The following is a 71,017-nucleotide window of genomic DNA, read 5'->3' on the forward strand; positions in this document are numbered from 1 at the left end:
CTCTCCCTCTCCCTCCACCCCTTCCCGCTCATGCTCTTTCTCTCTAATAAAAAAATAAAAGTCTTTATCCATCTTCAGAACTCTGTATAAGGACATTAAATTGGTAAATTAGATTCAGCAGCAGAAGGTTAAAAGGATATTGCTGAAATGAGGGCTCCCTAAAGACGACATTTTTCTGCTTCCCTGGCCAATACCCCGACTCGTTTGACTTTCTGCTCTCACCTGTGGGAATGCAAGGTTTTTTTTTTTTTACCTTCAGAATATTGAGATGCATAGCTTTCCCCTCTCCTTCCTTTTCCTGTTTTTCCTCTCCCATAGAAAATACCTTCTAATACACATTTGGTCCTTTGAAGCACACAGACCATGATTTGAATGTAAGTAAACATAGAGTATAAATCATTTCGTGGATCAGATTTCATTTATGTTTTCTATCTCTCTTCACCTTTCTCTCCTCCCTCCTTCCCTACTTTTTCTCTTTCCATCTCTTTCTCCCTCTCCTTCTGCCCCCCTGAATTCTCTCTCTTTTATAGGACAGAATTATTATCTTAATCAAATCTATATCTCGTGCCATATATGTGATTGTGCAATACATTAGCAATACTAATGTATTAATGCAATACTAATGCAATACTTCCTCAATGCTCATTAAATACAATCTATGTATATAGAGCAAAAATAAATTCAGTGAAATTAGAAACAATAAGTTCATGTACTGCCTAGTTCCTAGTCATATCTGATATGATGGAAAGAGACTAAGTGGAGTAAGTGGTGATATCAGGAAATACAGAGTGGTGATAAACTAGGGGGGGCTTGTTAATCAGACAACACTGGGTTTCATCTCTAAAATTCCATATGTCCCATTTGCCATGAACATGCCACCAAATGCCTCTGTGCTTCCTATTTCTGTTCAGTAAAATAGAAAAAATATCACATGGCTTGTGATAATATTGGTAGAGTAACTACTACTCTGGCTGGCAGAGGCTGAGCCATAAAGTCTTAATATACACTGACACGAATGTACATGTGCATGTATATTATCGGCATATATATCCATTCATTGCTGTTTTATTAAACACATATTTATGGGGGCACCTGGGTGGCTCAGAAGTTGAACAACTGCCTTTGGCTCAGGTTGTGATCCTGGGGTCGTGGGATCAGGTCCACATCAGGTTCCACGCAGGGATCCTCCTACCTCTGCCTGTGTCTCTGCCTCTCTCTGTGTGGTATTAATAAATAAATGATAAATAAATAATATTTAAGAAAGTAAAAAATAAATAAACCCATATTTATAAAGTACCTATGATGGGCAGGCATCAAGAGAGTGATGTGCTGGGCAGCCCGGGTGGCTCAGCGGTTTAGTGCCACCTTCAGCTCAGGGCGTGACCCCCAGGGTCCCGGGATCGAGTCCCACGTCGGGCTCCCTGCATGGAGCCTGCTTCTCCCTCTGCCTGTGTCTCTGCCTCTCTCTGTGTTCTCTCATGAATAAATAAATAAAATCTTTTTTTTTTTTTTTAAAGAGAGAGGCTGATGTGCCTTATCTCATGTAGGTTAAAGTTACGGGGCAGTGCATAGTTGAACATATAAATAATCAGTCAAAATATTTTCATGTGTTGTTAGAAGCTATGATGGTGAGCGGCTTGGTGGGCTAACAATGGCTGGGCAGGGTTGGACATTAGAGCACCAGGAAAGTTCTTCCTGAGGAAGTAACATTTTCATTATGTCAGAAATACTATCATTGCATTTTTATGGACATTCGCTTTCTCTTTCAACTTTTAAACTTTTTACAGCTTTATTGAGGTATAATGGACAATAAATTTTATATATGTAAGGTGCACTCTGCAATGTTTTCACATACGTATATATTGTGCAATGATTATCACAAAGCTATCACCTCACAAAATTGCCTTTTATACATATAATTTTTTGTGGTTAGAGCACCTGAGATCAACTCTTAGCAAATTTTAAGTATTTATTTTATTAACTGCAGTGAGCGTGCTGATCCCCAGAACTCACTCATCCTGCTTCGCTGAAACTTTGTACCCTTTGACCAGCATCTCCCCATTCTCCCACTCCCCAGCTTCTGGCAACTCTCATTTTACTCTCTGCTTTCACGTGTTTGAATTTTTCAAATTCCACATGTGAGTGAGACACACAGCATTTGTCTTCCTGTGTCTGGCTTATTTCACTTAGCATAGTATCCCCCAGGCTCAAACTGTTGTCGCGAATGGCAAGATTTCCTTCTAAGCCTGATTTCCATATGTGTACGTAATACACGAACATACATGCCGACATCCCTTCATCATTCATCCACTGGTGGACACTTAGCCTGTTTCTGTTTCTTGGCTATGGTGAATAATGCTGCAGTAAACAGATTCTTCTGTGCGACCATGATTTCATTTTCTTTAGCTATATACCCAGAGGCAGGATGGCTAGATCATACAGTACTTAATTTTTAATTTTTTGAGGAATCCGCGTACTCTTCCATAATGACTGTACCATTGCAACCCGACAACAACGCACAAAGGTTCCCTTTTCTTCACATCCTCAACAACATTTCTTCTGTTGTTTTGATAGTAGACATTCTAACAGGTGTGAGGTGATATTCCATTGTGGTTTTGCCTATTTCTGATGGTTGGTGATGTTGAGCATCTTTTCTCATTCCTGTTGGCAATTTGCAAGTCTTCTTGGGAGAAATGTGTATTCAAGACTTTTGCCCACTTAGAAATCGGGTTATTTGGGTTTAGAGTATTTTTTTTCTTGTTGTTATTTTGTTTTGTTTCTGTTGGGGGGTATTTTTGCTATTGAGTTGTTGGAGTTCCTTGTGTGTTTCGGAAATTAATTATCCAATGTATATAACACATGTAGTGTTTGCAGATATTTGTTCCATTTCATACTTGTCATTTTGTGATTTTCTTTGCTGTGTCAATACTTTTTAGTTTAGGTGCAGAAAAAGGATTTGACAAAATTCAGCTTCACTTCATGATAAAAATTCTCAAAAACTAGGTTTAGAAGAGGGGTGTCTGGCTGGCTTCCTCAGCAGAGCATATGACTCTTGATCTGAGGTTTTGAGTTTGAGCCCCACATTACGTCTAGAGATTATTTAAATAAAAAATAGATAAGTAAACTGAAGAAAAAAAAAACAATTAGATTTAGAAGAAATGTACCTCAGTATGATTAAGGCCATATATGACAAGCCTACAGTTCATAATGAAAAGGAGGAAGTTTTCCTTTTCAGATAAGAAATAAGACAAGCATGTTACTCTTGCCATTTCTCTTCAACATAGTACTGGAAAGCCTAGCCAGAGCAATTAGGAAAAAAAAAAAACCACAGAAATAAAAGACATAAAAATGGAAAAGAAGTAAATGGTCTGTTTTAGATGCTATGATCTTATATACAGAAAACTCTACTCCACCAAAAATTTCTAGAAGTAATAAGCAAATTGACAAGTTATTGAATACAAAATCAACTTACAAAAATCAGCTGTGTTTCTAAGCACTAACCATTGTCTGAAGGAAATTAAAAAAACAATCCCATTCACAATAGCATTGAAAAGAATAATATACTTAGGAATAAATTTAACCAAGGTGATGAAAGATTTGTACACTGAAGTGGTGCCTTGATGGTGCAGTTCATTAAGCATCCAACTCTTGATTTCAGCTAAGGTCATGATCTCAGGGTCGCGAGATCAAGCCCTGTGTTGGGATCTCTCTCTCTCTCCCTCTCTTCCTCTGCGCCCCCTTCCCTGCTCACACACACTTTCTCCCTCCCTCTCTCTCTCTCTCTCTCAAAAAAAATATTTTTTCTTGTTGTTAGAGAACCATAAGATGCTGATGACAGAAACTGAAGAAGACACAAATAAATGAAAGGATACCCTGTGCTTGTGCATTGGAAGAGTTCATATTGTCAAAACATTCATACTGCCCAAAATGACCTGCATTATCAATGGGATCTCTATCAAAATTTCAATGGCATTTTTCATGGATATAGAAAAAAATACAAAAACTGGAACCAGAAAAGATCCCAAATAGTCAAAGCAATACTAAGCAAGAAGAAGAATATTTTCTGATTTGAAATATATTGCAAGTTTACAGTAATCAAAAGAGTTAGTACTAGAAAAAAGACTGCAGACCAATGGGACAGGATAGAGAGCCCAGAAATTAATCCATGCTTTTATGGCGAATTGCTCTTTGACAAGGATGCTTAAAACACAGAAAGAGGAAAGGACATTTATGACAATGTAAGGCCTCCCTCCCTCTACACCAATCTGTCCACCTTCTGCAGCTTTCCAGACTGACAATAGTTAGTAAAAGCCAATTAAGAGATTCCCTTTTCTGGTTGAAGATTGGACAGTGATCTAGCAAGGTCCACTAAGGTGGAACCTCAAAACCATTGCTTTTATGTCAATACAGATATTCTATACGTATTGCTGGGTATCAGTGTGGATACCGATAGCCTGGCTTCTTACTGGCAGATGTGCACAACTATAAAGGAGCTAGATTTAAGGTGAAATTCAATAAAGAAAAATAACGATAAACAGAAATAAGATGGGTCTTTGATTCCATGATTGAGAAGCTATATCCTGAAGCTTGTTTTAACTCTGTTATGTAATGAATAATGTCTATGGTTTAGGCCATTTCAGTTGATTCCCTTATTAGTTGTAACATAAGTGTTTGTCATTCTTCTATGAGTTATTTGTTCTTTTCCTATTTCTTTTTTATTTATCATGTATATGTATTTTCATATTAGTGATGCTAATCCATCATCCATATTTAATCCATGATGCAATTACATTTTCTTCATTCAGCTTTTTTTGTCTTACATATCTTTTTGCTGTCTCTTGCACTAAGGTTATTTTTTAGTTTAATATAGAGTGTTAAAATCATTGTATTTATGAACTCCCACATTTTAAATTTCTCATTTCAACTTTACAATATGTTTATTTGTATTTTCTTTCCTTGATGTGTGAATTTGTCTTTAGCATCAATTTTTATTAGTATTGTTAAATATTATAAAACACTGATATTAAATGTTATGATTTTACCATGAGATAGATTATATTTGTCTCTTCCTGTACTAGCTCCCTCACTTTCTTATTATATTCTCTCCAATATTTCATTTACATTTTACGGCTTTTGACACACGGTATTTATTCCCATTTATTCTGATGATTGTGATGTGAAGTTCCTCTAAGAAACCGCCATTCCCTTACTTGCAATTTATGCACTAGGGTGGAGCTGACCCTACTCTCAACTTCTCCTAGATCTGGGCCATGGCAGGATTACATCAACTCGACTCAAGTGGCTGACTCTGCAGTAGCTTAGTGACCCAAGAAAATCAAATGTATAGATGTCACGTTTCCAATCAAAGCTCATCCCAACATTTTTGCTTCATTGACCAGGAAAGACTGTCTTCCTTTTTTCTCTTTCCTGTGGAGCTTAGAGCTGTGTGGACATGCATCTGATGCTATTAGCAATCAACATGCTACTCTCCAAATCCTATCAGAGACAAATGCTTACAGAAGACAGCAAAACTGAAAGGTTCCAAGTGAAAGATCAGTCCCTAATAATGCTATTATAATACTAATACACTGCAGAAAAACTGGAAAACCTAGGAATATATGACACCAAATCCACCAATAATCCTACCATTAAAGATAAGCATTGTTAACCTGCTAATGTCTTTACATACAGACTTACACATAATACTATTTAAAAAATAGATTTGTGGTTATATGGCATTTCTAGGCTTCTATTTTAATGTTTTAAAAGCCTTTATAGGGAGACTTTAGAGTCATTATTGTTCTGGGCTACTTTATATTTATTAATCAGGCCTAACTTTCCTGGCAGCCCTTACATCCTAAGTGTTCAAGGGAGACTCTGCACTCTAGCTCATAGGATCTTGAATGTCTTCCAGCTCTGTGTGAGTCCGGGTAATCCTTTAGCTTGCAACTCTATGTTTAGTCATTGATAGGACTTTTGGAATTTCAACTTCTGAATGTCAGCTTAGTATTTGACGACAAATTCAAGGGGACTTTCTTGCAGACTTCAGGAACTCTTGTCTCTGCATAGCTACCTCCTTCCCTCTCTCACTAATCTAGCTGCTTCAGCTCCCTCAACCTCTGATTTCTGTCTTCTCAATGTAGCAAGATCAGCAGGGATCCATCTCCTTGACCATGGTCTAGAACGTTTCTTCATGCAGAACCAGACCAATTACTGTAATCATATTTGTTTCCATTTCCTCAGTGGTAAAAACTCTGCAGGGACTACTGTCCAATGTCTGAATGTAGTTGTTTAGAATTGTTTCTACTTTTGTAATTGAACACAGTTGTCTGCAGAGTCAGTCTGGTTCCATAATAACCGGGAGAATCAATTTTTTCCTTCAATTTTAAAAGGCTCCCTATAAACATAGATGTTGGTATTTTTTACTTTTTTCCCATATTTAAAGTTTATTTAAGGATATCTAAGTAGGTCATTGAATTAAGTTAATATTTGCCTGATCATTTAAAATCCTAACCATAAAGTTCAACAAGTTTCATATGCTCCATGAGAACCAACTACTAAAAGACATTTGCACTTTTCAGTTGTTACTTTATATTTAAGTTCTGACTATTTCCCAGTGCCTTCATATAATAATATCGGGACAGTTTTGATCCGCGCTCAAAGGTTTTTGTTTTCACAGAACACAAATGGTGGTATCACAATGAGACAAAGATAGACAAGTTTCAGGGAAAGTATTTACATTTTTAAATTAATCCAAGGATGTTCCTTGGTTTGTTTTTTTTTAAGATAGCCTTATGATAACACAGAAAAGATACATGAAATCACTTTCTTTTGATTTCTTGGTTAATAGGAAAAAAATAAAGCTTCTAAATTTGAGATATGGCTTAAACAAAGCTGACAATGTGTTTGGCTTCCTTTTGGAACCTCTTCAAGGTCAAGAATTTGTTTTTTACTGATTGACATTTGTTGGGGTTGCTGCAGCCCATGTGATTCCCAGGAGCTTAACTAATTCTGAATAACTCATAAGGGCTAAAATTTAGACATTTTTTTCCAGGTCTGATAAGTACAGACATTAGGCAGAGGAAGTTCTCAAAGTCTTGTGGTTGCTGTCTGGATGTTCCCATTTGAATTATCAATTTTAGCAAAGTGTAGTATTTTCCCACAATGAAAAGGTCAGACAGCCTGTTCTGATTCTTCTCTATTACCACATACAGCTTCACTGGAATCATCCACCCCTTGAATGGACTCCTTGAGCTTGGCCGAGTAGGTCTGACCATCAGAAGGAGGAGAGTCGTGGGCTGGCTGGGGGCCAGACCCTCCTGGTGCTTTGCACCCAGCTGTCATCCAGGCGGTTTTCCTCTGCCTGGCTACCACACCAGAGCACCTCAATCTGTATTGATCATCTTTGAAAACTGATTTTTCCCTTCAATTATTTTTTTCTACGTAGCATTCATTCCTTCCCTCCCAGATTTGATTAAAGATGACAGAGAGCAATGAAAATTTTCCCACTTTACCCCAAATGACCTAAGTTGCATGTTACATATACACTACAAAATTTGGTCATTTAGCATTTGGTTAAATCATCTCAATATCACTCTAATTAGGTTTATTTTGGAACTAGGGAAGAGCCTGTGATACAAATGATAGAAATTTCCCTATAAATCCATCATGTGCGTACAATCCAAATATTCACCTTTCAATTGAATACTATAGAGGCTTTATAAGAAATTTGTTTCAGGAGCATCTGGCTGGCTCAGTTGGAAGAGCATATGACTCTTCATCTCAGGGTTGTGGGCTTGAGCCCCATGAGAAGTGCAGAGATCATTTAAATAAACTTGAAAAACTTAAAAGATTTAAAAAGACATTTGTTTTACTTGACCTAGTAAATAGGTTTCATATTTTAAGTAATTTTTTATGCTCCTGTCTGGAAGGTATCTGGCCCAAAAAGAAAATCAATTCAAAGTCTTTGTCAACAAGGATTATTTCTTCTCTATTCTTAATTAGATTGCCCAAATCAGTCTTGTTTGCATATTTGAGAGGACTCACCAGACTCTATAGGCTATTCTCCCATAAGGCTTTTATCTAAAGACAAAGGATACAATGCAGCAGGAGAAAGCGCAGGCAAGCTTTGGAGACATTCCTCAGTACATGCTCCTCAGGGACCCAACTAGGTAGGTGAAGCCTGTTGGCTCTGGCTTGAATTGCCCAGATTTGCCCATGAATCTTTCAATATCTCACTAAGTAGTCAAGCCAGGCTTATGAAACCAGTTCCGTGAATTATACATGATTGGTAAAGAAACTGTTAAGAGAGGTCAGGAGACAGCTTAGGATTCAAAACAGCACACCCTAAATTCCAACCAGGAGTCGAAATCTAGACATCCACGCATCCTCAGGGATAAAGATAGAGCTTTTTCAGTAGAGCTGAAAATTAACTCCATCTCTACAATATCTTTAGTCAACAAATATTTATTGAGCATCTGCTACCTGCCAAGCATACAGCAATGAACTAACCAGGCTTGTTGTGATTTTGCAGAGCTGATATTTTAGTTATCTCCAGGATTATTCCTTGGAAGGCAGTGTTAACATATCCACGCAGAATTCTCAGTTAAAAGTGACAATAAAAACCTGGCATCGTCTCTAAACTTCGTTTCCCCGTTAGAATTAGCTTCCCTTTACCAACTAAAACCCCTCCATCCCACAAGCTTGAGAGATAATACACATTTGATTTAATGCCTCAGTCTGGGGGTTATGTGCTACCCAGTGCTTTGATAGGATAATATTGAAGAGAAGGCTATTAAACACCAAAATGCAAATGATAATTTAAAAGATCAAATTGGCTCTATTGAACAACTCATGATTTGAGCAGCATACATTCCAGCAGATAGAAAGGAGCTCTGTCGGGGCCCCTGGGTGGCTCAGCCTGCTCAGGTCATGACCCCAGGGTCCTGGGATTGAACCCCTGTGTTGGGCTCCCTGCTCCCTGGGGAGTCTGCTTCTCCCTCTCCCTCTGCATGTTGCTTCCCCACTTGTGCTCACCCTCTTTCTGTCAAACAAATAAATAAATCTTTAAAATTAAAAAAAAAAAAAGGACTTCCATCAAGATGCATAAAAGGAAAAGCTTTTGAAGACAGAGAGGGGACAGAAAACGGAAATTGCTAACAAAGATGCATTGTTTTAGACAAGGTCACCCTCCCAAGGGGGACGGAAAGGTCCCTCCAGGAAATGTCCTAGTGCTGACCAAGAAACTGTGTGTTGACCGGTTAGAGATTCCATTCCTGAAAGGGTTGAAACTACAATTGTTAAGTCTTAGTGTGCTGGTGCAGGGCTTTAACATAAGTGGCTCCATTCGGGGCTTATGGTTTTCTTTCTTTAAAGATTTTGTTTATTTATATGAGAGAGAGAGAGAGAGTGTGTGTGAGCTGGGGGAGGAGAAGAGGGAGAAGCAAACTTCCCGCCAAATGAGGAGCCCAACGAGGGACTTGAGGAGGAGCACAATCACGGGACCTTGAGATTATGACCTGAACCCAAGGCAGACGCTTAAGGAACCGAGACTCGCAGATGCCCCTGTGGTTTTCTTCTTTGACAGGGCAAACGCAAAAGAGGACACGCTGTGTGATTCTATTTATTGAGACACCAGAACCAGGACCAGCGAATCACTGGTATTAGGAGTCCATATGGTGGTTACCCTTGGGGATGGAATCACTGGAAGGGAGTTCAAGGGTTGTAGGCCTCTGGGTGCTGGCACTTTTTAAACTTTTGATCCAGGAGGTGGTAACACAGCTGTGTTTGCCCTGTGTTGCCCGTTGAGCTGCATATTATGACATGGGCACTTTTGATGCTCCTCCAACTAAAATACGCACATTAAATCCCTGTCTCAAAACAAAACAAAACAAAAAGCAAAACAACAACAACAACAACCTGTCTCCAGCCCTTGTTTTCTGGAAACTTGGGCTAACACCACTGAAAATTAACTTGAAAATAGGCATTCCACATTCTCATGCAGACAGATTACATATGAAAAGGTTTACCTATGTGCAACCCACACCTAAATTGGTCTATGTATTAATCATTTTCTCTGGACTGTCTCCGCAGAGACAAAAAAATCACACCAGCATTTAAATGTTCATTCCTAGTTTAATAGGAAATGAAAAAACAAACAAACAAACAAACAAACCAATCCAACAGTCACCAGTGCAGAGCTTCACATCAGGGCTTTGGGGATTCAACATTACAGACTTTTTTCCTCAACTTTCTGGTTTCCAAGGGAACAGGACTCTGAATCTACTTCTGGCCCAGGCCGGGGGTAACCCCATTACACACTGCTCTGTTTTGCTTTAAGCCGTTCAAAACACCACATCTAAAGTTTACTTAAACTCCACCTTTCTCCAAATCCTAAAATTATCTCATTTCTTCCTCTGATTAGGTGCCTCATAGTTTTTATGCTGTGTGTTCTCACTTGGGGCAAACAGTCCAGAAACCCACTCTGTTGCACTATGTATTTGCCTCTGAGGCTGTTGATTAGATGGGCCTTATCTGTCTTTATCTGTGGGTAATATTTTATGTTATTGAATACACACACACACACACACACACGACTGCATTTACAGAAATGTGCATTTGGTCATTCAGATAACCAAAATATATTTATCATCTATATTGTTTCATTCACAGGTCCTGATTCACATTTCCCCAAACCCTTGGATTTTCCTTAGTAACAAGAGCAATAGGAGCATCTTGGTTATAACGTTTGATGTCTTGTCCTCAGTTACTAAAATCCTTTCAGAGACATAAAGGTGAGATGGGTGTCCAGTAATTTATAAGCTGCTTTCCACTGACTGAGTTCATATTAATGAGGTGACTTAGAAATTACACAAGGAAGGAAGCTCACCAGAGGACACAACTATGTGGTTAGAAGGTCGGAGCTTTTAGTCTGCCCCCTAACCTTCAGGAATGGGCTGGAGGTTGAATCAATCACTAATGGCCAACAATTATGTCTGGGTGATAAAGGCTCCATCAAAATCCAGAAGGAAAGGGTTAGGATAGGTTCCTGGTTGGTGAACACCCGGGTTTGGGGAAAGTGACATGCTCAGAGAGGACATGGAACCCCTTGCCCTTTCCCCTCCCCTTGCCCTATGCCTTTCTTCCATCTGCCTGTTTCTGAGTCATGTCCTTATGTGATAAACTGATAAATTAATAAGAACAGTTTCCCCTTGAGCAATGCAGCCTTGAACCTCATGGGTCCACTTAAAAACGATTTTTTTTCAAAGATTTATTTATGTATTTGATAGAGACAGAGAGAGTGCAAGCAGGGGGAGGAGCAGGGGGGAGGACAGCAGACTCCATGCTGAGTGTAGAGCCCGATATGGGGCCCAATCCCAGCATCCTGAGATCATGATCAGAGCCAAAAGCAAGAGTCACAAGCTCAACTGACAGCCACCCATGCACCGCATATGTGGATTTTTTTTTTACAATATATACTCTTGTTTTCTTAATACCATTTTCTTTTCTCTACCTTATTTATTGTAAGAATACAATATAAAATACACATAGAAAATATGTGTTGGTCCACTCCTTTCATTCTTGGTAAGGCTTCTGGCCAACAGTAGGCAATTATTAGTTAAGTCTTTGCAGAGCCGAAAGTCATACATCAGTTTTCAACTGCGCAGGAGTCAATGCCCCAACCCTCACATTAGCAAGAGTCATTTTGTAACATGCTTTTGAGTTTAATTAATCAAACCCAAGGGAGTTGTGCACACCTCCAAATCTATAGGGAGTGAGTCTGAGGCACATAACAACCTGGGACTGTGACTGGCATTTGAAGTTGTTATTTTGGGGGCGAGGAGTGGTTTTGTAGGACTGAGCCCTTCTCCTGTGGAATCTGATGCTGTATCCAAGTTGATAGTGTCAGAATGGAGTTGAATTGAGGGACACCTGCAGGTGTGCAAGAATTGCCTAGTGGTGTAGGAAACCCACCCCACCACACATACACATTGAAGTGGTGATCAGAACCACTTTACAGATACACACACCACACACATACACACACACACATACAGCTGAATCGTTTGGAAGCTAGTACTTGACATGATACTCGGTCCCTAAATACCCAGAACCTATCTCCTAGGAATATCGTTCTCCTATATAACTTACTACCATTATTATTTCCCCAAATTTCTTGATATAATCATCCAGTGTGTAGTTCCTCAGAAACTCTGAGATCAAACTAAAAATGTTGTATCATTCTTGGGAAGACACAACGGTAGCAAACTCTCTTAAATAAATTAATCCTAATTAGGTCCAGTGTTTATTACTTCATGAGAAAATGAGCCTAGATCTTGTGTTAGATTGACATGGCACAGTTTAAACCATCTATAGATCCCAGGCAAAGCAATGTTTCCCCCAAGCTAGGAAGTTAAAAGCAGATATTGACTCATTCAGGGAGCCATAAAGCTTCGCATGACCATAAAACTACAATCTCCTTATCAGTAGGCGCACATTAATAATTTGAAGAGAGATATTTCAAAATGTTTTTGGCTGTAAGCCATAACACAAAACACCAATAGTAAATGCAGGACACACTATCTCATTCTTTTTTGTAGCCAATATTCCATTGTAATATGCACCGTACCTTCTTTATCCATGCATCTTCCTATAGGCACTTGGGCTGCTCCCATAACTTGGCTATTGTGAATAATGCTGCCGAGATCATTTGGGTCCATATATTTTTTCACACTAGTGTTTTGTTTCCTTTGGATAAATATCCAGCAGTGGAATTACTGGGTCATAACGGTAGTTCCACTTTTAATTTTTTGAGGAATCTCTGTTCTGTCTTCCACGGTACCTGCACCACTTTGCATTCCCACCAACAGTACACGAGGATTCCCTTTACTGCACATCCTCACCAACACCTGTGTGTCCTCACTCACCTCTTGTGTTTCTGACGTTAGGTGTGAGGAGATAGCTCTTTGTGGTTTTGAATTGCATTTCCCTGACGATTAGTGACATTGAGCATCTTCTCATGTGTCTGCCGGCCCATAAGTCTTCTTCAGAGAAATGTCTGCTCATGTCTTCTGCCCATTGTTCAATAAGGCGATTTTGGGTTTTGGCGTTGAGTTGTAGGAGTTCTTTATATATTTTGGATACTAACACTTTATTGGATATGTCATTTGCAAATATCTTCTCTCATTCAGTAGACTGTCTTTTGGTTTTGTTGACAGTTTCCTTTGCTGTGCAGAAGCATTTTATTTTGATGTAGTTCTAATAGATTATTTTTATTATTTTTATTTAGATTTATTATTTTCCTTTACCCCAGGAGACCTATCTAGAAAAACATTTTATGGCTGATGTCAGAGTGGTCACTCCCTGTGCTCTCTTCTAGGATTTTTACGGTTTCAGGCCTCACACTTAGGTCTTCAATCCATTTTGAGCTTGTTTTTGTGTATGATGTAAGAAAGTGGTTTGGGCTCATTCTCTTGCATGCTGCTGTCCAGTTTTCCCAACAATATTTGTTGAAGAGACCTTTTCCCATTGCATATGCTTGTCTCCTTTATTGAAGATTAATTGACCATATAAGTATGGGTTTATTCCTGGGCTCTGTAATCTGTCCTGTTGATCTGTGTGTCTGTTCTTGTGCCTGTGCCCTTCTGTTTTGATTACTATTTTGTGGTATATCTTGAAATCTGGAATTGAGATACCTCTAGCTTTGTTCTTCTTTTTCAAGATTGCTTTAACTATTCAGGGTCTTCTGTAGTTCCATGAAAATTTTAAAATTATTTGTTCTAGTTCTGTAAAACATGCTGTTGGTATTTTGAAAGGGATTACATTATACCTGTATATTACTTTGGGTGGTATGGAAATTTTAACAATGTCTTCTCCCAACCCGTGGGCATGGTATATCTTTCCATTGGTTTGTGTCATATTCAATTCTTTCACAAATATTTTATTGTTTTCGGGGTATGAGTCTTTCACCTCCCTGGTTAAGGTTATTCCCAATAATTTCATTATTTTTGTTGTAATTGTAAACAGTGGGATTGTTTTCTTCTTTTTTTAAAAAAGATTTTATTTATTTATTCATGAGAGACACACAAAGAGAGAGAGAGAGGCAGAGACACAGGCAGAGGGAGAAGCAGGCTCCATGCAGGGAGCCCGACGTGGGACTCCATCCCGGGTCTCCCGGATCAGGCCCTGGGCTGCAGGCGGCGCTAAACCACTGAGCTACCCGGGCTGCCCTGGGATTGTTTTCTTAATTTCTCTTTCTGCTACTTCATTATTAGTGTACAGAAATGCAACAGACTTTCGTATATATGGGACAGAAATAGAAAGCAATTGATCTGGGCTATTCCTTAGCTATAACAACAAGGATTTTCCTATTACAAACCTCCCAATGCCCACTGAGATCAGACTCAGGGGTCTATTTCTTCAGGTCACATAGATCCCACACACTTCAGCCCATTTAATTCCCATTTGGAGGACAACTTTCCCCTTTCTTGCTGCCCACTGCAGGCTTCTTCTCCATTATGGGAAGAAACTCCTCACATATGTAGGAGCATCTCAGGCTCTGACATAAACCAGCTTGGGCTTGGTTCTGGCCTTTGCTTCTCCAAAACCCTTGAAGGGTGGAGCAGGTGGTCAGGCCTTGTTTTCAGCTGCAGATTTCCTGTTGCCCAACAGCAATGTATGCACAGACTGTGAGCAAGACTGCAATTCTTGCAAGATAATGTTTGTTTTTCTTCCCCAGCCCAAACATTTGGAACTTTCTTAGCTTTTTCCTTGAGATAACCTATTAATTGAGGAAATGGTGGGGGAAGTACAGGAATACCTAAATAGAGGAAGGAAAAGGAGATTTTGCCTACGAGTTTACAGCTTTTGTTTTCCAAAAGTCCAAACAATCAGATAGCACTAAAGAAGCTATGATAGGTGCTTCAGAAAGAGAAGGGTTCCTGTGTTTAGGTGCAAGAGGAAACAGGGAATGGAAGGAAGTAACCATGATAATTAAGAGAACAGATGTCCTTGGGAACTTGAGAAGATTCTTGTGGTTTTGAAGAGGAGAGGGGGCAGGGAGTCAGTGACAAAAGCTGAGATGCAGATAGGACCTGGCTAAAACAACAAAGACTCAGATGGTGGTGTTGAGTCCAAAGAGTTTGGGCCTTCTTTTTTTTTTTTTTTTAATTGGTGTTCAATTTGCCAACATATAGCACAACACCCAGTGCTCATCCCATCAAGTGCCCCCTCAGTGACCGTCACCCAGTCACCCCACCCCCCACCCACCTCCCTTTCTACCACCCCTAGTTCGTTTCCCAGAGTTAGGAGTCTCTCATGTTCTGTCCCCTCTCTGATATTTTCCACTCATTTTCTCTCCTTTCCCCTCTATTCCCTTTCACTATTTTTTATATTCCCCAAATGAATGAGACCATATAATGTTTGTCCTTCTCTGATTGACTTACTTCACTCAGCATAATACCCTCCAGTTCTATCCACGTCAAAGCAAAAGGTGGGTATTTGTCGTTTCTAATGGCTGAGGAATATCCCACTGTATACATAGACCACATCTTTATCCATCATCTGTCGATGGACACCGAGGCTCCTTCCACAGTCTGGCTATTGTGGACATTGCTGCTATAAACATCGGGGTGCAGGTGTCCCAGCATTTCACTGCATCAGCATTTTCACTGATTTGGGGTCAATCCCCAGCAGTGCAATTGCTGGGTCGTAGGGCAGGTCTATTTTTAACTCTTGGAGGAACCTCCACACAGTTTTCCAGAGTGGCTGCACCAGGTCACATTCCCACCAACAGTGCAGGAGGGTTCCCCTTTCTCCACATCCTCTCCAACATTTGTGGTTTCCTGCCTTGTTAATTTTCCCCATTCTCACTGGTGTGAGGTGGGATCTCAGTATGGTTTTGATTTGTATTTCCCTGATGGCCAGTGATGCAGAGCATGTCCTCATGTGCTTGTTGGCCATGTCCATGTCTTCCTCTGTGAGATTTCTGTTCATGTCTTTTGCCCATTTCATGATTGGATTGTTTGTTTCTTTGCTGTTGAGTTGAATAAGTTCTTTATAGATCTTGGAAACTAGCCCTTTATCTTATAGGTCATTTGCAAATATCTTCTCCCATTCTGTAGGTTGTCTTTGAGTTTTGTTGACTGTTTCTTTTGAGTTTGGGACTTCTTAGTTTCCAAGTCGATCATTGGAACAATGACCCTCTTTGATAGGTGAACATCAAAATTACTCCTCAACTCAACTGTCTGTCACTACATAAAGACATGCTTGCAGGCCCTGCCACAAGTAGAAGGGAGACTTTCCATCTCTCAGCAGAACAAAGTCTTATAACAAGAAATTAACTTTAGTAACATCAGCAAGATGGCAAAATAGGAAGGCCTAGGCCCCCATTCTCCCATGGAAACAGCAAATTAACACTCCATGGACCAAACTGTCTTGTGAGCCCTCTAGAAACCAGTTAAGAGGTCACAACACCCTAGGCAAGCACAAAACCAAGAAGACATGATATCTAAGTGGGTGGGAAAACATGTGACACTTCTCCTACCCTAGTCAGGAGAAAACTCCCAACTCCAGCTCTCTACGCAGGAGGAAAAGAAGAATGGAGGCACAGAGCATGTGTCCAGCATTCAGGATTTTCAAGGGGCTGCCAGAGGGATCGGTTTCTGTCTCACCGGATCTGGAGTGCTGAGGGAAGCTGCACAGTTGTGATGTGAGATTGGGGGTCTCTAAGAGGAAAGCAAGTGCTGTGGCTTGTCACAGCACCAGAGTGACTGTAGCACAGCATACAGACATCAGGGGAAGAAAGAGCACGGGTCCAGAGAAGAAGCAAGGAAACCTCCCTAACTGGGAAGTTTATGTACATGTGCAGAGCACACACATCCTGAGAAAAGGTTGGAAACGTCCCCAGAACCTCGAGCCATGCTGATTGACAAAGGTCTTCCCCTTTAGGAAGCCAGTTCGAAAGACTGGAGGAGGTGACTTTTTTTTTTTTTCAAATTCCCCAAGTCAACAAAAGATCCCAAGGCATAGAGAGAAACAAGAAAGCATGGCACAACCAAACCAAAATAAATGTTTGGAAACTGGCTCTAAGGAAAAGGAGAGCTACGAATTATCTTAATTCAAAAAGGTGCGACACTCACATTTATGGCAGCATTACTCACAGTAGTCAAGGAAACCACTCAAATTTCCATTGACAGATGAGTGGATAAACCGAAAGTGACATATGTAGACAGTGGAATAATATTCAGGAATATTATGACAGCCTGGATGAACCTCGAGGACATTCTGCTACGTGAAATATACCAGTCAGAGAAGGACAAACATGATGGAGTTCTATGCATGGGACGTGTCACATGTAGTCAGATTCACAGAAACAGCCACAGTGATGGTTGCCAGGGGCTGAGAATGGAGGAAATGGGGAGTGGCCGTTCAATGGCTATAGAGCTCTCATTTTACAAAAAAAAAAAAAAAAAAAAAAAAAAGAAGAAGAAGAAGAAGAAAGAAAAAAAGAAAAAGAAAGAAAATATTCTAGAGCTCTGTTGCAGGACAAGGTGAATAGGTGAATATCCTTAACACCACTGAACTATACACTTAAAAATGGCTAAGGTGGTAAATTATATGTGTGTGTGTATGTTTTTTTTTTTTACCATGATTAAAAATAAAAACCAGAGAAATCAATGAGTTTAAGGACCATAATGCTTCGTTTCTTACATGCTTGCCTTTATGCAGCAGTCACAGAAAAAAAGTTTCTCTCAGATCAGTGGTTGTCAAAGAGGAGATTCATCAGCTTCCATCAGGGGACATCGTCAGTATCTGGCACCGTGTTTACTGGTCACATCTGGGGTGAGCTGTGCTCCTGACCTCTAGGGAATAGGGACCAGAGATCCTGTTAAACATCCTGTGGTGCCCAGGACGGGACCTCCTTGCACTGCCACGCGGAATTATCCAATCCAAAATGTCATTAGTGTTTCTACGGGAGAAGAGCTGTCAATTTACTAACACAGGTATTGACTGCTCTGCTAGGCCTTTCCCTCCAAGCTGGGTTAGAGAGTTCAGACTCGGTACGGTACCAGGCTCCTTATGTGTGTTGTGCCACGCAATCCTTGTAACTCCTCTGGAATCATTTGCAGTAATAACAGTAGAGAGGAGAAGACAGAGTGTGGAGAGGATCTTTGCTTGGGCTATAGATTTCACTGGTGACTAGCACATTCCACCGCAGAGGAAGAGGCTGTGGCTGTCCCTCATGGGGCTGAGCTCCTGCTTTGTCAAAGCCCAGGACAGGACTGCACCCCACTGTTTGAGCATCGGGAGGCAACGCACACAGAGCGCGCCCTGGGATACCTACTTTTTTCCAGTCATTAGGTGGCTCTACTTAAGACTTTTCTGAAGATGTAGGAGTTTGTGGGGAAAAAAGCAAGTGCAGGCACATTTCACAAATCTACTATCTGTTTAGTATCACATCCTGTGTGTAAACTCTTGACTAAGGAAGGGCTGGTGACTTTCCAAAGATGAAGACAAGTAAAATATTCTACAGGAGTGCATGAGAGCCCAGACTTACAGTCTCCTGGGCGTCTGTGAGCACGCAGCGGGAGCCCATGGGCTGATCCACAGGTACAGGTAGGCAGTGCTGAGAGACTGTTTTCAAAGTTCCACTCTCTGGGACTGCTCTACTCTGCTTCCCTGAGAGGGGATCTTTGACTGGAAGCTTCTGGAACGAAGTGAAGGGGCACCAGAGTATTTGGGAAATTGAGTGAACAGAGGGAAGGAGTATCTGGTTTAATTCTTTCTGCTGTTTTCTGTGTGATCTCGGTGAGCCCTTTACCTGAGGCCATGTGATTAATGGGAGCACAGCTCCTGCCTCTTCGGATGCTCTTGGGCCCTGCGCAAAGCAGGTGCTCCTGGGCTGAGACTGGTGCTGCAAAACAGAAATCCAAGCTGAGCTTGCCACTACTATGGTGAATACCGCCAACACCACAGGTAACTGGCCCTTGAGGTGGGCAACCAGAGGGCTCCAGCCTTGAACCTGGGTTTCATGACTCCAGATCCTGTTGCCATACTTCTGCATGCTGCTGCTTCTCCAGACTGACTCAACGCAGGCACAGGGTCTGATGCCGGGAGGATGGACAAAGAGGTCACATGCTCTAATGAATAGTGCAGAGGTTCCAGACTCAGAGAGAGCTGGGGCCCAACCCTGGCTCTACCGCTCCCCGGGTGTGTGGCACTGCCCGAGGAATCATTATAACTGCAAATATTTCATCAACATTAACTCTTTCCCATGCATATAGACAAAATGGTTTTATTTCCACTCATAATAAACTTTTTGGTCCAGGGTTTCTCTAACTAAATGTGGTGTTGCTATCTAAAGCACTAACTAATGTAGAGCGTTGTTGTAAGATTAAAGGTGTTGTGGGATGGAGGCACCTGGCTGGCTCAGTAGAACATGTGACTCTTGGAATCAGGGTCATGAGTTCAAAGTCCATATTAGATATAGAGCTTACTTAAAAAAAATAAAAGAATAGATAGGCACATACATTTTATTAAATTTTTAATAAATGTAACAAACTGTACTACAAAAAAAGTAAAAAAAACTAAAAGGCATTACAGGATAATGTCCAGTAAAATACAATAAAAAATACCTAGGATTAATCCTACTACGTATTCTTATTGAACTAAAAAAATGAATAGAACATGAGATCTGCAGAACCCGAATAGGAAGACTTTGACCAAAAGAACCGCAGGAAAGTTTGAGGGTGAAATCCATTGAATATTTGGCAATTCAGTTTGTGGGTAGAACTAGAGGAAAGAGATTTCTACATATTGCAAGTTTTGTGTGACCGTTTGGCACTGGACAGCGAGACCTCTGAAGATCAGTGCTGCTGCTTCCCTGTGATGGGCGTCTTATCTAGAACAAATGGAATGTGCCAACTGTGGTCAATATTCATGATACTAGATTTTTGTGGTTTTCACAGTTCCATGCTATCAGCTTCCTTCCCTAAAGGATAGGTCAAGTCAGGACTGATGGGAAAATACTGGCTTCCGGTTTGAGGAGACCTGGGAACTCCAAACTTTTTTAGAGCTGAATTTATTTTCTCTTCCAGTATTGGTGGCACCATCATTTCACAACCCATGGCCAGTGAGACTATCATAGTTCTGACACCAAATGGCATCAATTTCCCCCAAACAGGGGAACCCAAACTTACCAAGCAGAGGCAAGACAGCCTAGAGAAACGTCTAAAGGCAGAGGTCAAAGTTCTTGGGGTAAGTCCAATTCAGAATACGCTGGAAAGGGATGGGGAGGGGGCGTAGGAAAGACTACTCATGTGGTCTACATCATGAGTCTGGAGGCTCTTAGGTTTTGCCAGAGGAAATCTGGGTTGAAGGGCAGACCAGTGGAAGCCACTTGGAGAGCCATTTGAACGTTCCCCAGACAACGCATGATGTTTAAAGTGTTTTTCTCCTATTCTGAATCTGAGCAATTGACTTTTGGGTGATGTTTCTGCCTGTTTGCGATAGCACACTTCTCAACATTTTCCTATTTTAAAAAAGACACTTTCTTGAGGAATAATTGGCATACAAAAAGCTGTACATCTGTATATTTTTTTTTACAAAAGTAATGTTGGTAAATAATTTCATATTTTAGGTACTTTTTTTCTCTGTGTTCACCAATTGCATGCTTAAGAATCTATTTTTTAAGGAAATTTTTTCTCTCACTGCAAATTATAGGAAATAAACTTCCTTTCTGAGAACAGAGATATTTTCCTTTTGCTGGCTTCTCTCCTCTCATGAATGATTTATTAAAGAAGCTCCTTGGAGCAAAGGGAGGAGGGCAAGTAGTGATATATATCTGGGACTGGAAGGGCCTATAGAGCCTGCCTCCTGGAATTGCCCCCGCGCTTCTAAGACCTAAGTTTGCAGAACCTGGTGGGAGTGGTTCCTTTGCCTTGTATGTGTGATCCTGTGGGTTATTAGGAGCCTTGTGGGACATAATGTTTGGAAACTTTGGCTTGGTAAGTGTTAGCAGGGCCATAAATATCTGAGGTGGATGTCAAGGAGGAAAACGTGGCCACTTGGAAGCCGAGATCCTCAGCTATCGGGGTCAAGGAACTGGCCAGAGGGCCGGCTCTCTGTTGTGTCCAGCCGGGTCTGGGTATGTAAGGAGGCACCTGCACACCACCAGGGCTAAGAGTGCATGTGAGGGCTCTCAAATGTCACCTGTTCCCGTAAGATGTAGAAGGAGAGTTGGTAGCAACGGACCCCGAGAGCCAGAGAAAAAGGTCTAGCATGGGGCTGGGAGCAACCAGCAGGAGCAGACAAGGGCCAGAGAGGCAGAGGTGCCTGAGGGCTTGCCAGACGCTCGCCAGGCGGCCCGGGACAGCAGCTTCCCGCGGCTCAGCAGCATCTCCTCCAGCTCTTTGCAGAGCTCTCACTCCGGAGCTTTTACAATGTCTGTATCCGTTGCTGGGTCCAGCAGAAGGTGATAAGTGAAGCACCCTGGGAGAGACAAAGATGCAGGCTTCTCCAAATTTCCAAATGCTGACTTTAATCCTACTTCCAACAGACCATTCAGATCCTGTGTGGAGCGATGCTGTTGATCTTGGGAATTATTTTGGCATTCGCTCCCTCCTCTTCACACTTTACCGCAGTGCTTTCCGTCCTGTTGAAGACTTCTTACCCATTCATAGGAGCCTTGTGTGTGAGTAGAGATCCGTAGGAGGATGGGGTGGGTGCTGGAGAAGATGCCATAGGGTAGGCTCTGCAGCTGGCAGCTCAGTGTATTTCTGCTGCATGGTCGAAGAGGTTTCCCTGTGTGTGTTCAGTCCAGGGGTTGATGGGGTGGCAGGGAAGACTTTGCCTGATTCTAAATCTATTTCTTGGTTAGCTCCAATAATTATTTCCTTTGAAAATCTTACTTTTCATCTCATCACCTCAAGCATCTCCCGAGTCTGTCCTGCTATCGGTTCCAAGATCCCATGAAAGATAGTACATGACACCTAGTCGTTGTGTCTCCTCCGGCTCCCCTACGCTTTCTCAGACTTGCCCTTGAGGATGTTGGTAGGCTTGAGTAGCACTGGTCAGGATGCTTTGAGTTTTAGAATGTCCCTAAATTTGGGTTCATCTGATATTGTTCCCCGTGTTCAGACTAGTTGTGATGGATTTTCAGGTGGGAGGGACAGAGGTGAGGTATCTACCAAGAGCATTTGCTATCAGCACGATTTCTCACAGACGACATTTGCCTTGTCCCTGTGGCCGAGGGAGAGGCAGCAGGTGCCTGCACCATAAGGTCACTTCTTCCCTCCGCTTTCCGTACTCTACTCTTTGAGAGAAAGTCATGAAGCACAGCCCACATCGCTAGAGGTACCTTGTCCAATTTTGACGACCCAGGATTTAGTCAGGCAGACCTAAAGCTTAATGCTGGGGCTGTGGGATCTACAACTTTTTCTCTTCTCCCTGCGTGGTCCATTTTTTTCCCATTGTTAAAGAATTTTCTGTGACTTTGCTGTCCCAAACCTATCAGATTATGAATATTGTAAAATAGTATCTTTGATTTCCAGAACCCAGCCTTAATGGTTCTCTGCATTCAGGCTCGTCTTTTCTCTGATCTCAGCTGCCAGTCCACCCTGAGGAGCCACTCACTTAAGTGTGTGTCTCTGTCCTCCTGTATACGTTAGCTGCCCCCTTTCCTTCCTTTTTCCTTACCATCACTTTTGTACTTTTCTCTATATGATGTCTAGCTCAAAAACTCTCTTCTCTGTTGTTTAAAAAACACCTTCTTTCCTGGCTCTTAAGATCCTCATTTTGTTTACTTGGGACAGATTCCTACTTATATCTACATTATCATGCTTTTCTGAATACGCTGTGGCCTGGAGGGGCGGGGGGAGCTTCGTGTACTTAATTGGGTCTTACATTGTTGGTCTTTGGTTTCCCAGGACTGTTTCCATAGAAGTTTTCCATAAACATCCTGCTAATAACATTGTGGCTACACCTTATGTAGAAACTGACCTTGCCATTGTCTCTCCTTTCTGAGTAGTTTGTCATTTCTGGAATTCTATCAATCGTCATGGAGAAAAAGTCAACTAAGCCTTTGGTGAGTACAGAACCAAAACCCACAACTCATGGATCGAAATGAAATTGAGGGAGAACTCTCAAGGTCAAGGTCTCTACCTTACACACTTGGAAACTCAGTTTGAGAGCAGATGTTTGGCAGAGTCAGGAGTTGAGCCCGGCTCATACATGTTCCAGCCCAGTGCACACTCCTCTAACCACTGTACCTTAAATCACACTCTTCATTCAGGGTGTTGTATTATGTCCTAGACCGGTGCTCAGGAAACTATTCTAGAAAACATCTGTCTCCCCAGAATGTCTTTTTAATGGTAATGGCCTTCAATGACAAAGAAAGTGACAGTGTTATAAAGAGGTCCGTTTGTTGTGGATTCACTGTGCAGGCCCATCTGTCCAAAGCCCTGAGAGAACCCAGTCAAAATGTTGGCTAAGGAGACAGCTTTACCTGCATTTAGCTCTTCTAAGAAAAACCATAATTGGGAGGGCAGGGAAAGGAAAGCTGGATTCTAGGGAGAAGGGATCTACTCTGTAAAGTTTCACTAAGTCTTCACTCAATCTTAGATCCCACAAGTAGTTTGATGTTGGGGGTCATGTGTGAGAAGGCCATGTAACACAGCAGCCCAGAAACACATTTTGGAAGCTCTGCTCTTAAGAATTTCCCGAAGGCATGAGGATGTTAGAGCAACCAGTCAAGACAATGCCAATTTATCTCCCTTTTTCACCAGAATTTGGAGACTGATCATTTGGAACCCTCACCTAGCCTCCAAACTACTAGGTCGGCACTGTCCAGCAGGACTTCCTGTGATGATGGAGATGCAATAGTCATGCTGCCTGTTTTGTTACTTGTTGCAACTGATACTTTGAAATGTGGCTAGTGAAATTGGGAAACTGAATTTCTTTTTTAAAATTTTATTTATTTGACAGAGAGAGGAGAGAGTACAAGCAGGGGGAGCGGTAGAGAGAGAGGGAGAAGCAGGCTCCCTGCTGAGCAGGGAACCTGATGCAGGGCTCCACCCCAGGATCCTGGGATCACGACCTGATCCAAAGGCAGGCACTCAACTGCTGAGTCACCCAGGAGCCCCCTACCTCTAGATTTTTGGGGCAAGCATATGAAGCTCTTACCCAGAGAAGAACAATACCAGAGTGACTAGGGCACCGAACTCAAGGATATGGAGTGTGGCTACACTCTGGCTCAGCAGAGTCATCTAGCCTGTCGTAAATTCTACTGTATTCTCACATTACCCAGCCCTTTTGGAGGCTGGGGAAGAAGACTGTCCCAGAACAAACCTAAATCACTCTAAGAAATATATCCTCTGGAATCATGACTGTTGTGATTATCAAGAGGCCCAGGAGCCCTACTTGAGTCATTGTTTTAGGCATCGGGGGTCAGCAGAGAAAATGCCCTGCTGATTCTCCACAGTTCCCCCGCCCCAAGTCCAACTGCTGAGCCAGTACAGGAGGAGGAACCTAGATGGGAGTATGTAATATTCTTTTTTTTTTTTTTTAGTAATATTCTTATTTATGGCTCTTGAGTGTGCCCTGGACCACAATTACCCATAAATACAACTTTCAGAATAACCCTAGTTCTTCCCCCTTCTGTGAGTTGGGGTAGAAGGGAACACATTTTTGATATCAGTGTATTTATTGCTCTCACTCACCTCTTAAATGTAGAAATGAAACCCAGAGACAGAAATGAAACTGAAGAAGTGAACACTTCAGAAAACAGAGAGGATCTCAGACCAAGATCACACTAGGACCTCAGTTTCCTGACATCCAGGCTCATCTTCTACCTCCCCCCACAGCTCATGCGTATTACCATCCTTGGGCCTGATGCTAGAACTCTGGCCACACTCACAGGGGGGCCCTGGCTGGGACCATCCAGATCCTGCCCACACCAGTGCTCACCTAAGCCTCAGAACTATGTCCCCACACTCATCTTTGTTGGGGGATGAGGATTTAAGAGACCCTGTGCAAGTAGTGGCCCCTCCTGTGTGGCCAATGACTTCCACAATGGGCTTCTGAATGAGTTGGGAGAAAGAGAAATCCTATCCACCGTTGGTCATGCTTTTTGGGGGATCCTGCAGGCATGGCCACATGAAGCCCTGCTGTTGGTCGCAGGGAAGGAATTTAGAAGAGCAATGTTTTCTGCCGCCTACTCAAGTCCTGCCTGGGCAGAAAGTCCTGCCGAGGGAGAAACACTCCATTCATTCACTTAGCCGAGACTGAGCTTCCAGCTCAGGGATGTTGCTGAGACCGGGGGAGACACACTGGTTGAAGTCTCCTGATGCTCGAGCCCCCGAGGGACACAGCTCAGGAAAAGGGGTGAGAGTCTGTGTTGCTCATGGGGAGCGATGCTCACTCGGCCATTGTCTTGCAGGCTCAGAGCACCGTGGCTGCAAACACTTTGAGCTTTCTATGCGCTCTCCTGGGTTTTGTTCTCCTCTCTGTCAACCTGGCTGCTTTGGATCCTGCCTTTCGGAATTGTGATTTGGACAACAAGAAAGAAGTACATGAACACTATAAATATTTCTCCCGTTTTATGCACCCTGATGTTAAGGAGGAATGCTTCATGACCAAAGGCACTCTGGCCGTAAGTATTTTTAGGTGACCTGTTCCAGTCTTCTGAGGTTTCTGAAATCCTCGACCGTTTTTCTCCCTTCTTTTGAAAATCTGTCGAATTCTTTGTTTCGGGCATCAAGGGGAAGGCCAGGGCTATACGAACAAAAGGCATGACAGAAACAAGGGCTAGACTCTGGGGTTACGTCACTAGTGAGGTGAAATGGAAGAGTAAATGTCAAATCAAGTTGATAATGAAAAACTAAAACTTACTGCTGATAGAGTTTCTTAATAATCAAAGTAATTCTGTTGTTAGAGGCATAAAGTATGTTTGTTCCACCAAAAATCTTGGCATACGGAAGGAAGGTACATTAAGAAAGGCGATCAGAGCAGGAAGACCCAAATGGTCAGGAAACACGGCAAGTATGTGTGCTGAGGTGTTAACTCAGTGTCAGCAGACACCGGGCCCAGCACCAAGAAGAGGGGAGGAAGAAATAGGGCCTCACAGCTGAGGGCTTCTCCTCCTTCCAGTGACCCCAGTGATGAAAAGGTTGCATCGGGTGAGAAGGCAACATCATTGTTGGTTGTGATATTTAGAGGTGGGATTTATTAAACTGGGAGATGAGAAGTGTAGGAATATGGAGAATGGGAACTGATTACAATCGCCATCATTGACGAAAAGAAAGCAATGAGGTTTGGCTCACAGGTATAATGCCTTAAGTTGGAGCATTAAGGGTTTGCATATGGTCAGAAAACACGGGGAGGGACCCAGGCAACATAAGAATAAAGAGGTTACAGAATGTCTCTTGTCTCGCAACCACAAAGTGAGTTATGTCAAGGCCACAGGGGGAGGGGGGCCAGATGCAGACAGAGCTGGTCAAGACCCACTTGCTCACCATTCCTTTTGGAGCTGGGCCCAGGGGCTTTTCTCCAGGCTCATGATATTAAAGTGAGGAAGGGTACATGCAAATGAGGTTGATAGTAGTTGGCATAAACCAACACATGGGGCGGGGGGGAGGCAGCTGCACCTTGGGAAAATCCTGGAGAGAGGCCCGGGAGGGTTTTGTGTAATGGCTAAAGTACGAATTCATGAGGAATGACTTTGCTTTACACACAAAGGGATGATCCTGCACGTGCTTGCGGGATGATCTCCAGGTAATGTGAACGAGCTGTATTTCCTCCGGGACTGTAGGTAAAGAGGCTTAGAGGTTTGTGCCATCACGTGTTCTCTCCTGTTCTATCAGGCTGCCAGGTCTGCGTGAAGGATGCCTTGGGACCGAAGTGGTAGGACCTGGTCCTAGGTGCAGGATCTTTGTTGAGTTGTTTGGGTTGTCAGCAATGGCGGCACCTTTGTGTGTGCTGTTTATTGCCTCGATTGTTCTTGCTAACTCTCACGGACATCAAGAAAGGGTAAGAAAGCCCATCCAAAGGGGGTGCTAATGTTGAATTTTTCAAAAGGCTTGCACCCATGGTGTCAAAACCTGACTGACTCTCAACTACCTCAGAACAATTATCATTGTGTGCGTCTGATAAATGTGGAGATTTCTGGCTCACACAGCTACTAAGTGGTAGAGGGGAGGCTGGGTGGAAGCTGTCTTGTCAGTCCTGGACGTTATTGCACCACTCACTGAGGGAACAGTGGCATCGGACGTCACCGTGTCTCTGTGGGATAAGAAACAATGTACAAAATGGATTATGCGTAGCTGCCGTACTTCTTGCTCAGCCTCCCTCTCGAGGGGACAGATAAGCAGAGGGATCCAATGAAGCCAACTGCTAGGCTGGGAAGGAGCAGCGTTGTCTCGCTGAGGGATGTTCTTCCTTCATCATCCCCTGATGGTGCAGGTGGTCTTCACCTCTGCAGGCACCACTGAGCGAGGCATGATGGCTTAGGCTGGCTCAAGCACCGCCCACCTTGTATGTCCTGAATTTCAGGGAACTCTGTCTGTGATGCTGATTTGCACGGTGCTGGAGTTGTGCCTGGCCTGGCTCGCTGCCGTGGTTTGGTGGAAACAGGCTCGCTCAGACTTCACTGGGGTGAGTGTGCTGCCGCCCCCCCCCCCAGTCCTGCCAGGGGGACCTCCAGTTCTGGGCTGTGTTGAGCATCAGCAAGGGTGGCAGAGGGCGGGGGTTGTGAGTCATGAGATACACATGGCAGGCGGCTGGGTGGGGATGGAAGACAGATGAGGAAAGCAGTTGACCGGCTGAGGCCTAAGCAAATGGGCTGGTTGAACCTGACAAGTGGACGGGCTCAATCTTTCTATTTTGTAAGTGAAGAAACCTGGAAGTTGAATGGCTTGCCTGCCATTGAGGATGAGTTTGTGATCAGATCCCTAGGACCTGGTTCGTGTGTTTTCCGGACAAGAACACTTCCTACCACAGCCCTAGGCTGTCTAACAACCTTGACTTGGTCAAGGGCATTTGCACACATGACTGGACTCTGTAAATGTCCTATGCTCTGGTTTCACCTTCCTGTGATCTTAAAATTGTTTTTTCACCTGAAAGATACTTTTAAAAAAATTGTTGTTTCAAATTCCATGGCACAGCACCCTACCACCACCATGGACTCATGGCTTTATTTCACTAAATTAAAAAGCCTTGGTTTATCCAGCATTTTGGTACAGAAAGCACGATAAATACTGAGCCGATGAGCAGCACTTCTTAAAGAACTTAACGACATGCTATGCTCCTCTTGTGTGCTACATATATGTATATATGCAAAGATGGAGGAAATGGCATTGAGATAAATGTATATATATGAAGCTAAACCTGAACGAAGTCTGAAGAACTAACATATGAAGAACATGGATATAAAGAACTAATATCTTTTGTTTCTTTTAGAGTGTGCTTTTCCTGCCTCAGGGTAACAAGAATGAATCCGGCAAACCCATCAAGGGATTCTCTGACCCTGGATATGAAAAACTATTGACTTCTTAGGGGAAATATTCATCAGAAGTTTGGATTTATGATAAAATATCAAAACCAACCAAAGAAACCCAACTCAAGAAAGCAAAGCCTGAATTCTCTGAAATGTAGGCTTTTATGTAATAAATATCAAAAATATATATCTTTGCTTTGATGTTACTGAATTGTGTGTTCAAGGACGGTCTCCTGATTTGCCATGAGGCAAAGCACAGATGCGTGAATTACCATGGACAAGACTGACAAATGGACATTTCCCAAGAAACTAGACACAATGGTGTGATTCAGGGGTCCTGGGGAAGTCAAGGAGAAAACTCTTTCATGTCCCCCTTAAGTGAAAACCGGAGTTAACCGATTAAAGGTGGTGTTCAGACTCTTTTGTGGTAGACACTAGTGTATCACATGATTTTACTCATTGCGGCATGCAGACAAGCCCCCTACAGTTAAGTCCCAGGAGCTGCCTTAGGAACTGGCTTCAAGATAAAATCTTTATTGGATTACTATGATATGTAGTTTCTCAACACCACCAAGCTATTAACTCAATGCTAATGCCATCTCTCCACCTGAGGATAGCATCAAACCCCACAGGTCAAGGGCTCAGTCTACTAGACCATCCCTACCACTCCCTTCCCGCTTCAGATGCCAGTAGCAGGTCCAGGTTATCACCTGAGCTCCTGACCCACTGGCTATAGATGGAGGTTCCCCAGACCCCCTCCTTGGTTCAATGAATTTCCTAGAGTGGCTCACAGAACTCAGAGAAATGTTTCACTTCCTAGAATACCAGTTAATTATAAAAGGATATAACTCTAGAATCGCCATGTGGAAGAGAAACAGAGGGCAAGAAATGGGAAGGGGTGTGGAGCACCTCTCTCCCCGAATCTCCCAGCGTTTACCAGGAAACTATCCCAATACTGCCCTTTTGGCATTTTAGGGAGGCTTTGCTACATACCCAGGATTGATTAAATCTTTGGCCATTGGTAATTACACCCAATTTTTAGCCCCTGTGTCCTTTCCAGAGGTTGGCCTGGGGAGGGGTACTGAAAGTCCCCATCCTCTAATCACAAGGTTGGTTTCTCTGCCTGGGAACATTCCCTAACCCCAATCTTAGGTTCCCTGAGGGCTTTCTGAAAGTCAATTCACTAACACAAAAATTTGCATCTTTACAGCTCTATCAGTTAGGAGATTCCACAGATCTGTGCCAGGAATTAGAAGGAAGACTAAGTATATACTTATTGCAAATATCACAAAATCATCATTACATATTTTTAGAAACTCTTTTTTTTACTTGTCCTTTTAAATAGAGAGTAAGTCAACAATGATAGATATAAACCTAGATTTGAACTCCCTTCTCCCTCAGCAAGCATTCAAAAAAAACAAATAAGCAAACAAAGGCTAACTGGAATACTTATCAAGAGACAGCCAGTTCATATTTTTTCCTGATTTCAAAAAAAGAAAGAACAATTGTTCCTGGGTAAATGTTAAGCCTCAACACACACACACACACACACACACACACACACACACACACACAGAGGCTGGTTTAGAAAGACTCCTCTTAATTTTATATGAGCTCCGTTTCTTTGGAAGATTTTTCTCATATTTTCCCTGCCTTGACCCACTGTGTCGTATCTGGCGCTCAGTTTCTCTGGTCTATTCTTCATTCTGCGAGTAGAATGTTGGTTTTTGCTTTTAGCTTTTTCTTCAAACTCTCTCCTCATTGTCTTCTCTCGTTCTTCTGCCCTCCCTCCTTACACACACATATGGACACCATTCCTCTTATTTATTGGCTTATTATGGATGTTCTACATTTATGAGCACTTTGGGGGTACCAGACACCAGGTTGGATGCCAGGATTACAGAAGTGAGTAAGAAATACTCCTTGGCTTCAGGGAATTCATAATCAAAGGAGGAAAACAGATGACAATAGAGATAGAGAAGCACCATAGAAGGCACTAAGTGCTATCTGAGCACCAAAGAAAGAACACCCTTCTCTGCCTGTAAGATTGTAGAGGATATAGGTGAGTGTGTGAGTAGGAAAGAGAAATTCCCTCCTTTGAGGACGCCACCTCCTCAGTGGACATGCTACCAGTGGGGCTGTCAACCCCATAGGCCACCCTCCTTCCACACACAGTAGGTGTGCTCCCCGTATCTTCACCACACCACACCACCACTTCCATCATGAGCAACCAGTATAATAAATCTCTAGTACCTGGAGCTCCTCCTGGGCCTCTCTTAGCTTTGACCCCCTTCTCAGAAAAGGCGGCCATCCCTTTAGGCAACAACACTCAAGGTCAATTCTCATCCTCCGTTCAACATAACCACCAAGCTGCATCCATGTCCTTTAAGTAGCAGTACCCCTCTAGCGTGAGGGCAATGAGACTGGCGTCCACCTGGAGATGCGACGCTACATTGAAAATGCGTGTGTGAAGCTCACCATTATATCTGGCACGTTGAAGATGCTCAGTTACCTTGGGTTTTATTTCTATTTTCTTCCACCTCCCCTTCTCCCCTACACCAACTCGATCCTCTAATCAATTTTAATTTCAATCCACCCCTGGGATTTCAAAACTGCTTCATCTCATAAAATCCTTCCTTTCCTCAAGAGAATCTGTATAGTGCTCCAAACAGAGAATCTTCCACCACAGTTATTTTCTCTCCCCTTTGCTACAAAGGAAGATTTTAGAAGAAAGGGCCTTTTTCAGAGCTTCTGCACAGGAGACTCTACTGACATCCAGTGGTGATAAAGAGAAACACTTTCCCCCTTCTCCCCCCCCCCCCCCCCCCTCCCCAAATCAAAAGGCAGGTGGGGATAAGCAGTCAGTTTCCCTGGAGAATCTCCCTGCGGGCTGCTAACTGGACACCACAGAATCACATCTGCAAACTTTGTCTGCACATGTCAGCAATCAGGAGTACAATGCATCTTTCAGAAATTATTCATCGTTTGCATCTTCAAAAAGACACAAACCATAACCGTAGGGAGCTGGAGTGGCTATATTCATATGAAATAAAATATATTTAATATGAGACGTTATTACAGAGAAAGAGGGATGTGTCATAATGATAAAAATGTCAACAGACAGGCAGAAACAATTGTAAATAAATGTGTACTTAACAGCAGACCCCTTCAATCATAGGAAGCAAAAACTGTTAGGATTGAAAGAATTCAGCAAAATTGGGTTTCCATATTTTATCCTCAAGCACTGGAAGAAAAACTAGACAGAAAATGAAGAAGAAAATAAAAGACTTGAACACTATTAACCTACTTATGCTGATGCATTTATATACATATATATAATCTTAACATAATAATGCAATATAATACAAATTCATAAATTATAATATTAATAAATATTATAATATGTAATTATATATAAATATATTGTGTTATATTATATTACAGTATAAAACTTTCCTCCCATTTTGGGAATAGGTTTTTTTTTTTTAAGATTTTATTTATTTATTCATGACAGACACAGAGAGAGGGGGGCAGAGCAGAGACACAGGTAGAGGGAGAAGCAGACTCCGTGCAGGGAGCCCGACCTGGGACTCGATCCCGGGACTCCAGGATCACACCTGGAGATGTGACGATACATCTCCAGGCCAAAGGTAGCACTAAACTGCAGGGCCACCGGGGCTGCCTTGGGAACAGGTATTGAGTGAAACTAGTGAATATCATGAAATATCACTCCCCAAATTATGGTTTATGGCAAAAGGACTTTTGAGGATATAAGTAATATTACTAGGAGTTGATTTGGGGTTAATCAAGGGGAGACTGTCCCAACAGCCGTGACCTAATCACACAAGCCCCTTATATCTAGGTCTAGAAGTCAAAGCTGCCATGTTGTAGAGAGGGCCATGTGGCCATGGATGGTGGTAGATGGCCTCCAAGAGGCTTCCAGTTGACAGCCAACAAGAACATGGCACCTCATTCCCAACATCATTAGGAACTAAACTCTCTCAACACCCTGAATGAACTTAGAAGATAACCCCATGTCCAAGATGATTAGCAGCCCTGGCCCATACCTGATGTCAGGCACATGAGACCCTGGGTGGGGCACCCAATCCCACCATGCTCAACTCTGGACCCAAGGAAACTATGAGATAATCCGTTTGGATTGTGTTAAACCAGGAAATTGGTAATAATGTATGTGTTCTGCAGCGATAGGAAACAAATGCCAATCATATGCTAGTACTGAAAAGAAGACCATAAGTTTTAAAAGATTGAAATAAAACAATTTCCCTGAACAAAGTGGAATTAAATGAGAAATCAATAGCAGAACAATATTATAGAATCCCCTACATAACTGTAAATTTACATCACTCACTTCTCAATTGACAATGGGTCGAAGAAATAAAAAAAGGAAATTGGGAAAAAATTTAAGTTGAATAAAATACAAAATGCATCAAAATATATGAGAGATGGCTAATACTGGACCTAGAGGAAAATGTATAGCTTTAAGTGCTTATATCAGAAACAAAAATGTCTCAAATCAATAACCTTAGCCCCCTCCTATGAAACTAGAAAAAAAAGAAGAGGAAAAAAATCCAAAGTAACCAGAAATAAGGAAATAATTAAGGCTAGACTGAATAAAATCAAGGAACAAAAAATAAAAAAATAAAAAATAAAAATAAATAAATAGAAAAAAAAGAAAAAATCAAGGAACAGAAAAATAATAAAGAAAGCTCAATGAAACTAAAAGTTGATTCTTTTAAAATACCAGCAAAATTGAAATAAAATGAGAGAGAAGATACACATTATGAAAATCAGTCATGGGGGCACCTGAGTGGCTCAGTGGTTGAACATCTACCTTTACCTCAAGGCGTGATCCTGAGTCCTGGGATCGAGTTCCACACCGGGCTCCCCACAGGGAGCCTGACCTGTTTTTGATGGGGAATCCCAACAAAATACCTCAGGGCCAGGAAGCCCCAGGTTGTGGCGGTGGCTGGACTTCTCATGGGCGGCTTGTGGTGCGGGCCTGCTATGTACCTAGCCCCAGCAGCACACATTCCGTGATGTCCCTGAAGCCACAGGCAAATCACTAGTCACGCTGTTACCAATAAAGAATGCTGACAAGCTGGCACAAACCACCCAGAAACTCCTCAGATCCGCAGTTACAACGCGTGGAATCCATGTGTTCATGCCTGGACTAAGGGTCAGTCCTTGCAGGGACTCCCGTGGAGCAGCCCAGGCTGTTCAGGCTTCTTGAAATTAAACCTGACAACACAACCAGGCATTTTGACAGACTTCATTGGACTAATTACTGTTCGTGTGGTCTTGGATCAATGCTCAGCTTTCCTTTTCTTTTTTTTTTTAATTCTAAAATACAGATAATAAGTAGATCTTTGTGTCATGTAAGGACTGGAAAAAGAAATTCTGAGTGCCATTCACTCTACCTCTCTCTGATGTCTGAGATAAAGGAGAGGAATCATTTTCATCCTTCAAACGTGTAGTCTCAGCAAGGAGAGAAAAGCATGTGGTACAGGAAAGAGGCCAGGGTTTGAAGTGCTCTCCTTTGATGGGGACACCTTGAGAACATCACTAGAACCAGAACAGAACTATTAATACAAACAGACTTCAGGGAGTTGGAGCCTAAATAAAAGAATCAGGTGAAGACAAATATGATGGAATATGTACCATCAGAAGAGGTCAGGAAGCTGTTAAAATATCTCTGTTTCTGAGTGTGGTAGATTTTGATCATCTTCCAATAATATTAGGGCCAGCTTATCTCTATTGGCCTTCTACGTAAGCTGAAGTGGAATTAAAGACGCCTAGAGTAGCAGTTCTACGGTAACCATCGTCCTCCCCAGCCGAGGGCAGGGGGCGAGTGTGGAAGAGATGAACCTCGAGGTTGCAAACCAGGAGAGCGTGCTACCTGAGCCCCCAGCGGCCCGCGACAGACCCCAAGGTAGGCACAGCTCATTTTCGGGTTTATACACTCCGGTGGAAATTGGCAAGGATTCTGTGCTTGAGTCTGGGTCCGGCATGTACAATAATCCTCAGACTGGGAGCAGATCCAAGCTGAGAGAGTGAGGATCTGGGGAGGCGAGCAGGGAGCAGAAAATTCCTTCTCTGCCGATGAGGCAGGTGTTCTGTGTCGGTATTTTCTTACTGTTATTTGTTTGGTAAGAACAATACTGTTACGAACACCTCACCTCCTGCCCAGAGTCAACAGGCAGATTTCTGCCTCATTTGGTTCATGTTACAAGATACAAATAAATAAATCTTTGTAGACAGAGCTGAAGTCCCAGCCCTGAGCTGCTGGCCCCCTTTCTTCCCTCCTGTGCTCAGAGATCATCTTTATTTTTCCCTTCTTTTCCATGTAAAAATTTTACCACATGCATATGCACTCAAACACAGGTTAGGGCAGTGTCCTGTTTTAAAATTGGAGTGTTGAAAAGTAAGATTATCTTCTTCACTAGAAGCTAAATACACCCTTTTCTTAAACTCTGAAATAAACAGAGAGAAAGGTTTTCACAGAGGCAAATGTATGCTATGGGGTCAAGAGTAATTTAGAAAGTTTCTAGAGTAATGTGTCACCCTAGACATCCTTTGCATCAGAATTCATATTTTACCCATAAAATTATTACCTGTTTTTGTTTTACGATTTCAGCAATCAATTCTAATTTTCCTTTAATTGTTTACATTCGTTCATTTAAAAAGTAAAGGTTATTCTCTCATTACATGCCAAGCAATGGACTAGATGCTAAAGAAACAAAGAAAAAGATAAAGAAAATCTTATATTACCAGGATGTCAGCGTCAGAAAAAGAAAAGATTTGCTACTACTTTTCATATTTAGCTTCAAATATTTTGTAACTATTTGATTTAAGCTTTAGAACAGAAGTGTTTCAGTGAGGGTGTTGTAACCTGAGAATCCAAGTATTTCTAGTGACAATGAAAACAGAGAAAGCCTTTTTGGCATGAAATTTGGGGTGTGTAACACATGTTATATAATCCTTAAGTTTTGATACACTAATCCCACAAAAGGAAATTTTATAAATGTAAACATTAAATGGATATTTATTTACAATAACAAAAATTTCACTTAAATATATGGCATCTTGGGAATGCTTGATAAATTATACCATTAGCCTTTTTATCAGATATTGTGCAAATATACGACTGATGATTAGAAGACACTTGGAGAGATTTTTTTAAAGATTTATTTATTTATTCATGAGAGACAGACTGAAAGAGAGAGAGGCAGAGACACAGGCAGAGGGAGAAGCAGGCTCCACGCAGGGAGCCCGACGTGGGACTTGATCCCGGGTCCTGGGATCACGACCTGAGCTGGAGGCAGGTGCCCAACCACTGAGTCACCCAGGGATCCCTTGGAGAGATTTTTAAGATATAATCCTAAGTGTGGGCTCAGCAGTTTAGCACTGCTTTCAGCTCATGGCATGATCCTAGAGACCCGAGATCGAGTCCCACGTCAGGCTCCCTGCATGGAGCCTGCTTCCCCTCTGCCTGAGTCTCTGCCTCTCTCTGTGTCTCTCATAACTAACTAAAACTAACTAACTAACTAACTAACTAACTAACCAACTAAATCTTAAAAAAAAAGATATAATCCTAAGGGAAAAAAATTAGAGATAAATATGTGCCTAAACCATAATTAAGCTCTCAAAACCATTTATATATATCAAGAAATACTGGATGGAATGAAGACAAATGTTGCTAGCTGTGTGCGGCTAGTATAACCATGTGAATTTTTCTCTATTTTTCAAAATCTTATAATGGATTTATTATGTTAAGTACATAGAAATGGTCTAGTTTGGGGGTGCCTGGGTATCTCAGCCAGTGAAGCATCTGACTTGATTTTGGCTCAGGTCATGATCTCAGGGTGCTGAGAGGGACCACCGTCCTCTGGCCGGCTCTGTGCTGGGCGAGGAGCCTGCTTAAGATCCTGTCCCTCCCTCCTCCCCGCCCCCTCACCACTGGCACACATGCTCTCCCTTCCTTTGATTCCTGGAAGTGATAACGAAACTTCCCATCCCAGGGGCACCCACTTACCTGTCCCTGCCTGTCTCCCACTACTCTGCTCCAGAAGCCCATATTCCACTCTTCCATCCTGCGGGACCTCAGAACCCACCCTCCCAGGCCTCACTTAAGGGTTGCTTATCATCTCCCTTCAGATAGATTTCTTGAGAGCCAGAGTAACACGCTTTACAGGTGCACACAATCTGCCAGTGTCTTGTCTTCCTCTGAAATAAAACCCTCTCGGTACCAGGAAGCACGAGGCTGCCTTCTTTGAAATCCCTCCCAGAAACGTTTGCAGTATTTTGCGCACTGAGAGTCATGGGGTTACCGAGGACTTCTGACTGCAGGTGGTCTTTTGCAGAATGAGCAGTGTTGTTGGTATGGATGAGTTTGTGGAGGGCATTTCAACAAATGAAATTCAAAGCACGCAGGTGGGACAAGAAGATGCATCTGATTCTGCTCGGCATCGACCCAGCAAGCTGCACGATTTCCTTAAAAAGAATCTGCACTCCCTGGGTGTAAGTTATCTTTAGTCCTGTAGATATTTGGGGGTGAGTATGGAAAAGTAAGTGGTCTATAATTTTATTTGGGATGAATTATTTTATTCCAGTTCATAAGATTAGGGGAAAAATGAGAGAGGAAAATATATCTGGGGTTACCTTTGGTATGAAGGTGTTCCGGGCTCCCAGACATCAAATGGAATGTTTTTCCCCAAAATAATATCCCCGTGAGGTAATGTCCATTCACAGAGCTTGGCAAACCGACACAATTTCTCTGGATTTCACTCTTCCAGGGATTATTTTTAAGAGCCAATCAAGATGGGAAAGATCAAGTGTGATTCATATGTCATCTTGCAATTGAGGGAAAGAAGACTCTAATGTAGAGTTTCTACTTCACCCCTATCTTCTATGTTTTCTTCCTCCAGGTAGCTCAGATCATGATTGGCCTGAAATGCTTCTTGTTTGGAATCATTGAGATTTTTTTTTACTGGCACTCTAATCACAGAGGTCTCTTATTCTGCTTTTATATTGGCTACCCATTCTGGGGTGCAGCGTCTGTGAGTATATCTGTTGGAACTACTTTGGAAATCAAAGAAGTTATTTAGAAATTATAAATAAAGGAAAATACATTTAATTAGTTTATCCTCTCTTTTTATGGATAATAGCTGAGACTCTTTAGTAGAGGCGCTGTGCCAAGTAGGTAGGGAATTTGTAGGAGAGAAGGTGACAAAAGTAGCCTCAGGACCAATCACAAGTACTTGTCAAAACTTAAAAATGCTCTTGAGTCCCATGCTCCCTTCTCTGAAGGGAGGAATCATTCTTCACTGAGATGGTCCAGGGATACTTTAGAAAGCAAATGAACCTTTAGGATGTTTGGACAGATTAGGATGGGGGTGTGTAGGGAAGGGTCATTCTTCCCATCCAGCTTTGTCACAATTAATGTAATCTCGAGCTCTTGCCTCCCCTTCTTTCCACGTCAATATTCCCATTTTCCCAAAATAGATTCAACTGGTTTCGATTCAATTGCTTGTTCTTTAGGAATACTCTGTCAGAATATGTGTATCTACTGGGAGAGGTGAGGGTCCAGGTTAGATCATCCAGGGTGGAGGTGGCTGATGCGGATGGGAAACAGCTCCCCATTAATGTCTTCCCTATCTTATGAACAGTTCATCGTATCTGGATCTTTGACCATCTTATGTACGAAAAAACAAACAAAATTTCTGGTGAGTATCCTTTTCCGTTTTGCTCAATTAACAAGTTAATAAGAACAGTCGACTCTGACTCTGTGCACAAAGCCAAAGCAACACAGAATTTAGATATTTCAATCTATTTCATTATCTTGCAACTTATTTTTCAACGATCTATTAAGTCTTTAGAACACGAAGTATGTGCTTAGCTTTTTGAAGAGGAAAAATCCAACTGTCTGAATGTTCGCAAACATTTTTTAAAAAAATCTTCTGGTAAGAAGCAAAGTAAGGAAGTCTTTCCATATAGATCCTGTTGCAGTGGTTGAAGAGATCCGTTTTGCAAGGCTGAAAGGGAGGGATGGTACATGTTGTGGGTGTGTATCAGGGAGCTGCTAATTCAGGGTGGACATAGTAAAGATCCCCCCCTGCAAGCGATATCGGAACAAATATAATCCCCATCGTGTTGGCTCCGTCCATGGACTTTCATTTCGGGGGACCAGTTATTTCCTTCTCTCCCATGAGGTGGGGTGGATTGCCAGCAAATGGCTTTAGTGACGAAGGAAATGGAATTGCCTGTCACGGATGGCCTGCACTAGCCCAGGGAGCCAAGGTGTGCCTCAAGCGCCCTACAGAAGATGTGTCTGCAAATACCAACGGCCCTGAGTATTTCTATTACATGCGCTATTCTCTTGCAGATTGGAGTCAGTATGGGAGCTCACATTATCAGCACCCTACTTTCAAGCACTGGGCTAATTCTTCTCTTCGTGAATTTAATTGATGTATTCTTATTTGAATGCTCAGAGTTACGTGAGTGTTCATTGGTTAAATCTTTTATAACCGTAAGTACTATTTTCACTTTCAGTTTTCAGAACAGTTCCCAGGGCCTGAAGTCTGCTATGAAGTTTCTAAATGTTGAAAATAGGGGAAAAGAGAAACAAACAAAAATGTCATCATGAATTTTGTTAAAAACAAAACAAAACAAACCCCTGGATTTAGAACTGTAGAATTAGGTGTGCGTGTTGTTCGAAAAACACATACTCTTATCATTTCAAATTCTCTCTCTTTTCTGGGTACACTGATCTATGAACAGTCTGCCCAAAGAAGAGAAACTTGATCTGGAACATGAGTTGAGAATCAGCTTGTGGGTTCAAATGAGTTAAATTAAAAATGTAAATTATAATTAAAATCATACAAAAATTGGGAGCTGGTCTGTGTCCTTTTAATGTTAATTTAAAAGATCAATAATTTTGGTAAACCCATCCTTTCTGTGAGTAAAGTTGAATCACTTGATGTGTGATTATGTGTACGTGTGTGTGTGTGTGTGTGTGTGTGAGAGAGAGAGAGAGAGATCCTGGTGTGTTCACAGTCAGTGTTTGTCTACAACATGTGACAAAACGGTAGCAGGAGTAACTAACTCTAGCATGTGAAGGGAGTTCTGCAGAGCCTCACCACTTAGAATTCCCATGATTCATATTTGTTTCTGCAGGAGTTTACATATGGGAGCTCAGGGAAGCAGGGCTTGGGTCAGATGCAATCTTCTGTCTGAACAGAATGTGCAGACCTTGGGTAGGAAGTGCATCGTTCTGCGAAATATCCGCCAGCCCTTGTCCCTGGGCGGCCAGGATGGGAATGTCACTCACAGGCTGAAGCTGGTTGGGGAAATCTAAACTCTTGCTCTTCTTCTCTTCCATAGAGTATTGTGATCCTTCAAATGATAGCGACTTGTGCGCAGATCTTCATTTCCTTCTCGCTCTGTGCGCTCACTTACACCACGAATGGCAGTGAGATCAGCCTGGTGAGTAGCCTTGTTTTACTGGGAAGGTGGGGAAGCATTTGAAGCACCTCGGAGAATCCTAGGCTAATGGTTCATTCCAATCTCTGGTTGAATACAGAGTTGGCAAAACCACCACAACAAAACAGCCCCAAACTCTCTTAATGGGAAGGTGTGGGAGTGGGTGGGTTTAGAGGACAGGGGCCCTGTGTTCCACTCACCAGCCATTCTGTCTCCACCTATTCCCTCGTAGATACATTTCATTCCTAGTGAGTTGAACAGTCAGTTTCCCTAATTCAATTACACATTCAATTTCTTATCCATTCATCTAGAATATACTAAACACGGGATCCCTGGGGGGCTCAGCTGTTTAGCACCTGCCTTGGGCCCAGGGCGTGACCCTGGGGTCCCGGGTTTGAGTTCTGCGTCGGGCTCCCTGCATGGAGCCTGCTTCTCCCTCTGCCTGTGTCTCTGCCTCTCTCTCTCTCTCTATGTCTCTCATGAATAAATAAATAAAATCTTAAAAAAAAATAAAATATACTGAACATGTATTGTATTTAATGTGTTGTGAGGTAAGGAAACAGTGTCCTTAGCCATGTCTTCAACTAGTGAAAGTCGTGATGGATAAAGTAAACACTTAATGAGAAAAGTAGCAATCAAATAAGAGATACCATAGTTTTAGGAACACATAACTGTAATCTCAATGTTACTTCTGCACCTCATAATTGTCCATGTCATCCCATCAATCATATACACCCTGACATGCACACATGCATACTCGTGTGTTTATGTAGTCTCCCACAGAGCCACATGCCATATAGATTCTGTGAAGCCCTCATAAATGGTTGGCCTCACTACACCCCAAATTTATCATACTGATATTTCTGTTTACATGTCCGTAGGACAAAAGAGAGGGACATACCTCACTGTGTTCATGGATAGCATTTTTTTAAAGATTTTATTTACTTATTTGAGGGAGAGCATGAGTGGGGGAGCAGCAGAGGGAGACTCCCCACTGAGCAGGGAGCCTGAGGTGGGGCTCCATCCCAGGGCCCCGGGACCAAGACTTGAGCCAAAGGCAGACACTTAACTGACTGAGCCACCCAGGTGTTCATGGATAACATTTTATTTTTTATGGAATGACCCTTTTTCTTACTCCTCAAATGCCTGGTGATGCTGGCATGGATTGTTGGTACATAAATGTCTAAAAAGATCACCGAAAGAAGTTTTTTAGAGTGGTTCCAGACATGGCTAGAATTGCCTTCTCTCTCCTTAGGCTGTCATGAAAACATTGGTTGGCCAGGGTGTCTCAGCTTCAACACTATTTACATAATGACATTTTTTAATGAATAATTTGAATAATTAATTGTTGTGCAGGGTATGATCTGTGCCTGGTAGGATGTTTATTAGCTTTTATTTTATTTTATTTTATTTTATTATTAGATGTTTATTACTATCCACTAGATATCAACGATTTCCCCCACCCTCATTCTGACAACCAAAATGTCTTCAGACATTGCTAAATCTCCCCAGAGGTGCATGGTGGTGGTGGGGGGGGGGTGCATGTAAGAGCACCACTAGCTGAGAATCAGGGAGCTACATAGAGCATTGCAGAGAGAAGCTGACATGATCAGACAAAAATCATTGAAAATTTAGATGAAATAATTGTAGATGCTATGATGTCATATTTCTAGGTTTCTGCACTGAGTTGCTTGATCAGAACACATTCTGAAGATCCTTATCAAGACTTATTGACTCAACCTCAAACTTACGAAGACTTAGTGCTGCAAGATATAGATCCTGTTCACTCTGATCCATGAGACACCGTCATAACATTCTTTACCAAACGAATGCATCTTGGATCCATGATATCAATCAAAGACAGATTTTTTTTTATAGGAATCTCCTACAAATACCATCCCTCCTATGTTTTCATTATGCAATTTCACACACACACACACACACACACACACACACAGTTAGCAGATATGTGTGCTTTACTTTATAGTTGACCAATAAATCCTAGTATTAACACTCCGTAGATTAATAGATCTCTCTTCATTTGGATGACCTATTACCACTTTTCAGCAAATTTTAGTTCTTAGGTCTCACAGAGGAATTTGTTATTACCCCCTTGCTTCTTCCTAGAAATTGTACTCCTTCTTGGTTGACAGTTTATACAAGTAAAAAATTTTTGTACAAATAGTTTGGATAAGTAGTGGCATACCATCTGGCATTGGGGCCAATCTAAGTTCCTTTGACTGTTGAATGTACCAGCTCCTCTTGCTCATGTCAAGGTGAACTTGGGAAAATATAGAAGGTTACAAAGTGCGTATTACCACACTCTAATGTATAACATATGATAAAAATCAAATGCAACTTCATTATTATCTGAATGCCAAGTTAGTCACCCTACCACTCAATGATTTTTTAAAAAGTAATGTTGCTTTCTTCTTGGTGATGATGTGTCACAGTGTTTTTAATTTTTTTTAATAAGTCACTATCTAGGGTTTGGTTTCTCAATGGTAGGTTTTGATATTAGGATTTCAGCATATATTTAAAAAATAGAAGCCACTGACTGGGAGAAAATATTTATAAAGCATATATTTGGCAATAGCCATATAGCCAGAATATGTAAAGAACTCTCAAAACTCAGTAACAAAATATCAAACAACTCAAGTAATACATGTGCAAAATAATTGAGCAGAGAAGACACAGAGATTACAAAAAAGCCCATGACCAGACACTCAATATCATTATTTGTTAGGAAATTCACATTAAAACCATACTGGGATTTCTCTATACACTCCTATTAGAATGGCTAAAATGAAAAAGGTTGATCAAAACCAGTATTAGCAAGAACGTGGAGAATAGAAACCCCCAAACACAGCTGGTGGGGATGTGAAATGATCCAATCACGCTGGAAAACACTGTGGAAGTTCCTTAAAAATTCAAACACATACTGATCAGCTAATGGTCCTCTCTTGGGTAAATACCCAGGAGAAATCAAGGTATCTGTTTTTTTTTTTTTTTTTTTTTTAAATTAATTATATCGGCTAGCTTTCCTTCTTTTATTTTTTTTATTTTTTTTATTTTTTTATTTATTTATGATAGTCACAGAGAGAGAGAGAGATAGGCAGAGACACAGGCGGAGGGAGAAGCAGGCTCCATGCACCGGGAGCCCGACGTGGGATTCGATCCCGGGTCTCCAGGATCGCGCCCTGGGCCAAAGGCAGGCGCCAAACCGCTGCGCCACCCAGGGATCCCTAGGTATCTGTTAACACAAGGGCTTGTACACAAATGTTAATAGCGGCTGAATTTGTGATAGTCCTCACGTGGAAACACTTCCAGTGTCTGTTAACAAGTAAATGAATAAACAGATTGGACATACCCAGACAGTGGAATAGTACCACCAAGCAATAAAAAGGAAGGAAGTGTCCATAGACAATGTGACATGGATGACTCCAGTGTAGTTATGCCAAGTGAAAGAAGAAGACAGAAAAAGTACAGGCCACATGATTCCATTTTTATGAAGTTCCAAATGGCAAACTAATTTAGAGCAATAAAAGGCAGGTCAACGGTGTATGGGAATGGGGATGAAGGCGAGGAGAGTCAGGGAACTTTTGGGGAGTGACATTTATGTTCATTATCTTGAATGTGATGATGGCTCATTATTATATATCTGAAAAAACTTTTCTTTTTTTAAGATTTTTATTTATTTGAGAGAGAAAGAGAGCACGAGTGGAGGGGAGAGGCAGAGGGAGAGGCAAAATCAGACTCCCTGCTGATCAGAGAGCCAGGTGTGGGACTTGATCCTAGGACCTAGAATCATGACCTGAGCCGAAGGCAGATGCTTACCTGACTGAGCCACCCAGGTGCCCCTTAAGTCAAAACTTTTCAAATTGTAATTTCAAAAGAACTACAGTGTTTTATATGCCAGTTATACCTCAATAAAGAGTTTCATTTTTTTTTAAGACATTATGAACAGGACTGAAGACAACTCCTACAGAAGGCAGAAGCCAGAAGATGGCTAGATGGCTAGATGCGGAAGACCCAGGTCTTCAGACAATTTTCCTAGCCACCGTTACTCTCACGAGAATCCATGCTTTCTTTACACAAATTCGTGACTCACCCCTTGTCACTTGTAAAACTAAGAACATGCTCTTTCCTGGCATGTGAAACAGATTTCTAATCTGCTTGGAAAATCTCAAAAAGTATGGTTTCAGGTTCCAAGTCTTCCTACTACTAGACCCAGATTGCTCAGTCTTAATGTTTCTAGCTTTCCAGGATGGAGGTTATATCAGGTTACAAACCACCCACTCCCTGATCTAGAGTGTGAAGTCTTATCATACCTAGCTTTAGTTCCCCAGGTTCATTTCATGTTAGAGGAAGAACAGCTATTCTACAAATTTCCAGACAGCAGAGAGGAACTATCTCTGCTCCGAGACTATTCACTGTGTGGGTCTCGCTAAGCACATTACTGACTCTCCAGGAGAGTGAGAAGTGGAATTTAGCTTGATTGTCTCTCCAGCCCTGCAATGGATAGATGACACACACTGTTTTCAAATCTTCCGTGTTTTTTAGTGAAGATGAAGTATCCTGGAAAGTTCCCCTTTAGGGCCTAATCTGATTAGGAGTATCAGATGGATATATAAGATTAACTCTCACGAGCAAGTCATGCCATCCTTCAGCTATGGACCATTTCACAATCAAGTGATCAGGCTGTACTAATCTTAGATATCTTCTATCTTTGAGTGTTCTTCAAACTAGGACCGATTTTCAGCCTTGGTCCTCAAGAAATCTGATCTTTTGTAGAGTTTAAAAGATAGGGTGGCAACTCAATTAAAAATTACACACACCATTAATCAGAGGCTCCAGTGAGTTACGGTTCATTTTAAAAATTAATTTTCTAGAATAAGAAAATTTTTCAAAATAAAAATTACTAGAGAAAACAAAAACAAAAACAAAAACAAACAAACCAAAAAACAAAGGGCCATTTCTAGCATTCTGGAGATCAAGTGAGTATTCCTTAAGAGATGATAATTAATATTATCAATAATATTAGTACAGGCCAAGATTCTTCCAAAGCACTGTAAATCTATTAAATTATTTAATCCTTACACCTCTTATTTGAGGACAGTGCCTATAAACAATGCTTTTACTAATTGGGAACATGAAACCCAGAGATGTTAAGTGCCTCGCATAAAGTCTTCAGGAAGCAGAAACTGATGTGAGGAGGATAGGCCCTGAAACAGATGCATGGAAGTCTAACACCTCACGTGTAATGGAAATTCACTTCTCAGGTATGTAACTATTCACACTGGGGGCCCCTGGCCCGAGGCAGCTCTCCCCACTGGTGTGATCTGGTGACCCTGACTTCTTCTGTCTGGTCTCTGTCATCCCTCAAAACCCTATCCACATGTGTAGTAAACTATATGGAGGTCACCATGAGAGTCCTTGTGCCAGACCTGGCATGCCTCATTGTCAGTAATGTTTCAAATGTGGTCACAGCAGAGAACCACCTGCAGCAGACGCTTAAGTGTAGTCAAACTCTGTGTCCAGAATGGAAAACCAAACAGACTCCGGGCAAGAGCTGGTTCCCTCTGCCTGTAATTCCGGTTGCAAAATTACCCACTGGCACCCTTCCCTCCCACTCTCAACACAAACTCACTCCTGTCATCAAAGGACACTCTATCCTGTCAATGTACCTGTCTTAAGCACTAGGCTCTCTCAGGGTTCTCAGATGATCTACTTCATCTGTTCCAGCTGGGATTCCTCACTGTCGGAGAGCTCTGAGCTTAACAGCAGCAGGAACAACAACAAAAAGGTGTATTTGCCATCACCTCCTACTCTAATTCATGCATAGTCAAGGGTGGGAAACACCTGTAATAGCCCTTCCTCCTTCTGGGAGAGTCCAAGCATCTGAAGTCATGTCCATTCTCTCACACACGGAAGTAAGACTCTGACATCACTGCACCCCACCAGCATAAAAGTGCACCAGGCATTGCTCAGATCTGTCCCTCTCATTCCTCCTAGTATAAATTCCTTGGTTTTACCATTTCAACCTCTTCCTATCTCAAACCTCCAATTTGCATCAGCTGTCATCCTTAGGGCTTTGGATTCCTGTTGCTGTCCTCCTCCTCCTCCTCCTCCTCCTCCTCCTCCTCCTCCTCCTCCTCCTCCTCCTCCTCCTCCTCCTTCTTCTTCTTCTTCTTCTTCTTCTTCTTCTTCTTCTTCTTCTTCTTCTTCTTCTTTTCTCCTTCTTCTTCTTCTTCTTCTTCTTCTTCTTCTTCTTCTTCTTTGATTCATTTATTTATTTGGGAGATAGCATGAGCAGGAGGGGCAGAGGCAGAGGGAGAGAAAAATCTTAGGAAGACTCTACACTGAGTGAAGAACTGAACATGGGCTCCATCTCATGACCCTGAGGTAGTGAGCTGAGCTGAAACCAAGGGTTGGATGCTTACCCCACTCGTTTCTTTACTAAGAAATTCCTTCCACATGTGATAGTTACTGTGATGGTTAATGTTGTGTCAACTTGGCTGGGCCACAGTACCCAAATATTTGGTCAAACCATTCTTTTAGAATCTTTAGATTCTCTGTGAAGGTATTTTTTAGATGAGATTAACATTTATATTGGGGGACTTGAGTTAAGCCAGTTATCCTCCATAATGTGGGTGGGCGTAGTCCAAGCAGTTGAAAGCCTTAATAGAAAAAAGACTGACTTCCCAAGATAAAGAGGGAATTCTGCAAGCAGACTGCCTCTGGACTCAAAATGCAGTATCATCTCTTTCCTGGGCTGGGTCACCAAGCTGCGGGCCTACCCTGCAGATTTTGGACTTGCTGTCCTCCATAATTATGTGAGCCAATTCTTTAAAATAAATCTGTCTCCTCTCTTGTTAGATATATAGATACAGAGGCACCTGGGTGGGTCAGTGGTTGAGCATCTGCCTTTGGCCCAGGACGTGACCCCAGGGTCCTGGGATCAAGTCCCACATCGTGCTCCCTGCAGGGAGCCTGCTTATCTCTCTATCTCTCTCTGTCTCTCTCTTTCTTTCTCTCTGTGTCTCTCATGAATAAATGGAAAAAATCTTCTAAAAAAATAAGATATATACAGAAATAGTCACAAAAATCTCCTATTGGTTCTTTTATACTTTATGGGTACAACTACTCACCCCAGGACCATGCTATTACAAGCTAAATAGAAAGGTAGAAACCCTGTAAGACCCCTCTATAAAGCAGCAAAAGTGTAAGTCCATCCTCCATGCCCCTTTATCTGTGTGCATTATTCTGTGACCAAAATATTAATTTTATTCTCTTTTTAGGGGTCCTGACTTAAGTGCCAAGTTTTGAGATTTGAGGGACACCCAGGAAATATTATTTATCTGTCTTCATCATGTTTCTAACCTCTTAGAAAATGATAAAGTAAAACAGGAGATCAGTAAATCTGATATTGGCAGAAGTGGCTTATAATTGGAAGCTTCTAGATTTTCCAAGAGTGTGTCTCAGAACAACACAGTCATGCAGTCATGGCAAAGCTGGGCCCATGTACTACATTTCTAAGCTCTGCAGCCAGTCCACTCTTCCAGAGAGAGCAATGACTCTCTACATTGTGCCTGGTTCCTCCCCCCAAATTACCACACCATTTCTTCCTTTCTGCGGAAGTAGGAAGTGACGGACAAGAAAGAGGCCAGAAGTGTTGCTCTGGTGGAGCTCCCTCCCCATGGAAGGAAACATCCTAAGACGAGAAAGAAACCCTCCGGGCACACCACACACACTAATAGTTACCCCTGTTCTATAGATGGGGAATTCAGGCTTAGCAAAGATAAGATCTGTTGTAGGCCACTCTTATGTAGTCATTCAAGCCTGACTCTATTGTGAGGGCATCTGTCCATGGACTATTCTTCACAAAATAACACCAGCTTATCCCAGGAAATAGAGAATTCCTTTTATGTCAATGAAATGTGAACTGAAACATTTAAGGAGGTGATAGTTGCAAATGCCCACATTCATTCTCATAAAGATCATGGGCTGGTGGATTTTTTTTTTTTTTTTTTTTAAGATTCTTATAACTAGACCAAGTGAAGAAAATGGAAACAAAACCAAAGAAAAATAATGAAGAAATCTCAAATGTTAATTATCTTTTAGGCCTAATTATTCATCTTCAAAAATAGAGTCCCCTCTCTCCTTGGTCTGAGCATCTCCCAATGGTGATAGGCCATACCCCTGTTCCTCTTCCTCTGACTGACATGTCCCTCCTTGGTCCACTTCGGGCCCTTCCTCATGTCATAATGGACTCATCGAGGTTGTCACATGGAGTTGTTGCTTAATAATGTTCCTAAGGATATACATACTCTTCTCTGTCTCTGAAAATGCGTGTGTGTATTTTATCCACCATGCTATAGATGATAGATGGGTGTGTGCATTGTTTCAATTGCTTGCTATCATTATCCTTGCTTTATTACTTTTAAAGATTTTATTTATTTATTTATTTATTTATTTATTTATTTATTTATTTATGAGAGACACAGAGGGAGAGGCAGAGACACAGGCAGAGGGAGAAGCAGGCTCCTTGCGGGGAGCCCGATGTGGGACTTGATCCTGGGACCACACCCTGAGCCTAAGGTAGATGCTCAACAACTGAGCCACTCAGGTGTCCCTTTCCTTGCTTTAAGATACCTTTCTGTGGAGCGCCTGCGTGGCTCAATTAAGCTAGTTTCAGCTCAGGTCATGATCTTGTTTCCGTGAGATTAAGCCCAGCATCGGACTCTGTGCTCAGTGTGGAATCTGCTTCATATTCTCTCTCGCTCTCCCTCCAGCTTGCTCTCTCTCACTCTCTCTCAAATAAATAAATAAAATATTTTAAAAACCCCACCAAACGTTTTGGTGCCTGAGTCCTAGTGTACCTGCAGTCTATTGGGCATAGTAGGTCTATACCTAAGAGCACAAGAACTGGTTCTTAGGAAAATATGGTATGTAACTTATGAGAGAGCTTGGGATTGTTTTCCAAAGTGTTCTTTTAAATCACGTGCCTCCTTCAAAATGAGAGTAAATGTTCACATTGATGTACATCTTAGCCAACAGCTGGTGTTATTAGGTTCTATAGTCGGCAGGAAGTTATACCCCCGCTCTGGACCTAATTTACGTTTCCCTGAAAACTGATAAGGTGGGTTTTCTTGTGCTTCCTGGTTATCTGCATGTCCTGCTCTGTGAAGTCCCTGTTAATATTTTTTGCCCTTTTCTATGTCTTTTTTAAAAAATTGACTCATTGTAGTCTGTAAAGATTCTGCATATCCGGGGCACCTGGGTGGCCCAGTCAGTTTAGCATATGTCTTCGGCTCAGGTCACGGTCCCAGGGTCCTGGGATCTAGCCCTGAATCAGGCTCCCTGCTCAGCAGGGACTCTGCTTCTCCCTCTCCCTCTGCCCACCCCTGCCCATGCTCTCTCTTGTTTTCTCCCTCTAAAATAAATAATAAAATCTTAAAAAGGAAAGTTTCCATACATTAATCCTGTTGATGTTTTGTGTATTGCAATTATAACTTAGAAAGTTACTTCTTGATTTTTTGCTGTCTTTATATTTCTTCTTAACTGAGAAATTAATTTTGTACCAACTGTAAAAAGCATATTTTCAGGCAAGTTTTATGCATCTTGTTTGAGAAAATTTTCTATGCCTCAACATAGTAATAGGTCGTTCTACACTGCCTTCTAGACTTGCAATGACTTTCTTTTCTAAATTAATCCATTATTCTTGTAGAATTGCCTTTATTATGATGTGAATTATGAGTCCAATTTTACCTTTTCTCCCCTTTAAGATCACTTAAGATTATTGGTCTGGCATCGTTGATTTAAAGGATTATGGTTTCCCCCCGGGTCCACATCTGTATCATCTATCATTTATTAACTGGAAGAAAAGCCAGTGGCTCCTCAAACAGGACAAGTGACGATTGCTTCTTAAAGGATTGTTTACATCTGACTCTAAAATAGGGAAGGCACGCGGGGTGGCTCAGTCAGTTAAGCATCTGATTCTAGATTTTGGTGTAGGTTATGATCTCAGGGTCATGAGGTCTAGTCCCATGCTGGGCTACAAGCTGGGCATGGAGCCTGCTTATAATTCTCTCTCTCTTTGCTCCACACCCCTCACCTCCCACCTTCTCTCTCAAAAAAAATAATAAATATAAAATAAAATATAAAATAAAATAAAGTAAATAAAATAAAATAGGAAGATTCTCTTGAATTGTCTTGAGCCTAATATAATCACATTCCCTGGCTCCAGCCCCTTCGAAGCCAGCAATGGTGGATCAGGCCTCTTTCACATCTCATCTCCGACGCTTCTTTCATGGTCACATCACCTTCATGACCACAGCCAGGAAAAGTTCTCTACTTTTAAGAACCCATATGATTATATTGGGCCTGAGAGACCACCCAGGATTAGCCGTCTTCATTCTTTTCGCAATGTCTGACTCCCGTTTGCCATGTAATATGTTCAGTGGCTCTAGGAATCGGGGTCTAAATGGCTTTGTGGGGCTGTTATTCTGAATACCAAAATGCCTGTGTGAGTGTCATTGAGGAAACCAGGAAGAAAATACAGGTGATGCCTTGCTTGACACCGACTAAAGAATTCATTGTAGTAGAAACGTCCTGTATCTTCAGCCAGAGAGGAAGAACCAAAAAATAAGGAATGAGAACTAACTGGCGTGGATTTCTTTCTCTCCTGTGAAAGTTTGGGCACAACACAGACTGACCAAGAAAATCCGAACCAACAACCTATTCCTATTTACGCACACTTGGGGACCTTAAAATGATGGTTTCATGACTCCTTGAAAAGTCGGTAAACGGTGTGATGGGGAATCAAACCAATAATCTCACCAGCAAATCAAGGAAGTCTTTAATATTCTGTGTTTTGTCACAGACGAACCACCAGTGTAGGAACCTAAGGACAGTCGGACGGGCGTGCCCTCGCCGGGTTAGCCGTGCGTGGTCAACAGCCCAACGCGGGAGAGCACACAGGTCAAACCGACTGGAAATACCCAACCACCGGGGTCTACTGGAATGTGACCTCATCGTACACGTGTTCCGGAGACACTTCTGAGGGGCTGCCGTCATCGTTTGGTAAGAAAACCACCACCTGTGGAGAGACCAGAGCATTAGATTCTCGTAGTCCGCGGTGGGGCGCGGGGGCCATCCCACACTCAGGAGCGAGATTTCTCTCAGTGCCTTCTTTCTGAGGCCTGGTACCTGGTACCTGGTGGGTCTTGCTTTAACTCTCCTTTCCTCACACCTCTTCATCAGTGACAGAAATGACCTTCCTACCAGACAAAGGGACCCTGCAGTGTCTAGGGGCAGTTCTTTGGCCCAGTGTGGTTGGCCATTTCCCTCCCTCTCCACCTGTGCCACCTCTTCAAAGATGATGAAGATTCATATGTGGTGGCTCAGCGGTGGAGCACTCAGGGCATGACCCTGGGGTCCCGGGATCGAGTCCCTCATCAGCTCCGCGGGGAGCCTGCTTCTCCCTCTGCCTCCCTCCTTCTGCCTCTGCCTCTCTCTGTGTCTCTTATGAATGAATGAATGAATGAATGAATGAATAAATAAATAGATAGATAATAAATCTTAAAAAAGAAGATTTATATATGAAAGAGCATTTTGCCCTTTCTCTTCCTAATCTGTCCCAAAAAAGAATAGGGGACACACACGCACACACACACACACACACACACACACACACACAGGCAGAGAGAGAGGGAGAGGGAGCAACCAAACAAGAACGACAACCTAGGGAGCCAGTGCGCTCACCTTGCTGACGGAGCAGGCGGCCCTGCAGGCAGAGACGGCGAGGGCCAAGGCGGTGAAGCCCCCCCCCAGGGAGAGGAGCAGCATCCCCGTCAGCAGCCCCTGCGAAACAGATGCGGATGGCCACGCGTCGTGGAGGACAGCCACGCGGGTGCTGTCAGAGCAAACCTCGGGGTGGAGGCTGTGGCCAAGCTCACACCTGGTGCCAGTTCATCTAGTCACCAACACGAGCCCCTCTCCACCTCCCAGGGAGTCCTGAATTTTCTCCCAATCTGAATATACTAAATAAACAGCTGGAAAGTGGGTTACTGGAATTCTCCCCCTCTACGCACAGGCCCCGGAGTGTCAGGCGAGCCAGTTGCGGCCACGCTGACCTTTGTTGCTTGTTTGCTCAGCTGCTCCCCCCCTGCCAGGACCGTGCGGCCCCCCGGCTTGGCCCATCTCCCTTGGGGGTTAGCCCGCTGACCCCCTGACCCCTCCCCAGTGGTCGGGCCTCCCGAGCGCACGCCCGCACCCGGTCTCTCCAGCTGGCGTCCAGAGTCCCTCACCTGGGGCCCCCGGAGGGCCAGGCCTACCTGTTTCTTCTCAGGCAGCTTTTAAAATTATGAGACAAGTGCCCCTCAGAGAACTGAGCTCTTACGGAATTTCCCGCTCACCTACCACCCATCGGGGCCTTCAGACGTGAATCGTACCAAAAAGCTAAGTTTTTTGCTCAGGGCTCCTGGCAAGACGCAAAGGCCTAGATCCCTTCACTTCAGGACGGTGTCCAGCATCTACATGACCCACGGGTGCGCTCAGGTCCACGCTGAGAGTTTACAGAGGAAAGTTCAGACAAAACCAGCGTAAGGGTTTCCGCTACGGGACCAGGCCGTACTCACCGTAAATACAGTTTCATAGGGAGACCTCCACACGGCGCTTTCGTACAGGGATATTTCTTCAGCAATTATCATACTTGTGCCAACGCCTGCTGCGGTAGCACTGAGCGCGTTCATCCCCAGGCTGCCTTGGATCTGAAGAGGGAGGGAGGGAAGTTGTCGTAGACTCTTCTTGTCTTCCTCCCGGTGAGCCTCGCCAGCGAGGGGCACATTCGGGTCCTCCGAGTTGAATTTGGGAATCTACTCGGGGTCTTCCCCAGTCTGACAAAGAAGGGGGGGACCTGGCGTAGTTGAGGCTTTGGCTGTAGCACAGGGAGCTCGCTGCACATGCAACACGCAGACACAGGGCTGAGCCCTGCACCCTTCCCAAGGGCCCTCCAAAGGCCCTTCCTTAGACAACCGCAGGTCCCATGCGCCTCAGCCTCGTAGCTGAGCAACTCCCTGTTCCACTAGACCCATCTAAGCCTCCAGAACGACACACTTACCAGACACTTGGTTACCTTTCTTCCAGCGGCGACGGACACCACTCCGGATATGAAGAACTGACCGAGTAGAGAGAGACGGCCCACTCAGGGCTTGCACCTGCACTTCCATCCTTCCAACATCCTCCTGGCTTCCCCCACTCCCCTGCCAAAATGGTCTACACCGTCCACCCGAGCTTAGGACCTAAACAGCAGTGCATGGCTTTTCGAGAGAGAAGGATGAAGTATCACAGACACCTGAAAAACTGCCAACACTGAAACAACCACGAATACTCACAGAGAGGGATCCCCACAGGTGATAGCCCGTTTTAGTGGTCATGGAGTGTCCACCTTCATAGTCATGTGGAAAAGGACTGATGGTTACGCCCAGGCACAGCATTACCAGCCCAATCAGGATCTCAGCCACCTGGAGGGTGGAAGACATCATTGTGGGGCAGCTTCTCAGGAGGAAGGTTCTCTCGTAGACCAGGGCACATTGACTTCTTTCCCACCTCCAAGACCCCAAGCTTGAGAAGATCTCCCAGGAAAATAACAGTCTACTGATTACGTCTTTTTCCTTGTCCAATGCAGGACATTGACATTCGTCTAAAACAATTTTTTTCATGTAACTTCTACCTAAGTAGAGATAATTCTTTTTTATTCCAGTGGTGGACAGCTTCACAACATGTCTTTGCATTTCCTGAATCTGTAAGGTTAGTTTAGTTCGGGATGGCTCCATTTAGTCCACAACCATAGTCAATGATCTAGAGAATTGGGGTATCATTGGGGTGTCATGAGGAAATCCCAGTCTCATCTCAGGAATGGTTCCTCTCCCCACAGACTGTGCTCTGATCTTGGGCCCACTCACCCCTAGGATCTGGGGCTGACCCTTCAGGAAGAGCAACAGACTCTTCTGCTGCTGGGAGGGCAAGACCCAGGTACTTGGTTCATGCAGTTGGGGTATATGCTCACTCTCAGGAAGATTTATTGTGTAGTCCCGGGCTGTCTCTGCCTCAAATGTCCCTTTTCTGCTGTCGACACCAGGAAAGAAAACACTTGTCAGCATAGATCCACATCGAAATGTCTCCCTTGTTCAATAGCAAAATCCAGTGCAGCGAATTTTGTATCCTTGGGAAATGTATCATATTTTACTTCCATGTTTTGATTAGGGCATAATCCAGATTTTTCCCATGCCTAGCCAAGCAGATAAATCTAGACTGAATTAAAGCTGCTTGTCCTCAGCAACGTGTACACAGTTATTGATCTTAGAGAGTCTAGCCCTGTCAGATTGAAACCCAATATTTACCTTTGTCCCTCATCTTCCCCAAGCAAAAGCAATTCCCATTTATAGCAAAATCTCAAGCAAGATTTTTCCATTCACAAATTTCCTCTAACTCAACCTACAGAGAGCCCCATAGTCTGGGCACTTGTATGCCTCCCACCTAGATTCTTTCTCAGCGTCAAAGCATGGGGCTAAGATGAGAAAAGGTTTCTTCCTACCTTTGCATCTCCTCAGTACACCACAGGTGGGTTATTTTCCCTTCTGGCGTGTGGTCTCTAATTTACGATATTCAAAGACGATGCTCTGCTCTGATGTACAGTGTGTGAAGAAAACATTCTCCAGCGTCCTGGGTTGGCCATTTGTTTCCTGTGACTTATCTCATTCAACTTGCCAAATGAGTATCTGTGATGTTCTTAATCTTGGTAACGTTTCCTGAAGATAATAACCTAACTCTACTTCTCACACACTCTAGACTGTACCAAAGCGCACACGTGTTCTCAACACCGGCCCCTCCCCACAGTCTGCGAGTGCCAGACCCTCACCTATCTGGGCCCACACTATCCTGATTTTATGAATTTTCATAAATCAAAGCTTCGCTGAAGCCCTTTTTTAAATTAATGCTGTTTTATGTTATCTTATATGACCAACGAAGTTGACTTGGTTACATACCATGTTAAACTATGTGATACACTTTCCATATTAAACTTTCTAGTTGTAGAGGAAATTTTTAGCATAATCTATGTGACTTTTCTGGACTCGTAGCCCATGGTACACTTACACCTCACTAAATAAGAGTGGTGGTGTCCTTCTGCCCAATTCTGTCCAATTCTAGCCAGATGCCCACAAAGGAGTATTTCCTAGTTATCCATGGCATACGTGCCTGTGAAGAAGAGTGGTCATTTACGCAGGTTGAATCTCTCACAAATTCATCCCTTCTGCCCCTTAGTTGGTCCTCTTACAGGCTGGCACACTGATTCTCAAATACATCAACTTTACACCAATATCCAGCAGTATCTCCTCTATAAGAGTAAAAGTCCAAGGATGATGATGGCTATGTGTTGGATTAAATGCTTGGTCGATTCTCCTAAAGCCACGTGGTCCATGTAGGCTGATTTCCGGTGGTATCCCCTCCCCTGAGGAAGTGCTCTTTCTACTGTCCTCATGTGGGCTAGCAAGTCCTTTCCAATATGATAAGGTGCCGTGGGGGGCATTTTTGTTTCTAGGCCATAGCCCACACAGCAATCCCATAAGAACCCAACTTTCTCAGGCAAGGTGTGTTGTTCTGAGTCTAATATTGACAAATGCCTCCACCTCAGTGTGAATCTTGTTATCACTATGCAGTTCCAGGGGTTTGTGCAGTCTCAGCCCAACTATAATAGGGCAATCACCTGGAAATCCCTGGGGACACTCATCTGGGCCCAGTGAACCTCCCACAGATATCTCCCCTTTCCAAACCAGTGTTAGGGCTGGGCCAACCCTTGTGGTTATCAGGACTGCGATATGCCCTGCAACTCAATCATTAGGAAAGATCTGGGAATTACACAGCACACTGGGGTCACGCAGCAAGGTCAAGGGTGGGAGAGAAGGAGAGAGCAGGGGCCTAGGGGTCTGTTTTTATTGGGAACGAGGGTGAGGACCTAGGGTTTGGGGGACTCTTTACTGGTGAATTTAAAAGAGCAGGAATTTAGAATACTAGGAAGAGAAAAAAGCAAGTGGCCCAAATGATCAATGATGGAAACCAAGACAGCTCTACCCCTATGGAGTCAGTGGCAGAGATGGCCTGGCTCTTCACCACATGGCTGGCAGTGTGTTTATTCTAGATGGCTCTCTTGGAGGTGGTTGCCTCCTTGAAATGAATGTCTCTCAAAATCAAATCTTAAGGTGTCAGACACTTGCATTACAAAAAACAAATAACTGTCAGGGCTGATACTACACCAGTGTGTAAGAACTGTCCTCTGAGGGCAACTCTGGAGGCTCCATGCCTTTACCCACAGTGACAGGCTAAGTCACAAAATCTGAAGCTCAAAAATTTGCTTCCACTTAGGGGTCAGTCATGTGCCGAAACATTCCTTTCTACTCCGTAGTATTTAGAATTAGTAGTATATCCCCTTATTGTCATATAAAGAAGCCATTTGAGTAATGATCTGCCAGGCTTCCCCTGTTATTTCTAGAAAGTGTTTTAATTCTTATACACTGTTCTCTTGGGACTTCCTATCCCCTTTGTCACAGTTCTCTGCTACACAGACAGCTCTTAAAAAAAAAAAAAAAAACATTTGTTTATTTATTTATTTATTTATTTATTTATTTATTTATTTGAGATAGAGAGAGAGAGACAGGCAGAGGGAGAAGCAGGCTCCATGCAGGGAGCCCAACGAGGGACTCGATCCCAGGACCCTGGGGTCACGGCCTGGGCCCAAGGCAGACGCTCAACCGCTGAGCCACCCAAGGATCCCCTACACATACAGTTCTTCAGTAGTTGGTGATTTTGATTTTGAGTAAATAAAAATCTTCTCAGGAGGTCATGGAGGCAGAAGGCTACCCAGAAAAAGCCAAGCCTATCACCTCCTCTTGTTTTAGAGGTGAATCCTGAAGCCGGATCACTAACAATAACTGGGTAATGGGATCCTCAACTAATTTCTTATACCTTGTGCTCCCTGTCAGGCAGCTTTGGTCTGTCTTTCCCAAGTCCCACTCAGATCAAGGTGGGTGGGGAGTCATCCCGATGAGGAGAACCAAGAGAAGAGAAATGCAGGTAAAATTAAATTTCCCTACAACTTGTGGCCCACTGATAAGTACCTGAGACACACGGACTGTGACCATTCCTCAAGGAACTCACAGCGGCCCTAATGTATACTCCTGAGTTGTAATGCTGGCAAGAGATCTACTTAGCCAAAAACCTTTTACATACGTATCAAAGGAATATGGGAAGGATTCACAAACACTAGGTTTCTCAAGGGCGTGCTTTTAAAAAGAGGTGGGAGTGGGGAAGAGAGAAGTCCATTTAGCAACAAGGAAAATTCTAAGTGTTTTATTCACCATTATAATAGTCCTGAAGCCACAGAGTGGTGGCTTAGCAAGGGAAGTCTATTCCTTTAGGCAGAGAAGTAGCATCAGGAGGGGAGTCTTAGGGTAAAAGTTCGAGTACCCCAATTTTGCTCAGGGAATACTCGAGGCTATTTCAGAGAAATGTGGAATCTACAGATGACAATATCCTGCCACCATCCTAAAACTGTATCTGCTTTCCTGGAATTTGTTGAGAAAATGGTCTGTTGATATCTGATTGTCTTAAATGCCATGCCCCAAATAAGCCTAATATTAGAAAATATTAGGCGTCTATTTGGAATCAGAGTAAGTTTTTGATGGAGAGAATCTTCATCAAAAGATGAAGAGAATCTTTTAGTGACAATTTTCTAGGGGATGAGCAAAGGATTAAATAGTCCATACACTGAAAAAGAGTAGAATTTACCTTGAATTATAGTTCTTGATTTATAACTTGAGAAGTATGTGCAGATGTCCTGAGGTATGGCTGCCTACATGGAGTTTTGCTTTTCCCCAAGTGAAAGCAAACTTTTCACATACAGGACTGGCAATGGAAGTAGAGAAAGCTCTACCACTATGAAATAAATAGAATCTGAAGAAATGGGAAGCAAGAATAATTTTCTGGCTGGAAATCATTTATCAAAATCCAAGAGATAATCTTATTCAGAGCAGCTATGAGATCCTGAACAAGAGCTGTTTTATCCATGAAGTGTCTTTGCCAGTGGTCAGGGCTATTAAACAGGCTTATCTGACATACATTCAATCTTCTTTGTTTCAGATCCTGTACAATTCTTTACAAACCAGATGTGGCTTCTTGTTTGGGGTTACTGAAGGAATCAGATTTTGTTGGTGGTGGGCTGGTTTTTAGGATCATGGTAACTTAAGGCTTCAATAGTCTGCATCAGTATTTCTTGCAAGGCATAATATAATAAGGACTTTTCTGGTAGATCAGAAAAAACTGATATAAGCAATATAGACTCTAGAGCTGGGAGATCCAATGTCAGAAAGAAGACATACATCTGAAGGAAATCCTTCTGAACCATGGAAAATGGTGATATTCCAGTTACAAAGAATATCTTGGCCTAATAAGACCTGACAGGGATAGAGTTGTTAAGGTTGTTCAGGGGCCTAAATGGCAGAAGTTGTTTAGGAAAGCAGCAAGGTCTATGGGTTTTAGGGAACTGTGCTAAATAAATCTCTGTATTCCAAGGATCCAGTAAAAAAAAAAAAAAAAAAATGGTAGGATTAAGAAGTAAATAATGTAGCTCCTTTGTCAACTAGATAAGTGGCAGTTTTCCCCAAATGTGGTAGGAAAAGTTCTCCATTCATGTTGAAAGGAAGGAAACGAAACATGCAACTACAAAGCCCTGTTGGGAGGAAAACTTTTCTCTACCCTCCAAGATTCTTCTTGCTGGTCTACAAATTAAATTGATGTGAAAGAGATTAATAGGAGAAAATCAGATGTAATTACATATGTACAGGAAATCCACAGACACATGGAAACTCCAAAGACAGGCAGACAGAATGAAGTACATATACCATTCTAAACTTTAGGAGAGGGGTATGGAGTCTCAGCTCCAAAGGTAAGGAAAGGAATTCACAGGAGGATGAGGAGTAAATGTTTGGTAAAAAAAAAAAAAAAAAAAAAAAAGTTTGCTGGGCCACACTGAAGCAATGAGACATACGAGACATAGAGGGATTTCAACAAACAGGCTGCTAAATTTCTCTGTGCCTACCAGCCTGCCCATGGCACACTTACACTGCAGCTGTCTGCGCTGGGAGCTCTCTTCCTGGAGCAGCTCACTAGCTAAATATTTTTAGGCAGTTAAGAATAAGTCAAAGTTACTTCCTTAGTGGTTTGAGCCTTACTTGTTTTCAGCTTCAAAGAGTCTGCATGCCAGAGTGGACGTCTTGAGGGGACTAATTCTGAACCCCTACAGTTCCCATTAATCTGATTGATAAACAAAGACTGTCAGTTCTTAAGGCTGTTGCTTGCCAGCTAAGGCAAAAACAACTGTTCTGCCAATGTCCTTACCACCATGATAAGCATCTTCACCTAGTGTATACCACTCGTCAGTGAGTTTATCTACTGTGCACCACCTCACAGCTAGTATGGGGACCAAGGGTAGGCCGCCCCAAATACACCACTTTGACAGACATATTGTTTTATTTATGTATTTATTTATTTACTTATTTAGAGAGGCACAATGGTAAGGGGAGGGGAGAAGTAGAGAGAGAATCACAAGTAGGCCCCATGCTCAGCACAGAGCCCAACGTGGGGCTCAATCTCATGACCCTGAGATTATGACCTGAGCTGAAATCAAGAGTTGGATGCTTTAACCAACTGTGCCACCCAAGTGCCCCAACATATTATTTTAAACAAAAGTTACTTAAGAGTGTGTTCAAGAAGGGCACCTCACCAGACACCTCTCTGTTGCACCTGAAAGCAGGAAATAAATCTCCCATGTGAAAGGTACGCTCTCATACCAGGAAGGACGAGATGTCTTTATCACCAGGGATAGGCAATTTGGAGCCAAGAGGGTGGTATAAACAAAACTTGTTACTTTTTACTAATTTACTACCCCAGCCCAAATTCTGTTTAGAATTCCTTACTAATTGAAGCTTGCAAAGTTAAGTTTTCTTTGTCCTGCCAATTCCTCACAGATTTATTGTCTGTTGATCTAAAAAATGTTAAAAACTGCTTGCCTTGGTCATTTCTTTGAGACTCAATTTTATTATCGGGCCTCCATGTACACGCGGTAAAACTCTGGACCTTTTCCCTCCTGTTGATCTGTCTCATGTGCATTCTTAGTCTAGCTGGAAGAACCCAAAGTGTAGAGGAAGAATTTTTCCTTCCTTATACTGATAAAACTGTAAGCCTATACATTCTGTTCAAAGTTAATCCTCTTTGTTACCTACTGTTCCCTCAGGATATCTGGCAGGTTGCTGTCCTGGAAGGTGAGACCAGTTGTATCCTATACTCTGCCTTTGCTCCTACCCTTGCTGGTAAGCTGCTACACGTCCAAATGTGTGCTCAGTTGTTTTTTTTTAAATTCTTCCTTTATGTTTGTATTCTCAAAAAAATTGAAGAAAATGTACTTTTCTGTACCAGGTCATCATCATTCTCTCCTGAAAACACCCCTATTTGCAGCCTTCAAATTGCCTTGATTTTATTATTTAGAACTCCTCACAATTCAACATTGAAGCGTGTAAGATATGATTTCACTGTTCCCTTTTGTAGAACTTGACCAGAGGTTTCTAAGTGTAAAGTTCATATTCTTTTCATTCTCTTGCGGTAATTCCACAATTGGCAAACACAATTATTAGAACAATCTTCTTCTACAAGAGTATTGAAAATAGAGAGAAACTAATTCTTGAATTTGGCCTCCATCTTAGATGAAATATCTTAAATCAGCATAAGAATTCCAAACTAACCATTTTTGTACTTCAGAAGACTGTAAAAGGGAAAGCTGCACATTAGCTAACCAACGTAAGCACCCCTGAGATTCATACTTGTCTCAGGATGATCCCGGCAATGCTTATATTGGCTACCTAAACAACTATGAGGCAAGTATCTTGGCCAGTTTTCTATTATTTTTATGGAAAAGGCTTAATGGTAATAGGAAATAAATAACTGAGATCTTTTTAAAAAGACCGTCTTGAAGAATTCTTTGCAGCTTTAAACTTGCAATATTAAATCTGCAGCAAGATAGTAACATTAGTGCTCTCTACAAAATTGGAAATGTTTCAGAAAGGGGTTAGCTTTCTTAATTAATCCTCAATTAAAGAAATAATCTCTTCCTAAAATGTATCCCGTGTTGTACAAAACTTCAAAACTGCAGCTTAAAAGAGAGAATTTGGATAAGTCCCAGAAATTGACCCGGGGCCAAACTTATTTTCTAACACAAGCACGTGGAGAAGATTTGCCCTATGTGTAGGACAGCAGGAGGGGGGATTCATGCCTTGGCCCACCAACATCACTTCATTTCACCAGGGCATAGGACGATAGCTCTGTAAGGCCTCAGTGTTAGGTTCCCTCACAGAGCTTTCCCTGGAAGCAGTACACTGGGTTCTTTGGGGTACTATACATTGAGGTAGCTGGATATTTTTACCATTTGTGCTAGATTTTTTTCTTCAAAACTGAATTTCTCTGTTGTGTAAAAAAATAATTATTCAACACACTCACAGGCACCCTCTAGTCTCTACTTCCTCCAGATAAGGTGTTAAGATGGGTTAAGACGTGGACTCTCTCTGAGATAGCCTTTTATCTTTTATTTTGAAACATTCAGACCTTTATCACAAACTACAAATCTTGATTCCCCAAAGCCTGACACATATTTTCTTCCCTTTGTCTACCAGTTGTCCAAGGAGTCAGTAATGGGTTATGTGAGGGAAAATATCAGTAATTGAAAAATTCACATTTTGAGAATCAGAAACCAACTTGTCCACAAAAGAATCATGATGTGAAAATAATATAGGGAATATTCCTTATGGAAGTTACATTGTCTTAGGAATTCTCTGTTGATCCTTTAGAACTCCATTTTGGCCTCATCAACACCATAATCCTTTACAATCTTCTCAAAGTCCCCAATTATTCTTCTGGTGAAGAATCTATAAGTAAAGAATGCCCAATGAACCTGAGAGAGGAAATCATGGCTGGCAATGACCTGTCATTTGTCTCCGGTCTTATCTTTCCTGATGTTCTAGGGAGGCCATGTTATATTTTACTCCTCTTGGAGTTGAAAACAAGATCCTCTCCCAACCATGAAAATCTCTCTGCAAAAGTAAGAAGAAAAACATTTTGCATAACAGATGTTTCCAGCTGTTCATTCAAATTTCAGAGGAGAGCTTTGCTCTGAGGTTGATGAGAAGTATCCTTGGTCACTATAACACTAAACTGCCTTCCCAATTCTTTTCCACAGGTAACATTATAATATACACCCGACCCGCGTCAGTATAGTGTATTGAAACTGATCAAGAATTCATTGTCCCCACTCATTAATTCTATGTTATCAAGGTGCTCCTTTTATAAGATGGAGAGTCAAGAGTAGAATAGATGTTAGTCCTGGTAATCAGCCATTCTTAGCTCTCCCGGACTACCAGGAGGGGTCCAACACAGTGCACTTGCCTTCTGTTACACTGGAGGGGAACGTATCATCTCTCTGGCTATTGGCGCACGACCGAGCACCCATAGCCCTCTCATTTTAATGAATTTCTGTATTGAACTAAGGCATCAAGCCCTATATTCTAATCTTCTGAGCCAGAAGCTGCTTTTGTTGTTTTGTTATATTTTCTTTGTGGGAAGGCACCTATAAGAACCAAATTAATTCTTCGTACAAATTTCTACAAATTTCTATAATTGAGTTCATCATATGGGGATGATTTTCATTGACCATCTAGGGCCAATATTGCTGATCATCTAAAAAGCCTGCCTGCTAACATCCTCCCCACCAACACACATGTGTGTTAATATACACTCTGAGGCATGAGCCAGACTCTTGTTCCACTTCTAAGTTTGTTACTCTCACCTCTGAAATACTCTAATTCCATGCAGATTTTGTTGTCTTCCAGACAGCAGCGTAGTCATTAACCCAGGAATTCCCATCAATAAACTACGTGACCTGCTTTGCCATTAATAGGAATCTTAGGACTCAGACTACCTCTGCGGTGTCCACAGAGGCTCTCAGGGACTCCTCCCTTGCCAGTGTTAGGAAACAACCTGATCACAGTGTGCTCTTGAATATACCACTTCATATTATGAATGAGCTTTTCTTTTTTTAATTTTTATTTTTTTAAATTATTTTTTTAAATTGGAGTTCAATTTGCCAACATATAGCAGAACACCCAGTGCTCACCCCATCAAGTACCCCCCTCGGTGCCCATCACCCAGTCACCCCAACCCCCGCCGACTTGCCCTTCCACTACCCCTTGTTCATTTCCCAGAGCTAGGAGTCTCTCCTGTTTTGTCTCCCTCACAGATATGTCCCACACATTTCCTCTCCTTTCTTCTTTATTCCCTTTCACTATTTTTATATTTCCCAAATGAATGAGACCATATCATGTTTGTCCTTCTCTGATTGACTTAGTTCACTCAGCATCATACCCTCCAGCTCCATTCACTTTCGCGCTGTTGGTGGGAATGTGAATGAGCTTTTTTGTGCTGCTTCCTCTCTGTTCAATTGTCTGAAATCAAATATTTCTACTCTTTCTTTGTGGAAGCAGTTGTAATCAACTCAGTAACAAGCCAGTTGTCTCTCAATTAGATTCTAAAGAGAAATTGTCTCAGACAGTTTTTCAAACTTGGGGACTCTTCTCTGTGTAGACCTGATTTTTTTCTCAAGGTCTCTGTCTGTGTTCTGGTTGCAGATATACCTCTAGTATTATCTGAACAGGTGGATCAGGAGGACAGAGGAATGCCTTCACAAATGTTTTTTATAAATATTTTAATGGTTGTTTCTGATCAAGAACCCACTCTAATTCAGGGTTTTTTTTTTTTTTTTTTTTTTGCTGGTGACGTGTGAATGGAAACCAACAATATTTCTAGATGAGGGAAATTACTATTGCTTTGGAAGGAATATTCCATTTGATTACGAACATTTTCTGTTTTTAGGGAGGTCTGCCAAACCCACCTGTTTTCATATCTAAATCCCTGCAACAGATTAGCTGTCATAACATTTGAAAGCATCCATGCATAAAAGGTTACACACCATGTTTTAAATTTCCTGCTCTTTGATAAATATCATCAAATCAAATATTAAAATTAACATTAAAGGAAATTTCAGGGACACCTGGATGGCTCATCAGTTTGGTGCCTGCCTTTGGGCCAGAGCATGATCCTGGAGACCCGGGATCGAGTCCCACATCGGGCTCCCTGCATGGAGCCTGCTTCTCCCTCTGCCTGTGTCTCTGCCTCTCTCTCTCTCTATGAGTGTGTGTCTCTCATGAATAAATAAATAAAATCTTTAAAAATAAATAAATAAGTAAGTAAGTAAGTAAATAAATAAATAAATAAATAAATAAATGACATCAGTAATGAATCAAAATCATGCACCACCCAAAAGACACAATAGAAAAACTTCATCCTTCTTCTCCCCTATCCCTGTCCCAATCATACCCTCATTCTATCATGATGAGACTTCACACAACTCCACATTGAGAAACATTCTATAAAACAGCTAGTGTATAATCTTCAAAACCATCAAAATCATAGCAAAGAAAATTCAAAACTATTCCAGACAGAGGGGACCGAAGAGATAGGGAACTAAATGGTGTATGATTCCTTCCTGGCTCATTTTGCAATAAAGAAAAGTATTTGATTATTAATAAAATTTGGGTAGTCCTGGGAATTAGATAGTACCACAGTATCAACGTGAATTGCCTGGATTAGATACAAATCTCTTCATCAATGTTATCATGAAGTTATGTAGAAGGCAAGCTACTATATGACAGAAGATATTTGCCACAGTTATAATCAACAAAAATCTTATTTCCACATGCATAAGTGTCTCCTACAAATCAGTACGTCAAGGAGACAAAACAATGCGAAAAATTGATAAGACTCAGACACCAGCAAAAGTTTGTCCAATAAGCATATGAAAAATAGATATTTAACCTCATTAGAAAATAAAACCAATATGAAACCAGCCTTGATAGAGTAATGGATGCCCAGATTGCTCTCCTAATATAAACCAATAGGAAAATGGGTGGAATATATAAAATAATTATTTCCAGACACTGTAAAACAGGAAGCATGGGGATTTCTTTTCTGAGAGAATGAAAACAAATAAATGATCCCTACACTCAGGCTTTCTGCCTGGAGGACTAGTGAAGAAAGCAAAACCCAAATGAGAGTACAGCTAGTTTATTGATTTGAAAAGACAGAAACCTTAGTTCAGGGAGGCCTGTGTGATTTAGAAACAACAGGGAAAAGCTCAGGAGAAGAGGAAACTAGGTGGGAAATGCACTGTACAAAACTGCCTAGGAGTCCTTGAGTCTTTGCTGTATGGTAAATCGTGAAGTACAGCGCAAAACTCCTCAATTCTGGACAAAGGACAAGTTGAGACCAGTAAGCCTAGTGATTCCTAGAGCTCATCTAATGGGGAGGGGCACTCAAGTGCAGTGGAGGGGCCTTTGTAATCACTCAGCACGTTCGACAAAGACCACAAACATATCATGTCTTAGTAAAAGGGATAAAGTTTACCAGCATGAGGCTACTTGACACCCATACTAACCAAGCGTAAAAACAAACTAAAAATACCAAGCTGATCTGTATGTAATACAAGTGCCCAAGGCAACAAAAACTGGCATTATGTTAAAAAAAGAAACAAATATAGTTACTCCAAGTAGCAAGTACAATATTCACTATCCAATCAAAAATTCAAATATTCCTGGAATTGAGTCCCACATTGGGCTCCCCACAGGGAGCCTGCTTCTCCCTCTTTCTATATCTCTGCCTCTCTCTGTGTGTGTCTCTCATGAATAAGAAAATAACATCTTTTTTAAAAAGAAATAGAGATTAGAAACGACAAATACCCACCATTTGCTTCAACGTGGATGGAACTGGAGGGTATTATGCTGAGTGAAATAAGTCAATCGGAGAAGGACAAGCAGTGTATGTTCTCATTCATTTGGGGAATATAAATAATAGTGAAAGGGAATATAAAGGAAGGGAAAAGAAATGTTGGGAAATATCAGGAAGGGAGACAGAACATAAAGACTCCTAACTCGGGGAAACGAACTAGGGGTGGTGGAAGGGGGGAGGAGGGCGGGTGTTGGAGGGGAATGGGTGACGGGCACTGAGGTGGACACTTGACGGGATGAGCACTGGGTGTTTTTCTGTATGTTGGTAAATTGAACACCAATAAAAATTAATTAAAAAAAATAAAAAATAAAAATAAAAAGAAATAGAGAAAGAATGGAAGGAAGGAAGGAAGGAAGGAAGGAAGGAAGAAAGAAAAAGAAAGAAAGAAAGAAAGAAAGAAAGAAAGAAAGAAAGAAAGAAAGAAAGAACCTTAAAATAAATAATCAGCACTAGGGAACTTGGGTGGATCAGTTGGTTAAGTCTCTCAATTCTTGGTTTTGACTCTGGTCATGATCTCAGGGTTGTGAGATTGAGCCCTGCATCAGGCTCTGCACTCAGCAGGGAATCTGCTTGAGATTCTCTCTCTCTCTCTCTCTCTCTCTCTCTCTCTCTCTCTCCACCCCCCCCAACTCTCTGTCTCTCCCAAAAAGTCTGAAAAATAAATAAGTAAATAATCAATCAGCACTTTGGTAATTTGTAGAAGAATACCAGGCAATTTAACACACGTATAAATGGAGTCACATAAGAAGACAGAATGAGGGTGAAGAACAGAAAAGCACTGAAAAAAAATTATGGCAGAAAACTTTCTAACTGCAAAAACTAGGAGCCCACTGACTCGATGCAAGATAGGCCAAGTAGGATAACATGTAAAGGTGACCACACCAAGGTATAGAGTAATTACATTTTTGAAAGCCAAAAATCAGAAAATCTTTAGACTTGCTAGAGGAAAAAAATACGTACAGAGAAACAAGGAGATTAATGGTAACAAATTTCACACTGGGAAATATGCAATATGCAAGGAAGAGGAAAATGGGAATTTATGGAGTGCTGAGGGGGACTATGTCTGATGACTATTCCTTCAGAAATGAAGACATGTGGTCAGGAGATTTTAGGTAATATTGAAGAGGTGTCTATCGTTGAAAGGCAGAACTGTTTCTGGTAACAACTGCTGTATTGCTGATTCTTTTACTGAATGAATTTTTCAAGCTTGCAGCTTGAGCTGAATATATATATTCTCTTTCCAAATAATTGTTTGACCACTGAAGTGCACAGATGTAAAGGAGACCTGTAAGTTGGCCAGGGAAGAAAATGGTGAGAATAAATATAAGCTTCTGCATGTTATAGAAGAGACAGTGTCCAACATTTGAGTCGGTGTGATTGCAACTGCTATCTACCACCAGCAACCAGCAGCCGTGAGAAGACAACAGAATATAGAATACAGAACACTATGATGTCTATTTTAAACTGAAAATTCCTATGTATGCAAAAATGAAAGGGGGATGGAGAGAAGGAGGAGGAGAAGAGAAGGAAGGAAGGAAGGAAGGAAGGAAGGAAGGAAGGAAGGAACTGATGCTTAGTTTAAAAAATAAGAAAAGACAGAGATGTCTGGGTGACTCGGTTGTGCGTCTGACCCTTGGTTTCGGCTCAGGTCTTGGTCTCATGATCTTGTGATCGTGTGTCAAGCCCAGAGTTGGGCTCTCCACTCAGTGCAGAGTCTGCTTGGGGCTCTCTCTCTCCTTCTGCCCCTCCCCCTCTGCATGCTCTCTCTCTCTCTCTCTCTCTCTTTCTCTGTCTCTTTAAAAGAAGTGGAGAAAATCTTAAAAAAAAAGCAAAAATAAAAATTTTAAAAGACAATAGAAAGCAGACTGAGTTGAGCCCAAAGACCAGTCATTAGTAACTTTGCTCTAAAAAAGGAAATCATTTTTGTCTAAATCCCAGCATTCCCAAGTGTAAAATCATGAAGATAATATAGCTGACCCTCAGACAACACAGAGGTTAGGGGCACTGACCCCCTCTGCAGTAAAAAACCAAAGTATAACTTTTGACTCCCCCAAAACTTAATGACTAACAGCGTACAGCTGACTGGACCCTTACGGGTAACATAAACAGCTGATTGACACATATTTGGCACGTTACGTGTACTATGTGCTGCATTCTTGTGCTAAGGTAAGCTCAAGGAGGGGAAATCATGAGGAAGAGAAAATGCATGATTCGTACTGGACTGTATTTGTTAAAAGCAGGTCGGTGTGTAAGGAGACCCAACCGGTTCAAACCTATAATGTTCGGGCATCAACTATACTTTGGTGTCTCCTTGTAGGGAGTTGAGGAGATATATTGTTCCTAAAGTTCTCAGCACAAAACTTCTTTCACTAAAAGGTCCTAAAAGTCCGTCTGCCCATGTTTCTTATCTGTATTATTTCTGTAAATTCCTTCTGATGCACAGAAAGGAGACATGGGGCCAGGCCGACGACTGTTGTCGGTGCTCACCGAACCCTGCTCCCTCTCGGGTGTGTCTGAGGAGCGGCTCCAGCTGAGGCACAGGCACGGGGCTGAGACCACTGAAGAGACACCCTTTTAGCCAACGGCTGAGGGGACGACGGGCAGAGCTTCAGCGGGCAGGCTGGAGGGACAAGGAGTCAAGGGCAGTGGCAAATGACGCTGTCAGCAGGGGGAGGTAGGCCGCAGTGCCCCTAACTGTGGGCGGTGCAGTTTGATAGGCATCAGCCTTCCGCAGCACGTGCCTAAACACACCACAAGGCCCTGATGCGGGGCACAGCCTGAGGAGCCTCCCGCAGACCAGATGGAGATCTTGCCCCCACCTGACGGCTCAGTCTGTGCCAAACAGGGAGCAGGGCAGCACCTCAGGAGACTCCGGGCCCCCCTCTGTGCTGCGGGAGCAAACCAGGTACACACCACTCTTCACTCTTCCTCCTGACCTGGGGCCGGGGGGGGGGGGGGGTCCTTGGGTAAATTCTAGGATGTGGAGACAGACCCTTGCCTCTGAAGATGAAGCCAGTGGGAGGGTGGGCTGCAGTGCGACGTGGCTGCTTCCCGTGCCAGGAGCTCTGGATGTGCTCTGCGCCTCGTGTGTCATCTCCCTGCTCCCCTCCCTCCATGACCTGGGTCTGGCTCATGCTTTCCTGACGGAACTGCCCTTTATGGCAAATACGTTTTCCTCGGGCTCCTTTCCAGGGGACCATGCAGTGGGGCTATTTGTAGTCAGAGTGAATATGGGGAAGTTTTTATTTCGCTGGACTGAGTAGGAAACAGACTTTGCACAACTGTGTCCTCTGCAAGAGCGATAGAGAGAATGGGGCTGCTCCGGTAACATATTTCTGGATCACAAACCGAGGAGAATTAGTGTTTTTATCATTCAAGCATCCTTTCCCAGCCGGGGTGGGGGAAAGAAGGAACCAAACTAGGCTCTGAGTCCTTCCACAATAAGGAGCCGTCTTAAGGACTGTGGGGCCGAGAATGACCAGCACCAGACCTGGCACTTACTAGGAAGTCGGTGTGCTTGGGGGGCAAGCGGATGATGAATGAAGTCAGCAGAGACAAGTGCCCTTGGGAAGCGCTAAGGATGCCCCAGCAGATCCAGGAGCAAGCAAGCTCGGAGAAGTGTGCCCCGGCCCCGCCAGGGAGCTGGATTTTTCCACTCTGTTCTTTTTATCAAAAGTGAATTTGGAATCCTGCGTACTTTAGATTAGCTAAAATATAGTGCCTCAAACTGTCTTCACGTCTTAACTTTCCACTGAGGCTGGAGTGAAATATGTAGAACCAGACAGTGTTGGCACAAATTGAGCACCGTCAACCCTGTTTCCCTCTCCCTTCCTTTTTTCCTTCTTTCATTCCTTTCTTTTCTTTCTTTCTTTCTTTCTTTCTTTTTCTTTTTTCTTTCTTTCTTCCTTCCTTTCTTTCCTTTCCTTCCTCCCGTCTTTTCTTAATCTTTCTTTACTCTCTTCCTTTTAAAAATTGACCAGAAGTTTACACACCCATAATATTGCACTTCCACTTTATTTCATTGATTCCTTACTTGGGAATGTATCCTCCAAGTTTCACTCAACAAAACGGTGAGTGTGCACAACACCAATTTATTTTTGAAACAATGCATAAGGACGTGGATGCCAGAGCCAGAGAGCTACACTTACCTCATATTAGTTTTGTAACATGGAATGTGTTACTTGTCTGTACCTCAAAGTGAACTTTTATTCAATAAAAAAAGAAAAAAATGTATGATTAAAAGTTACTGAGTGCGATTGTTGAGATTCAATGAATCATTCACTTAATGAATTTGATGAGATTTAATACAAAATATACCAAGAGTAATAGTCTGTTATTAGTATTTAACCAATATTACCATAGTATATATGAGTAAGAGAGAGGCAGAGCTGGGTAGGGAGGGACAGACAGGGAACTACCTGACTAGGGTCATGTAGGAGTACGTGATCAGGCTCACTGAAAATCCCAGAAATCTAGAGGTATAAGGAAGCCAGAGATAAGGGAAAAAACCAGATCACACTGCCCTGGGCATCAGGGTGGGGGGGGTGTCTTTCTATGGCAGGCACACTGTGACCACAGATGATCAGACCCTAAGAAGAAGTTAGCCATTAAAGATGTGATCACCAGGCCTCACTCAAACCAAGACATCATGAAAATGTTACGGCCACAAGCTCCCTGGTCAGTTCTAAATAAAAGACTGTCCGTGGAGGCCCCCACAGGCCTCCCTGTCGGGACCCCGCTTGCTCCTGGGAGCTTTCTCTGCGTCATTGCTTCACAAAATTCTATCACTTTGATTACTTTCCTTTGTCTGCAAGATTCATCCTTCAGCTCCATGAGATAAGAAAGTCACTCTCCTGCTCCATAAACACAAGATCAACAATATACATAATAGTAGCCAAATTCTACTTAAAAAGTGATTAAGAGTTTCTACTACCTGCATGACTGTGTGAGGAGGTTTACAGAGCTATCCCCAGGCAAACTGGTAAAAATTCTTAAAAAAACATTTAATGTGTCTATAAATAGTCATAG

At 42.4% G+C, this 71,017-nt stretch overlaps 3 protein-coding genes across 8 annotated transcripts; 2 read left to right on the plus strand and 1 right to left on the minus strand.

Moving 5' to 3' along the window:
- Positions 1-18,494: 18,494 nt before the first annotated feature.
- Positions 18,495-28,676, plus strand: LOC112935039 (membrane-spanning 4-domains subfamily A member 6D-like). 2 transcript variants are annotated; one of them, XM_026018619.2, is made up of 7 exons: positions 18,495-18,615; positions 20,097-20,256; positions 21,557-21,691; positions 23,027-23,083; positions 25,436-25,648; positions 27,547-27,648; positions 28,453-28,676. In XM_026018619.2, exons 1-7 carry the CDS (start codon positions 18,539-18,541, stop codon positions 28,546-28,548), a joined length of 840 nt encoding a protein of 279 aa, XP_025874404.1. In that variant the 5' UTR covers positions 18,495-18,538; the 3' UTR covers positions 28,549-28,676. The 2 variants fall into 2 exon arrangements, with proteins under 2 accessions (XP_025874404.1, XP_025874406.1); XM_026018621.2 differs by having other exon boundaries at positions 18,524-18,609.
- A 5,533-nt stretch (positions 28,677-34,209) lies between these two features.
- On the plus strand, positions 34,210-51,083 carry LOC140597430 (high affinity immunoglobulin epsilon receptor subunit beta-like). 2 transcript variants are annotated; one of them, XM_072745703.1, is made up of 7 exons: positions 34,210-34,439; positions 36,871-37,027; positions 37,435-37,566; positions 38,176-38,232; positions 38,892-39,035; positions 39,890-39,991; positions 50,874-51,083. In XM_072745703.1, the coding sequence occupies exons 2-7, from the start codon at positions 36,872-36,874 to the stop codon at positions 51,051-51,053; spliced, it is 771 nt and encodes a 256-aa protein (XP_072601804.1). In that variant the 5' UTR covers positions 34,210-34,439; position 36,871; the 3' UTR covers positions 51,054-51,083. The 2 variants fall into 2 exon arrangements, with proteins under 2 accessions (XP_072601804.1, XP_072601806.1); XM_072745705.1 differs by lacking the exon at positions 50,874-51,083 and adding an exon at positions 41,662-42,170.
- Positions 50,827-54,718, minus strand: LOC140597431 (membrane-spanning 4-domains subfamily A member 4A-like). 4 transcript variants are annotated; one of them, XM_072745708.1, is made up of 7 exons: positions 54,588-54,718; positions 53,956-54,115; positions 53,386-53,514; positions 53,112-53,168; positions 52,630-52,761; positions 51,755-51,853; positions 50,827-51,089 (listed from the first exon to the last, which is right to left on the minus strand). In XM_072745708.1, exons 1-7 carry the CDS (start codon positions 54,593-54,595, stop codon positions 51,006-51,008), a joined length of 669 nt encoding a protein of 222 aa, XP_072601809.1. In that variant the 5' UTR covers positions 54,596-54,718; the 3' UTR covers positions 50,827-51,005. The 4 variants fall into 4 exon arrangements, with proteins under 4 accessions (XP_072601809.1, XP_072601808.1, XP_072601807.1 ...); XM_072745707.1 differs by lacking the exon at positions 54,588-54,718 and having other exon boundaries at positions 53,127-53,168; positions 53,956-54,267; XM_072745706.1 differs by lacking the exon at positions 54,588-54,718 and having other exon boundaries at positions 53,956-54,267.
- Between the last annotated feature and the right edge of the window lie 16,299 nt (positions 54,719-71,017).

Source organism: Vulpes vulpes, unplaced genomic scaffold, assembly GCF_048418805.1.
Source record: "Vulpes vulpes isolate BD-2025 unplaced genomic scaffold, VulVul3 u000000659, whole genome shotgun sequence".
In the NCBI taxonomy this organism is placed as follows: Eukaryota; Metazoa; Chordata; class Mammalia; order Carnivora; family Canidae; genus Vulpes; species Vulpes vulpes.

Bases quoted from the DNA above. Each gene is read 5' to 3' on its own strand.
- LOC140597430 (XM_072745703.1), top strand. From the start codon at position 36,872: ATGAGCAGTGTTGTTGGTATGGATGAGTTTGTGGAGGGCATTTCAACA. The intron at 38,233-38,891 runs GTGAGTATCCTT...ATTCTCTTGCAG, and splicing joins AAAAACAAACAAAATTTCTG to ATTGGAGTCAGTATGGGAGC. The intron at 39,992-50,873 runs GTGAGTAGCCTT...GTTTTGTCACAG, and splicing joins ATGGCAGTGAGATCAGCCTG to ACGAACCACCAGTGTAGGAA.
- LOC112935039 (XM_026018619.2), top strand. From the start codon at position 18,539: ATGAGAGCCCAGACTTACAGTCTCCTGGGCGTCTGTGAGCACGCAGCG. The intron at 20,257-21,556 runs GTAAGTCCAATT...TACTTCCAACAG, and splicing joins CAGAGGTCAAAGTTCTTGGG to ACCATTCAGATCCTGTGTGG. The intron at 23,084-25,435 runs GTGAGTACAGAA...ATTGTCTTGCAG, and splicing joins AAAAGTCAACTAAGCCTTTG to GCTCAGAGCACCGTGGCTGC.
- LOC140597431 (XM_072745706.1), bottom strand. From the start codon at position 54,153: ATGCTGACAAGTGTTTTCTTTCCTGGTGTCGACAGCAGAAAAGGGACA. The intron at 51,854-52,629 runs GTGAGTACGGCC...TCTGTTTCGCAG, and splicing joins CCTATGAAACTGTATTTACG to GGGCTGCTGACGGGGATGCT. The intron at 51,090-51,754 runs GTGAGCGCACTG...GTCTCTCCACAG, and splicing joins CCGCCTGCTCCGTCAGCAAG to GTGGTGGTTTTCTTACCAAA.